Source organism: Rana temporaria, chromosome 4 (assembly GCF_905171775.1).
Source record: "Rana temporaria chromosome 4, aRanTem1.1, whole genome shotgun sequence".
NCBI lineage: Eukaryota > Metazoa > Chordata > Amphibia > Anura > Ranidae > Rana > Rana temporaria.
This window is the reverse complement of record NC_053492.1, coordinates 54,556,664-54,628,752: the sequence shown is the minus strand read 5'-3', so window position 1 is coordinate 54,628,752 and position 72,089 is coordinate 54,556,664. Positions and strand designations below refer to the sequence as shown.

General features: G+C 45.8%; 5 non-coding genes across 5 annotated transcripts; all 5 read right to left on the bottom strand.

The window, feature by feature from the left end:
- Nucleotides 1–23,713: 23,713 nt before the first annotated feature.
- LOC120938567 lies at nucleotides 23,714–23,904 on the bottom strand. Its single transcript, XR_005749138.1, has one exon. It is a non-coding gene; the product is annotated as a U2 spliceosomal RNA (small nuclear RNA).
- Nucleotides 23,905–30,766: 6,862 nt separating this feature from the next.
- On the bottom strand, nucleotides 30,767–30,948 carry LOC120938588. The gene has a single exon (XR_005749153.1). It is a non-coding gene; the product is annotated as a U2 spliceosomal RNA (small nuclear RNA).
- Nucleotides 30,949–33,297: 2,349 nt separating this feature from the next.
- LOC120938597 lies at nucleotides 33,298–33,482 on the bottom strand. Its single transcript, XR_005749162.1, has one exon. It is a non-coding gene; the product is annotated as a U2 spliceosomal RNA (small nuclear RNA).
- A 23,717-nt stretch (nucleotides 33,483–57,199) lies between these two features.
- LOC120938645 lies at nucleotides 57,200–57,388 on the bottom strand. The gene has a single exon (XR_005749190.1). It is a non-coding gene; the product is annotated as a U2 spliceosomal RNA (small nuclear RNA).
- Nucleotides 57,389–63,425: 6,037 nt separating this feature from the next.
- Nucleotides 63,426–63,617, bottom strand: LOC120938565. The gene has a single exon (XR_005749136.1). It is a non-coding gene; the product is annotated as a U2 spliceosomal RNA (small nuclear RNA).
- Nucleotides 63,618–72,089: the final 8,472 nt, after the last annotated feature.

Below are 72,089 nucleotides of genomic sequence, written 5' to 3'. Positions count from 1 at the left end.
TTGAATTCAAAAGTGCTCATTTTAAAGCCGAATATGCAAGTTATTGTCGGAAAACGGGGTTAGGGACCCAGGGCTTGTCCCAGGGAACATGTATCAATGTAAAAAAAAGTTTTAAAAAGCGGTTGTTTTTTCTGGAGTAGTGATTTTAATGATGCTTAAAGTGGAAAAAAAATGAAAAATTCCTTTAAATATCATACCTGCTGGATGTCTATATTATGCCTGTGAAGTGGCATGTGTTTAGAATTGTCCCTGCACAAAATGAGATTACTATAAGAAAAAAGTAATTTAAAACTGGAGGGCCTGACATGAAAACACAAAAAAACACTAAATGGGTGGGGTGTGCAATCAATAATCAGAGTAAACAGTGTCCAATAAACTCTAATAAACGTTGGTAAATAAAATGTCCCAAAATAGCAAAACAATTATGGCGATTCCTGAGTGAAATAAAGAAGCAATATGCTGTGACTCTTGTGCAATGATGGAAACATCCACACGACAGGTGGGCTCACAATGCGCTTACCACCCCCATACAGGGTAATCAGCCTTGGAAATCCTCAAATGGAAAGCCTGCAGTTCGATCTCCTCTCCCAATGGATGGTCTGCGGTGTCTAGGCACTCTCTCCAGAAACGTGTCCTTCCCACTGAGTACAAGTTCCTGGGCTTCACAAAGATGGCTGCGCCGTATCCATATAGTAGCCAGGGATGTCAACAGAAAAAAACTCCCATAGTGAAGTAATTCCCAACAGGGATATGTTTATTCAAACAATAGATAGATTTAAAATTGTAGTCCAAACATGGAAAATTCAAAATAAAATAAAATTCAGCAACATGTGGTGACGAGCAGCGATGTTTACAGACGAGATGCCGCGTCACTTCCGGTTACGTCCAAAATGCCTTTCCCACCATTCATTGCACTTTTCATCACTTTCTCTCTCTTCAATTTCTCCATCCGTGACAACCAAAAAAACTAAAAACACACTCTCACAATCTGCTTCATCACTCTATCAGGCGCTGGAATGGAAACACATAATACAAAAACAACAAAATTCGGCATCAACACAGCTTTCACCACCACCACCAACACTTTCCCATTCAACGATGAATGGGAAATTAAGTCCTTAGAGACCAAAAATCTGTTTTTTTTTTCACTCTCGCCAAAACATCCTGCCAACTCTCTCTCCCATACAAATCTCCATCAAACTTCACACCCAAAATCCTCAAACCTCCAACACAAAACTTCCAACCACATTGTTCAACTGTTCCCCACACCCCAAACAACTTGCACTCTTTTCCATATTCACACAAAACCCACTTGCCATACAAAAAATCTCAATCGGTAGTTTCACCCTTCTTAACCCTACCATATCCTTGCAAACCACAGTAACATCATCCATATATCCAATCACCTTCAATACTCTACCCCCACTCCCAGGAACCTCCACTTCCCTCACACACTTATCTTTTGCCAACATCCTCAACAACGGCTCAATTACACAGACAAACAAAACAGGCGACAACGGGCATCCCTGTCTCACTCCTGACCCAATGCTAATGTCATTGGTCAGTCATCCATTCAGCAACACCTTACTTACCATACCTCTATACAAACACTTAATCCACCCAATCAAAACCTCCATAAACACTCTCAACTTCCTTCTTGCTTCCACCAAATCACACCCCACATCCTCACCCCATTCTCTCAGCTCCTCCAAGTATTCCAACCTCTTCAGCCAGCATTCATACACCTCACGCTCTTTCCTCGCAATCTCACATCCCTTTCTCACAAAAACCTCTGTCTGCACTTTCACCCACTCCCACCACTCAATCACACTTAAAATATCATTCCTCTTCACTTTTACAAAAAACTCACCATACTCTCTTTTCACGCTCTCATCTTCCAACAACTCCACATTCAACATCCACACACCTTTACCATACGTTGCCTCTGGATCCACACTCACAACACATTCGATCCTACCATGGTCCGAGAAAGGCTCCCGTGTGATGGTAAAATCTTCTGCCTGCAAATTTTTTAAAACAAAAATCAATTTGTGACTGTACAGTGCCTTTATCACTAAAAAAAAGTAGACCCACCACCCTCACCCCTTAAACCAAATAACCGCACAATCTCACCCAACTCCTTTCCCGATTTGTCAATATCCCCACCACCACCGCCCCCACACCTATCCCCACTACGTATAATACAATTAAAATCACCACACATAATAACCGGATCCCTCCCCCCTAAAAAAAACTTCATTTTCTCCCACCGGTCCAGCCTTCCTTTCTTCTCCACAGGTGCGTACACACAAAACAACTTAAAACAAACACCCCCATATTCTAAAAAAACACACAAACACCTCCCCACCTCCACCTTCCTTAAAACCTTAATCCTTCTATTTTTAAAAAGTACCCCCATACCCGTACACCTGCTTCGGCCAAAGGACCACACCGCAACCCCCTGATCCCACTTTGCGGTGGGCGGGTCTTCCCTTTAAATTGCATTCCTGTAGGCAGAAAATGTCAGCAGCATACCCGGACAAGACCTTAAATACTGCTGCCCGCCTACAGGACGTCCCAATACTTCTGCAATTGAGGGAAGATACCCGTAAGGCCATAAAAAATTAGATAGGGATCATACTCCTGTCAGGAATTGTTCTTTTTCCCGGCCTTACCAGTTCTGTTCCGGGTCCGGTGGCTCACCCCTGATCCAGGACTTGTCCCCCCGGTCTTCTTCTCCTCCTTCTCCATCCCCTTCTCCCCGGGGTCGGACCTGCAGTACCCCATCACGTCCTGCAGGCTGGACACCTACCACATATGATGGTGCTTGTGAGGAGTCCGAGTCGACCACTGCTTCAGATGGCCCGGGGAGTCTGGAAAAGAGCCAATGTCCTGGGAGGAAGTAGGGCCGTCGGCTCCCTCCATCTTCCTCTTCAAGGAAGGCTGCCCCACTTCCATCCCCTCCACCTCTGGGTCCTCCGACTCCATACCGCTCCCCTCCGCCTCCCCCTCAGCCATGAGGTTGTCAGGGACGCTCCTCTCGGGAAGAGAAGAGGTCCCTTCCTCCCCCACGGCGTCCAGAGGGGAGGGACCTGGCTCACCCTCCATAGGGGGGCAGGCAGCCCGCACCCCTACTTCTTCAGGCAGCCCTGTGGTCTGGTCGCCGGAGTTCACCGCGGCAGCCGGAGGACCACCTCTGGCCACATCTGCATAGGACAGTGCCCGTCTGTCCACAACCGCTTTTGGAGCCTCCACCGCTCTTACTTCCGCCACCACGGCTGTGGACTGTTCCGGTGTTGTAGGTTTTGAAACCTTCGGGCACTGCCTGGCCAGGTGGGTTCAGCTCCCACAGATGTGGCAGCTATTACCCTCTGGACACTGGCTCGCCCCGTGACCCTGCTTGAAGCAGTTCCGGCAGGTCAACCCGGCCTCGCACTGGTCTTTGGTGTGTCCGAAGGCAAAACACTGCCTGCAGAACAGTGGCTGGCCCAGGGTACCACAGGTATCCGCGATTGCGCCCAATGGAGAAGGACTGTGGGGGGTGCCGGACGCCACCGATGCCTTCCTTGTCCGCCCGGAAGGTGACCCAGAATCTTCGCTGCCCATTAAAGGTACCCAAAACATTCGTCAGTTTCACGCCCGCAGAAACTGACTCGCAGTACCGTAGTAAAAAGGCAGCGATCTCCCCATTCTTCACAAAGGGATTGTACATGTGTACCGTGATGGGGAGCCGCACAGTCGTCTCACTTGACAGGAACATGATCCCGTCCAATAGTTCATGGCCCTCCTTCTCTCCCTTCCGAAGCAGGCATGTCTGCAGATCTTTCTTCTTCCAGAATGTAACGTCATACAAACCGGTGGTGGGGAAACACTGCACGCAGAAAATGCTTTCTCTCGGCATCCCAAAAAGTTCCTTGATCAACTTCTTCTGGACAAAATGCAAACCAACAGCTTCACGTTTTGGACACGGCCAGTCTTAAAGTATTGGGTGCATTAGGAGGCCCAATCATCCTCTCGCTCACCGATCCCACCCCCACCACATGGATGGCAGGGAGAGGCGATCGCAACCCGTTGTCTGGGGACTAAGCCTCGGGCCAATAGCAGCAAGGGGAGGCTCTCCTAAGAACGATCCCCCCAAGGCCGACCTCCGGGTACCCCAGACACCTCTTGACTAAGAATCAGGCAGTGGAGACTACACTTGATCTTAGCCAAAAGGCCGAGAAGCGATAACCCAATTATTCTCTGTTCCGAGCGAGCGGCTTTCTTGCCCCACCGGAGGGCTCGCTGAGAGTTGCCCATTTGCCTGTACCCGGCAATCGTCCTTCGTCCCAAGTCTAGGCTGTCCGGAGGTGTGAATCCACAGCCAGACGGGCGTCGCTGGCCTACAGGCCTAATCCCCTGTCTACTGGACAATCCACACTTTTCTGACACCTGCCCAACACTGCTGGAGCCCAGACATGACCTTTAGTCATCCCAAAATAAGAATTGCACAGATTCAGGTGCTTCTCGTTGCTCCTCGTGCACGTTCAATGAGGGAAATCATTTGCATGTGCCGGCCTCCTAGTTAACATAACGTGGACGTAGTTAACATAACGTGGACGAAAATCGAGGGCCACTAGAGGGAGTCAAAGACTAAGGGATCCTCCAGATAAAAATAAAAAACCCTTGCCACAGCTGGCTTTTCAAGCTAGCTGATGCATGCAGCAAGGCACAGCAGCAATGGAGCAAATTCAGCCCCCTTGTTTGACAGCAGGGTGGTCAGTGCTTATTGAAGGCTTCATTTTGGGCCTTAGGAGAGAGAGAGCGAGCGAGGAGTAGCTTCAGCACATATACTTACTCCACAATCAATCCTACCATGATCCGTGAAACGCATCTTCTCGATATTAAAATTTTCTTTTCTTTTTTCACATTCCTAGATAAAAAAACAAAAATCAATCCGTGAGGATACCTTCCCATTAGCACTAAAAAAAGTTGACCCCCCCACCACACCCAGCATCCACTAAATTGAACAATTTAACAATATCCCCAAGCTCCTTCCCCGACTTATCCATTGTGCTACCACCACCACCAACCCCACCACTACTCACTCTATCCCCATTCCTAATAATTAGTGTTGAGCAGAATATGCCATATTCGATTTCGCGATATATCTCGAATATATATTCGAATATTCGAGATATATTCGCTAAATTCGAATATTCGTGATATTTTATCGAAATTAATTGAATGCGATTTTTCGCTATTGCGAATGCGAAAATAATTGCGATTTTTTTAATAACTGCGGTAGGAGCGCTCTGATTGGCTTAGAATATTCGTGATATTTTATCGAAATATCGCAACATGCGAATGCGATATTTATTGCGGAATTTCGAGATATGCTGGAGGAGCGCTCTGATTGGCTTAGAATATTCGTGATATTTTATCGAAATATCGCAACATGCGAATGCGATATTTATTGCGGAATTTCGAGATATGCTGGAGGAGCGCTCTGATTGGCTCAGAATATTCGTGATATTTTATCGAAATATCGCAACATGCGAATGCGATATTTATTGCGCAATTTCGAGATATGCTGGAGGAGCGCTCTGATTGGCTCAGAATATTCCTGATATTTTATCGAAATATCGCAACATGCGAATGCGAAATTGATTGCAGATATTTCGAAAACTGCTGTAGCAGCACTCTGAAATCGAATATGTATGATATTTTAACCAAAATACATATTGCGATTGCGATTTTTCGATCGCGCATGCGCAATTGCGCGAACAACACGCGACCATTTCCTGGAGCCTTGCCAGTTTCCAACTTATGATCGCAGCGCAATCACACAGCAACATGGTTGGAAGCAATTTCACTAAGTCTGAGGAAAAGTTGCTGATTTGTGTAAGTATTTTGACCACTGTTATTTCATCATCTTCAACTGCATTTAAGTCTAGTTTAAAAGTTAGTATATATGATCAGATATTAGTATTTCACAAAAAATGTGTCTCCTGCTTTTACAAAACTACAAGTCCCAGCATGCCTGGACAGCTGCAGACACCCTGGTTGGCAAATGTGTATTTAGGCACTTTTCCTTGTTATTTAGCATAATGAATTTAACATTTTATTGGACATAGGACGTATGCGAACGTCCTGACTTCAGTGTCCTCAAGGCCCAAGGACGTTCGAATACATATTGCCCTTTAGATGTTGCAGAACTACAACTTCCAGCATGCCTGGGAATGCTGGCACTTCTAGTATTGTAAGTTCTGCAGGCCCCCATTTTTCAGGCCTTTATGCACGGGTCTCTAAACTGTGGCACCCTAGATGCAGCAAAAGTAAAATTCTTAGCATGCACTGACAGACCGTGGCTGATGGGAGTAGTAGTTTTGCAACAGCTGGAGTTGGACTGGTCTTGAAACCCAGAGTTAGGTAACAAACCCGTAGTGTTTTGCAACCATTCTGCCTCCAGCTGGTTATTTTCTGTTGAAAAGCCTGTGGCGTGCAAAACACAACCCAAAAACTCCACCCGGTGCAAGGAAAAATTTGCACACACCTAAAGAGTGACATCACAAAAAACTGCGACGGTTGCATACGTCAGTGGTCCTCCGAAAAGGTCCCGTCTCTGACCCCCCGGGGCGTTAGGCTCCTGACAGGGAAAAGAGTTACTGTGGTCCATACAGCCGAAGCCATATGGACCCATCTCGGTCCAAGCAGCGCAATCAACACGCGAACAACACGCGACCATTTCCTGGACCCTTGCCAGTTTCCAACTTTATGATCGCAACGCAATCGCAGAGCAAGATGGTTGGAAGTAATTTCACTGTATCTGAGGAAAAGTTGCTGATTTGTGTAAGTATTTTGACCACTGTTATTTCATTATCTTCAACTGCATTTTAGTCTAGTTTAAAAGTTAGTATATATTCATAATTATGCAAATGATAATGGCTGCTATATTTATGTAAAAAAGGTGGCGACGGAAATGGCAGTATATAAAATCTGTCATGTTACCCCTGTCATTGATTAATAAGGCGAGAATGCTTCCAATTGTTGAATAGCATACATTTATGTCATATATCCATAAGGCTGTCAACAAAAGTATTACAATATACTTTGTTCTTCATCTTGCAGAAGTTCCTGGAAACAGGATACGATGAGCTGCGGAGGCAGCAAGAAAAACAGGGAGTTATAAGCTCCCTGATTGAGGAACTAGGCGAAGAACACACTCGCATGGCGATCCTCAAAAAGTGGTCCGACCTGAAGAGGCGCCAGATGAACCGGGTCAGGCGTATCCGGAATAAATATCATCCTGGTAAGTTATTGGTCACAGTTATGTTTTTTTTTCCCTAAAGTGTATTTTGTGCGTGTACTCGAGAGAGGAGCCGGACTGCAGGAGTTGGGAGTAGGCAGGCCTCCCCCAGAGGTAATCTGCCACCTTTCTCCATGCCCCGGGTGGCAATGGCGGGTGTGAGGGGGTCCTCCCACACAGACCGTCCTACCTGCTCCGCTTCGAAGCCCCACGGGGCAGAGGGACTCCCTATAAGGGAGTGAGAGGATTTGCCCGCTCAACCAGCCCCGTTAGTCCTTCGCCTCTCTTTTTAGAGACCGCATGGTCAGAGTGCGTGCATGTTAACCCAATTGCGAGTGCGTGTGTAAGTGTGGTGGTTTTTGTGGGAGGGAGGTGGGCATACTAAGCGCAGGCTTACCTCGCATAGCACACCCACCGGGGGCCGAGCTGAGACCACCAAACTCAATTCACATGTAGCCGAGAGCGGGATCCGAACCCCTAGCTGCAGAGGTGAATGGCTTGTCAGCGCAGTGGCAATCGCGTTGAGCCAGCCCGGGTCCCTTGGGGACAGTTATGTAAGGTCATATGTAATTAATGTAAGGTCAGATGTTGTTAACCAAGACGCCATGTTGTTGTAACATATATCACCACCAGCCAAGGTATTCATAGTACTGTTGGAAAAAAACATGGGACAGCAGACAGGAACACAGAAGTTATGTGGGAACATACTTTTCCCATTGCTTTGCATGGGACTTTAAACAAAAAGCCCGACCCTCACCAATGGGGTTAGTTAAGGGATAAATTAACGATCCTATACTTTAAGTGGACGTATAGATAACATGTGACCAAGTGTTATCGAAATATCTACAGCTGTTATGAAATAACATGTATTTCCCATAGAGTTGAATGGGACTTTAAAGAAAAACCCTGACCAAGGCAAATGGGGGTGGGTATGGGTTAAACCACCAATCCTATATTTGTGGCTGACATATAAGTAACCTGTGTGCCAAGTTTCATGTAAATATCTTTAGCCGTTTGGACGTGATGGTGGAACATACATACATACATGCACACACACGTTGAGTTTTATATATATAGATTCCCACTAAATTCCTGTGTTAGGCGTGGGGTTGTTATAGTAATCCTGTGTACTCCATCAAGTACTTTTTTTTAACATGAGATCGTCTGAACAAAACAAAGGAGACAAAAACAGCTCATTTTACCATGGTGGCAGCCCAGCTCACGCTCAGTCCCCTGTAGTGCCCACAAGACCCTTTAATATAACATTGTCCCATTGGTTAACTGTCTATATAAATTAATTTGTATTCATATACAATACAGTAGAGTACACAGAATTTGCATACGTCATTAGAAAACATTTTTATAATATATGAACATTGTGTTATTATAGGAGCTCCGCTACCAACTGTGCGCCCCAAGCGCACAAGGCGACAGGCCGCAGAGGAGGAGCAGGAGGAGGATGTGGAAGAGGAGGAGAGGGATGAGGAGGAGCAGCCAGGGCCATCCACATCACCACCCCCAGTTCCTGTGGAGGAGCAAGAGGAGGAGCTGCACCCCCCCCCCGAAACTTCTGGTGGAGTAGTGGGTGACGAGGAAGAGGAGCAGGATGAGACGGTTAATTATACCGTCAATCAGGAGGGTAAATATGTGCACATATATTAATAAAATTTCAACAATAAAATGTAGCTCTAAAAATGGACAGCATTTAAAGCAGGGCTGTGGAGTCGGTAGATAAATTTTTCGACTCCGACTCCTCAGTTTTATGTACTTCAGACTCCGACTCCCCGACTCCGACTCCTCTGTATTAATATGCGAATGTATTTTATAGATTCCTTGAGGGAAAGAAACGCAAACTACCACAGGACTACTGGCTGGGAAGCCAACAGTCTACTGTATTGCACAGTTTAAGCAAAAGACAAACACAATGAAAACAATCAAGTGACTGGATAGTAGCAGCAGGATTAAACATCAGGAACATGATCTTTAACAGTTCAAAAATACAGACCACATTATTTGGCTGTTTTAGAACCAAAACAAAGCTTATCTATAATGAACCCAAAAAAAAAAATATGAAAAACCTAGAAATGGTTTTATATTAATCTTGAAATGTAGTTCTAGGCTTAGCAAATGCAAATAAATGCAATGTAGAGTTCTAAGGAAGAGAATTGCCTCTGCCAGATCCTCTTTCATAGAGTCTCTTAAGTCAGACTTTATTATTTTTATGGCTGAAAATAATCTTTCGTAACGGTCTTTGAAATCCAAATGTTTTTTTCTTATATCCTAACAGTTCTAAAAAAGCTAGAGGTGAAACAAGCTGCCATGAAAAACCTCACGAAGAGAGTAATGGCAAATGAGCAGCAGATACTGTTTTTGATGCGCCAAAATCAACAACTGGTGCAACAACTGGCGAAAAACATGGATGAGGTGACAGAGCTTCAGAAGTTAATGTCCTAATTTTTTTTTTTTTTTTTTTTAATAAAAAATGTTATATTTTGCAAAGGTTTCATTTCTTATTGAAATTGTTAGTTTTTTAAACACATCTAACTTCACATCTAACTTCACATCTAACACATCAACATCAACATCAACACATCTAGCTTAATAATAACCGAAAACATTTTATACTATTACTAGCTGAATACCCGGCGTTGCCCGGTCTTCCTATCTTAACCTTTTGGGGAGGAAAATCATAGTAATATAAATATACCCATCTTTTATATAAGGGTGTTGGTAAGGGTTAATTTAACTGTTATATATTTTTATTTGGCATATAAGTAATATGTATAGCGGGTATTATTGAAATATCTCCAGGCGTACAGAAGTTATGTGGGAACATACATTTTCCATTGATTTGCATGGGACTTTAAAGGAAAACCCCGACCCTCACAAATGGGGGTAGTTAAGGGATAAATTAACTATCAGTGGTATCAGTGAACAGCAGTGGTAATAGGAGTATATATAGAGTGGGAATTAACTTTTTACATAGGTGTCTTGACAGAGCAGCAGCAGCAGCAGTAGTAGTAGTAGATACAGAGTCATATCACTTGGGCAGGAGGTGCCATGATGAACAGCAGTGGTAATAGGAGTATATAGAGTGGGAAATTACTTTTGACATAGTTGTCTTGACTGAGCAGCAGCAGCAGCAGCAGCAGCAGTAGTAGTATTAGCAGTAGTAGTTGATACAGAGTCATATCACATGGGCAGGAGTTGCCATGATGTACAGCAGTCTTAATAAGAGTATATAGAGTGTGAAATAACTGCTGACATAGGTGTATTGACTGGGCGGCAGCAGCAGCAGAAGCATCAGTAGTAGTATTAACAGTAGTAGTTGATACAGAGTCATATCACATGGGCAGGAGTTGCCATGATGTACAGCAGTCTTAATAAGAGTATATAGAGTGTGAAATAACTGCTGACATAGGTGTATTGACTGGGCGGCAGCAGCAGCAGAAGCAGCAGTAGTAGTATTAACAGTAGTAGTTGATACAGAGTCATATCACATGGGCAGGAGTTGCCATGATGTACAGCAGTCTTAATAAGAGTATATAGAGTGTGAAATAACTGCTGACATAGGTGTATTGACTGGGCGGCAGCAGCAGCAGCAGAAGCATCAGTAGTAGTATTAACAGTAGTAGTTGATACAGAGTCATATCACATGGGCAGGAGTTGCCATGATGTACAGCAGTCTTAATAAGAGTATATAGAGTGTGAAATAACTGCTGACATAGGTGTATTGACTGGGCGGCAGCAGCAGCAGCAGAAGCAGCAGTAGTAGTATTAACAGTAGTAGTTGATACAGAGTCATATCACATGGGCAGGAGTTGCCATGATGTACAGCAGTCTTAATAAGAGTATATAGAGTGTGAAATAACTGCTGACATAGGTGTATTGACTGGGCGGCAGCAGCAGCAGCAGAAGCAGCAGTAGTAGTATTAACAGTAGTAGTTGATACAGAGTCATATCACATGGGCAGGAGTTGCCATGATGTACAGCAGTCTTAATAAGAGTATATAGAGTGTGAAATAACTGCTGACATAGGTGTATTGACTGGGCGGCAGCAGCAGCAGAAGCATCAGTAGTAGTATTAACAGTAGTAGTTGATACAGAGTCATATCACATGGGCAGGAGTTGCCATGATGTACAGCAGTCTTAATAAGAGTATATAGAGTGTGAAATAACTGCTGACATAGGTGTATTGACTGGGCGGCAGCAGCAGCAGAAGCAGCAGTAGTAGTATTAACAGTAGTAGTTGATACAGAGTCATATCACATGGGCAGGAGTTGCCATGATGTACAGCAGTCTTAATAAGAGTATATAGAGTGTGAAATAACTGCTGACATAGGTGTATTGACTGGGCGGCAGCAGCAGCAGCAGAAGCAGCAGTAGTAGTATTAACAGTAGTAGTTGATACAGAGTCATATCACATGGGCAGGAGTTGCCATGATGTACAGCAGTCTTAATAAGAGTATATAGAGTGTGAAATAACTGCTGACATAGGTGTATTGACTGGGCGGCAGCAGCAGCAGAAGCAGCAGTAGTAGTATTAACAGTAGTAGTTGATACAGAGTCATATCACATGGGCAGGAGTTGCCATGATGTACAACAGTCTTAATAAGAGTATATAGGGTGTGAAATAACTGCTGACATAATTGTCTTGACTGATCCAAAGGAGTCATGGGAGAAAATCATGTGGTCAGATGAGACTATAATATAATTTTTTGATCATAATTTCACTAACCGTGTTCGGAGGAAGAATAATGATGAGTACCATGCCAAGAACGCCATCCCTAATGTGAAGCATGGGGGTGGTAGCATCATGCTTTGGTGGTGTTTTTCTGCACATGGGACAGGGTGACTGCACTGTATTAAGGAGAGGATGACCGGGGCCATGTATTGCAAGATTTTGGGCAACAACCTCCTTCCCTGAGTTAGAGCTTTGAAGATGGGTCGAGGCTGGGTCTTCCAACATGAGAATGACCCAAAGCACACAGCCAGGATAACCAAGGATTGGCTCTGTAAGGAGCATATCAAGGTTCTGGCGTGGCCTAGCCAGTCTCCAGACCTAAACCCAATAGAGAATCTTTGGAGGGAGCTCAAACTCCGTGTTTCTCAGCGATAGCCCAGAAACATGACTGATGTAGAGAAGATCTGTGTGGAGGAGTGGGCCAAAATCCCTCCTCCAGTGTGTGCAAAGTTGGTGTAAAACTACAAGAAATGTTTGACCGCTGTAATTGCAAAGAAAGCCTACTGTACCAAATATTAACATTGATTTTCTCTGATGTTGAAATAGTTATATTCAGCACTGTAAATACATCAGGTCCGGGGCTTCATCAGGGAATGCATGGCAAGGGACCCTTCAGCGCCCTGAACCGACGACGGGTGCCAGAAAGTCACCGCCGATCCAGGACTCATTCATCTTTATGAATGTGAGTCTGTCCACGGAGTCTGTGGACAGACGGGTCCTCTTGTCCGTGACCACCCCACCTGCCGCGCTGAATGTCCGCTCAGATAGTACGCTGGAGGGGGGGCAAGACAATGACTCCAGCGCATACTGAGCGAGCTCGCGGCAGGTGTCCAATCTGGCAACCCAGTACTCCATGGGGTCGTCGGTGCTCATACTGTCAGAAGCACCGACGGACGCCATGTAGTCTGCCACCATGTGGGCCAGCCGCTGGTGGTGACTGCTGCTGCTGCTGCTGGTGGTGGTACTGGGTCGCTCGGTTTGGAAGAACATCCTCATCTCTTCCATTAGGTCCCCTGCTCGGCTGCAGCTGGGTGCAGCCACCTGCTGGGTGAGATGAGGGGGGACAACTGGAGGCCGGGGAGTTGCCTGCTCCAACCGTCTGACAATGGCTGCCTGCAGTTCCTCCATCCGGTGCTGCCTCCGGCTGGCTGGGATGAACTGCTCCAGTTTCCCCTTGCACCTGGGATCCAAAAGGGTGGCCATCCAGAAATCATCCCTCGTCTTGATGGTCTTAACCCGGGGGTCCCTCCTGAGGCATCTCAGCATGTGGGCAGCCATGGGGAAGAGCACAGCCCGCTGTGACTCCTCAATGCTGGCCAGGTGAATGAGGTGCGACTCTTCTTCCCTGAGGCGCTGCTGGTCAAACTCAGACATGCCCAACCCCCGGACTATCGGTGCCCCCAACACCGGCTCTCCCTCCTGACCAGGCCCTGACTCCGGGACGACACCAGCAACCACCTCCTCCTCCTCTTCATCATCATCCTCCTCCTCCTCCTCCTGGTCCTGGCCCTGGTCTCGGTGGAGCATTGCTGACTCCTCCTGCTCCACCAAGGCACTCTCCCCAGCCTCGAGCAGGCGATCTAGTGTCCTCTCCAGCATGAACAGTATTGGCAGCACGCTATTGAGGCCAATTTGCTCACTGCTGACCATCTTGGTCGCCTGCTCGAAGGAGGACAACACTTGGCAGACCTGGTTTATCTGCCCCCACTGCGCACAGGCGATGAAAGGGAGTTGTGGTGAAGCCCTCTCAGTGCCTAGTTCCATCAGGTACTCCCTCACCGCCCTTTTCTGCTCCCACAACCTCTTCAGCATGTGGAGGGTGGAGTTCCACCGCGTCACACTGTCCACAATCAGCCTGTGAAGGGGCAGATTGTACTTCCGCTGCAATTTGGACAGGGACGCGGTAGCGGTTGGGGAGCGCCTGAAGTGGCTGGCAATCCTACGCGCCTTTGCCACAATGTCACTCAACCCTGGATAAGTGCGCAGGAACTTCTGCACCACCAGGTTGAGGACATGTGCCAGACAGGGCACGTGCGTCAGACTGCCAGCATGGAGGGCGGCGAGTAGGTTGCTGCCGTTATCGCAGACAACCATACCTGGCTGGAGCCTTCGGGGTGTCAGCCACTTCTGGACCTGAGCTTGAAGTGCTTTCAGCACTTCTTCTGCAGTGTGTCTCCGGTCCCCTAAACTAACAAGCTGGAGCACGGCCTGACAGCGCACGTGCCCCACACTTGAGTAGCTACGGGGGCGCTTGCTGGGAGGCTCAGCAGCTGCGGAGACAGTGGCTTGAGGGAGACCAGCAGTTCTCCCCTGGACACCCCGGGGCGGCACCACAAGATCGGTTGCCGACGATCCCTCACCGACGCCTCGGAGGGAAACCCAATGGGCCGTGAAGCTGATGTAGCGTCCCTGCCCATGCCTGCTGGTCCAGCCATCCATTGTCAGATGAACCCTGTCGCTGACAGCGTGATCCAGCGACAGGGTTACATTCTGCACAATGTGCTGGTGTAGGGCAGGGACACCAGTCCTGGCAAAGAAATGGCGGCTGGGGACACGCCATTGGGGTTGGGCCTGCTCCAACATCTGCCTGAAGGGGTTGCTGTCAACTATGTTGAAGGGCAGCAGATGTTGGGCAATAACCCTTGCCAGGAGCCCATTGAGGGAACGCACACGTCGGTCTCCAGGGGGGAAGGGAGTGGTGCGGTCAAAGGCGTCTGAAATCGACGCCTGGCGCCGGACGGCAGTGCGGGACACAGACGTGGAGGGTGCTGTGGAAGTAGAGGTCTGGCTGCCGGTACCAGTACCTCTACTAGAGGGAGCGGGGGGGCATGACCTGCTGGAAACAGATGAAGATGTGGCAGGGGCTGCTGTACCCTGCTCACTTGTGGTGGTGGCGCTGCTACCACCACCACGCTTCATCTCGTCATACAACGCCCAGTGGTTTATCCTCAGGTGCTGGTTCAGGGCTGTGGTACCCACCCGAGCCAAACACTTCCCTCTCTTCACCCTCACTTTACAAATCCGGCAGATGGCCACGGTAGGGTTGTCTGCCACCAGGGTAAAGAAATTCCAGACAGGTGACTTCAGCACCGCCCTCCTGTCAGATGGGGTGACGCTTACTTGCACCTGCTGGGATTCGGTGCGCACAGGTGGAGCTGCCTGCTGCTGCTGCTGCTGCTGCTGCTCCTCCTCCTGACACCTCCTGCTGCCATCACCAGTGGAGACCCTGACGATGGTCTCCCTGGTGGTGACCTGGCGCACCGTTTCACCAGGGTGCCTACCTTCCCCGTCGTCACTGACGTAGTGAGCCGACGCGTCAGATGGCAACCATGATGGGTCACCCTCTTCGCCCCCAGAGATGTCAGACCAAGGGCTGAGATGTGTTGGTCTGAGGGAACCACGTGACATGGAGCCTCTAGCCTGGCTCCGCTGTCCCCTCACCCACGCCTGGGTCTGACTAGGTGCTGCTGTTTCCTGCACCAAAACAGCAGCACCAGTTTGAAGGGATGTCTCTGGGATACTGCCAGCAGGTATCCCATCCTCCTCATCCATCCCTTCAAAAAGGTCCTGACCATCAGGACAGAGCTGGAGGTCTGCCTGATGCATGGCCTCCCCCAAGAGATCCCTATCACTGTCGCTGTCGAACAGTAAGATGCTGGACTCTTGGGGGCTGGGGGGGGGTAGTACAGGCAACGGTGTAATGGTGGTACTACTGTGAGTCGGGACCGACGACTCAGTGGCACTGCTGTGCCCCATGTAGTCCACCACTACTTGAGCCTGAGATGGCAATATCGGGCGGCTGCCCGATGGGAAGAACTCCCGGATCAGGCGTACTCCCCTTGCACCCGATCCTCTACCACTAGTAGGGGCACGAGAGGTACCCCGTGCTGGCAGCGATCCAGCACTGGGAGTAACTCCCCTACCCCTGCTGCCACGGCCACGGATGCCGCTCATTATTGCTGATATGTGTGTGGGGGGGTTAAACTTTATTGGGGGGGAAAATGTGAACAAAATGTGTTTTTGTGTTTTTTTTACAAGACAGGCACGCAGACAAAGACGTACACAGACAGCTACTAAACTATAAGAAAAGTAGTACACCAGACAAGGACTACAAAATTAAAGAAAAAAAAAAAAAGCACTAAACAAACACTAACTTTTTTTTTTTTTTTTTTTTTTAAACACAAAACACAGACACTAAACACACACTAAGCTAAGCTAGATGAAATAAATGTACACTAACAGTGTGTACACTTACTACACAAAATTTAACTAAACTGAACACAAAACTTAGCTTTTATAAAAGCTCTTTAGGGAAAACTAAACAAAATTTGAACTGAGATGCCTATCAAATATCACTGAACAGCGAACCTGCAAGATCTAACAGTAACACAAGATGAACAAAACTTAGCTTTTAGAAAAGCTCTTTTATAAAGCTCAGCAATATGTGTTCTGAAATCTCTTGCAAATATAACTGAACAGGGAGGATTGCAGGATCAAACAGTAACACAAATGAAAAAAACAGCACAAAACAGCACAAAACGTAGCTTTGAAAAAAGCTCTTGGGTCTATTGCTTTGAAAAAAGCAGTTGATATACTGGAAAAGATCCACTGGAATCACTAAATAGCAATGCTGGTGATGATCTAAATCAATCAAGAACAAAGACACAGGAAACCAGGAACACAGAAACAGCCTCCACACTCTATAGCAAGCTTCTGAATCTGCAATGAAATGGTGCTGGGAGTGAGCTTATATAATGTCCATGCAGGCAGGTTCCTATTGGTTGCTAACCTGTGACGAGTGTGGAAGGAGAACTCTGATTGGCTCTGATGCAAAAGGGCGGAGCAAATAATCGCGCAATATTCCTATTGCCGAATATTCGCATTGCGAATATTCGGCAATATAAAATGATCGCTTCAGCTACTCGGCCCAATGGCTCTAATCATACCAGCAATGCTTTCAGACGTCTATGGAGATCACTAGGATGTGATCTGTTTTAAAAATGAAACTGTAAAAATCGCTCTGATGCGGAAGATCGGGGCGAGGAAAATAATCGCGCGATATTGCGTTTGCCGAATAATCGCATTGCGATCTTTCTGGAAAATTCAATGAACGCTTCAGCTACTCGGCCCAGGGTCTCTAATGATACCAGCAATGCTTTTAGACGTCGATGGAGATATCTAGGATGTGATCTGATTCAAAAAAAAAATTGTAAAAAATCGAATATTCGGAATTGCGAATATTCACCGCGAATTTCGAAATATAGCGCGATTTCTCGAATATGCTATATTCGAGTCGAATATTCGCAATGCGAATATTCGTGAGCAACACTACTAATAATACAGTTAAAATTCCCAACCAAAAAAGTAGGTTCCCTCCCCCCAAAAATAATTTCAGTTTGTCAAAAAGAGCAAGCCTTTCATTTTTCGCAGCGGCACCATACACACAAAAAATACGAAAAATCATACCCCCGAACTAAAAAAAAAACAGCACACACCGGCCCTGGTCCACATGTACAACCCTTCGGATCTTGAAGTTGTTATTTTTGAAGAGCACACACACCCCGCCACTCTTTCTATTATTTAAGGACCACACAGCAGGTCCCTGGGTCCAACCAGCAACCCAGGGCTCCTCACTCAAGTTACACTCCTGTAGGCAGAAAATATCACAGGGCAGGGCAGCAAAAAGCTGGAAAATAGCTGCCCTCCTGTACGCAGATCTTATACTACGAACATTGAGTGAAGAGATCCTTAATTTCATCTAAAGGGGGTTTAGATGGTACATCGGTCCAACACAAAAAAGAAAATTGACCGTCACCTCTTCTTGCCCACCTTAGAACTCTGCGTCTTCACAATAGCACCCCCCGCTTTTTTTACCTCCGCCTTCTTTTTGCCCTTGCTTGATCTGCGGTAGCCGGTCACATCTTGCAGATGTTTGAACTTTGTCCACGCTGATATAGGACTGGCCCGAGTCGGAGTCAGCTGCCACGTCCTCCTTCGGAGAGCCCATGTCACTGGAGTCCTCGATAATCTGTGAGGGAGATAAAGCAGACTGGTCTTTTTTGCGCTTCAAGGTGTCACGGCTGAGATCCATCTCCTCTTGTACAGGTTTAGTACTTGGGCCTGCCCCCTCCCCTACCTCCCTTTCCTGCTCACCCTCCGCTGCCAGGACCTCAGGCGCACACTGAGCTCCACGGGAGTGTGCGTCCCCCACGGCAGCATCAAGAGGCTCGCTAGGAAGATCCTCAGTACGGACCGGATCTACCACGGGGGGAGGGGCAATGATGTTATTGCCCTTCACTGCATCAGCATAGGAGGCTCTGCCTCCCCCACTCTCCAGCGACTCTGTACCTCCAGCATCTTTCTCCTGTGGGCCTGACTGCTGGCCTGGCTGACTCCCCCAGGCCACCTTCGGGCATTTCCGGGCAAGATGCTCCCGGCTACCACAAATATGGCACTTCCTGCCCTCCCCACAGCCTGCGGTTTTATTGCCAGGTTTAAAACAATTCCGGCACACCTCGCCAGTCTCACACTCCTCCCTAGTGTGCCCAAAAGAATAACAGAGACGGCAAAATGTAGGCTGCCCTGGGTACCAAAGATACCCACGATTGGACCCAATAGAAAAAGTTTGGGGTGGGTACCTTACCCCTCCAATTCCATCTGGATCCCGTTTCTGATGGACCCAAAACTTGCGTTTCCCATTAAAGGTACCAAAGATGTTAGACTGTTTTTGGCCAGCAGAAACGGAATCGCAGTACATGGCCAAAAAGGCCACAATCTCCTCATTCCTCACGAAAGGGTTGTACATATGGACCACAACCGGTATCTGCAACTTGCTCTCCGCACAGTGTAAAGTTATGCCTTCCAGCAATGGATCGCCCTGCTTCTCCGCCTGCCGTAACCAACATGTCTGCAAGTTAACTTTCTCCCAAAAGGTGACATCATAAACACCAGTGGAAGGAAAGCACTGAACGCAAAAAATACTCTCTCGAGCCATGCCCAATAACTCCTAGATGACGCGCTTCTGAACATGGTGCAAACCAACATCGTCCCTCTTCTCCTCAGCAACCGACAGCCGGACTGTATTTGATGCGTCAGGTGTAAACACCATGTTCACCTAGGGTCTACTCCACATCTCACAAAGGGAAGTAAGTAGGGGATCGCAACTCGTTGTCTGGGGCCTAAGCCTCGGGCCAATAGCAGCAAGGGGGGGCTCTCTGAAGAGAACGATCCCCCCAAGGCCGACCTCCGGGTACCCCAATATTGTTGTATGTATAAGCAGATCCTCAAATTTGAAAGCACCTCATCCCATGAAATATATGAATGAATAAAAGGGGGAATTGGGTACCTGGAGACCCTGGGATTATAAGACAGTGCTGATAAATCGTGAAGGACACAATAGTTTGAAAAAATAGAAAAGATTTTTAATACATTTTATCATACAAATATTAAATAAATAATTTGAAAAAACAAGACCTGCTGAAGTTTAGAACATAGACAGACTTCAGTATCGTAGAACAACTTGTTGCAGTTTTAGTTCGCTCAACATGTTTCGCTCTTTTGAGCTTCTTCAGGAGTGTTTAGAACTAACTGCAATGGATTGAAAGAGAAAATCAATATAAAACAGGTGGTCAACACAATAGTATTAATGAATACAATTATACAAATTGATATGTCAAAGCATAATTTTGACTCATGAAAGTGTTGTAGTAATTGAATGGACAATCAATATAAACAATGTAACAATTCCTGAATTAGAAATATTTTGACAGAAGGGGAGCGCAATGCCACTTACCTCAACATATAAGGTTTTAAAACAACAATGGCGTATCATACGAATCAGGTGAATAACAATCCTGATTGGAATGAGCCTAGGAAGCCAATTTCACGAATGATGTAGCATTCTGTCCCTAAACCATAATCAATAAAAAAGCCCAGAATAAATAAATGTTTGAGAGGAAGTCTTGAGAAAGTTTTCAAAGAGAAGCACATCTCAAAGAAAAAAAAAAAAAACGTTTTTTATATATTAATAATACCTTTGAGGATTTAGAATACATGGCTGAATTAAGTCACACAAAAGGAAGTCCTAAATTGTAGCAATAGGACTACGTGGGGAGAAGGCAACCACTGAAGAGCCTCCACTATACTGATAGATATTCCTCAGAATGAAGAGGTCCTGAGTTCCTGTTAAAATGAGCAGGAATGCAATCTAGAAAGAGAGAACACAGGGAAACAAACATAAGTTCCACTGTTTCTCCGGCATACATAGTTACATTTCCCTTAGGGATAGTGGTCAATAGAATAGGGGCACTTAAATCCCCAAGAGAATGAAACATACCTTTAAAAAATTATCAGGATCTGTGTATCCCGAGTGTGCAGCGTTATGCTGGTTACTAGATTGTGGACTGACACTGCGGCTAGCACAGCCGTGCTTTAAATATCACACTGGAGCGGGCGTCAGCCAATGGCGTCTCCTCTAGCGGGGACATGTGACCTCCCTTGTGATCACCATAAAAATCCTCCCAGCTGTCTGTCAGATGACTGACTATGTGGGCGTGCGCTGGGATAAACGGCATGCGTCGAATGACGCGCCGCCATATTGGATATGGGAAATTTTCCCATACTTGCTATTGTATGAATACCAACTGCCGCAAAAAGCGGCGGCTCGGCGAATATCAAACAGCTGACTTAAAGAGAGCGGGGGGACAAGGTGAAGACGGAAACAGGGGGTAAATAATTAGGACCACTAATGCAAAGGGATCCAGCCACCTTGGCATAACATAGTGGTCCTACATGTCCCTATGGTTAAATTAGGGGACAGAAGATGACATCATATATGCACATCAATTCGTGAAAAGCGACTCTCCAATCAGCTAGGGCGGAAAAAGAATCCCAAATGTTTAAAGCACTTGAATGTATAAATCAGTCTGTGAAGACCGGTTGAGGGTGAGGTTGCGCCCCCTGCTGCAAAATAAAAATGGGAATTGTTGACTCCTTGTTAACAATGACATTATTGGCTGATACATTGTGCATAATAACAATATTGACAAGGCAAACAGAACCCACAATATTAAATGAACATAATACTTATTAGGCAACATAACTAAGACAATACAAAAAAAAAGGAAAATAAGAAAAATGAAGAAGGAGAAAGAGACATTAAAATAACAATGATATGACAATGACTCAAAAAAAAGGTTTGAAGCTAAAAGCCTCGTTCAAACCGGGGTAATGCAAAGCGGATAATAAGTGAATCCACCTAGCCTCCCGCTGTAATAATATTTTATCGAAATCCCCGCCTCTTTCACCAGGGGGGATGTGCTCCAAGGTAAAAAAATTCATTTTCATACTGTTGAAATTATGATGGATGCCCATGTGAAGGCTAATGGGACTTTCCATCTTTTTTTTTGGTGATTAAATTAACACGATCCCTAATCCTGTGAAAGAAGGGACGCTTTGTTTTGCCTATGTAGAATGATCTACATTCGCATATCATAATCTAGACAATTCCAACGGATTGACAGGTAACAGAAAATGAAGGTTTGTGGATACGCCCACTCGGCAACAATATCGAGGTCGCAGAGTGGATGTATCCACAAAAAAGACAATTGTGGCACGGATGAGTGCCCCCTGGTCCTTTCTTAGATACAGTTCTTGAGCAATGGTGACTATGCACTAATTTATCACGTAGAGATTGGGATCTCTTTAATGTAATCTCGGGGAAAGATTTTATGTTTTGCAACTGTATCATCACCCAACAGGAGATGCCAATATTTTTGGAGAATCCCTCGCAGTTTCTGGTGATGCCCCGAATAACCGGTAATCAACCTGATCCCCGGGCTCTCCTTTTTAATTCTGGTATCATAGAGGAGCGATTTGCGCTCATGCTTCTTTGCTCGCACATAGGCCTTTTTTAAACAGGTGTTGCTGTATCCCCTGTTCAAAAATCTGGATTGTAAAGCTTTGGCCTCAGTTTCAAAAGTGAGGTCATCGCTACAATTACGGCGTAGCCGTAAATATTGGCCATATGGTATGCTGGATATCAAAGGCCCTGGGTGAGAGCTTTCAGCATGCAGCAACAAATTGCCAGCAATTGGTTTACGAAACAATGAAGTACCCACATTGCCATTTTTGTCAACATTGATTTTTAGATCAAGAAAGTTAAGATTAGTAAGACTGGTTTCAAAAGTGAAATGTAAATTATATTTATTGATTTTTAGGCTATCAATACATTTAAGGAGTTCAACATAGGGCCCGGTCCAAATGAAGAAGATATCATCGATGAACCTTCTCCATAAGGGTATATGGTCCATGTAGGTCTGCATGTCCTCCCGATGGAAAAGGGTCTGCTCCCACCCCCCCAGGTACAGGTTGGCGTATGTGGGGGCACACTTGGTTCCCATTGCCACGCCCTGTACCTGGAGGTAGTGGGAGCTGCCATACAGGAAGATATTGTTAGACAATACAAAATCCAGTAAACTCAAAATAAAATGATTATTTCCAGAGGAAACGTCAGAGCCCTCAGAAATGAAGCCCTCCACAACCTTTACCCCCAAACAATGGGGGATCGAATTGTAAAGAGCCTCCACGTCCAATGAGACCAGCCATGACCCCTCCGGGACATTAAGGACGTCAAGAGCTCTCAAGAGGTCACTGGTACCCTGTAAATAGGATACTAGGTATTGAACATGTGGTCTCAAGTAGTCATCTACTAGTTGGCTAGCATGTACCCCAGACACCTCTTGACCAAGAATCAGGCAGTCGAGACTACACCTGATCTTAGCCAAAAGGCCAAGAAGCAATAACCCAATTATTCTCTGTTCCGAGCGAGCGGCTTTCTGGCCCCACCGGACGGCTCGCTGAGAGTTGCCCGTTTGCCTGTACCCGGCAATCGCCCTCCCCCCAGTCTAGGCTGTCCGGAGGTGTGAATCCACAGCCGGACGGGCGTCGCTGGCCTACAGGCCTAATCCCCTGTCTACTGACCAAACCACACTTTTCTGACACCTGCCCAACACTGCTGGAGCCCAGTCATGACCTTCAGTCATCCCAAAGTAAGAATTGCACAGATTCAGTTGCTTCTCGTTGCTTCTCGTTGCTCCTCGTGCATGTTCAACGAGGGAAATCATTTGCATGTGCCGGCCTCCTAGTTAACATAACGTGGACGTAGTTAACATAATGTGGATGAAAATCGAGGGCCACTAGAGGGAGTCAAAGACTAAGGGATCCTCCAGATAGAAATAAAATACCCTTGCCACAGCTGGCTTTTCAAGCTAGCTGATGCATGCAGCAAGGCACAGCACTAATGGAGCAAATTCAGCCCCCTTGTTTGACAGCAGGGTGGTCAGTGCTTATTGAAGGCTTCATTTTAGGCCTTATGAGAGAGCGAGCGAGGAGTAGAAGACTAGCTGACTTGTCGAAAATTGGATGCCCTGACTAAATCTAGGTGTTGCTGAATAGGAAACTTCATAGTGTAATGTCATTTGGTGAGCAGCAAAAAAACTTCTTCCTTCCCCCAAGAAAGTGACAAGAAGCAATGAAGACAAAGACACAAGGGTTAAATGCCAGTGTATTATAGCACGGAACCGAGTTTAAGCAAGAAACATTGTCAGCAAGCAACAAGAACTCACAAGACAAACAAGTTGGATGATGTTCCAGTTAAATCTATTTTTTGACACTGCGTAAGAGAGGGGTGCACCGGTCCTGGAGGTACTGCAATACCAGGTCGATGCGTGGAGTGGACAGAGCAAGCTCTTCTTCCATCTCCCTGTTCTAAAAATCCATTTAATATATGGTCCCCAGATAGGGGACGTATCAGATATTAAACTGATAAGAACAGATTTTTTTTTTTTTTCTCATACCAAAATAATAAAACAATAAACTTTCATCCTATCCTAACTCCCTATTCTAAAAAAACTACACTCTTTAAACTTCTAAGACATACAACACAAAACACCTGAACTTATACATAAATGTCACGTACCTGGTGATGGGAGCCCGATGTGCAGGGAGCGGCCTCTCGTAAGCCTCCGACTCAGGAGCCCCTGATAGAGTGGACAGGGGATCAAGTGTACAGAGGGGCACAAGTGCCTGGTAGTAGGCTGAGTAGTTTGCTGGAAGCAGAAGCAGGATGAAGCACTGAGGTCCTGGCAGGAAGCTGGCAGCAGGCTGGAAGCAACGGAGGCACTTGTGGAGCAGGAAGCAACAGGTCAGGCAAGCCGGGTCAACACAGATGAGCAGATCAGAGCCAAAGCAAAGTCCAAAAAAAGGGGTAGTCAAGGTTCAGGCCGGGTCGGTATAACAGGCGAGCAAAGACAGAGCCAGGGGTTAAGCAGGTGCGGAGGTCAGACGTAGCCGGGGTCAGAGGCAGGTTGCAAACAAGAGAGGTCAGAGGAAGCCGGGTCAGGTAATCAGGAACAGCAAATACACAGGTGCAGATTATCCAGGGAAACGCTGTAGACAGGACAGCAAGTTGGTGAGGGATCAGGTTGTTTATATAGGGAATCCTTGGCGCCAAACACTGTCAACGTGCGCGCGCACCCGTACACGCGCAAGTGCGTTCAAACGCGCGCTCCAACGCGCGCATGCGCGGGAAAGCGCGCACCAATGCGCACGCGCCGGGAACGGATTCTCCTGACAACGGAAGGTCGTCCATGACAATAAATCACAGACTTTTCCATCTCTACCTAATTTCTACACATCCTTACCTTTGAAATCATAACAAAGGGTAAGCTAATCTTTAATTCCCACACCCAAAACTCAAAATCACCGATGTACGTTCATTCATCACCTAGTGTCCCCCTCACCCTCTACTTTCAAAAAAGACCACTTACTTCCTTCCATCCTCAGACGTCAACACAATTACACCTACTCTAACCACTCATGTCTCAACCTACACCTACCCTTACAAACTCATTCCACCTTCCTCTTATCCAGATCCATCTACTCTTCACTTCCCCCAACACCTTCACATCGTACAAAAAGGCCGTATGTAATTTTGTTAATATTGTTTTGCAACATTGTTCAACCTCCAACTCTTCCTTCCTTATCACGAGTTGGTTTCTCATGTCCCATAGGACCTCCTTAAAAATAAAACACCACAACCAACTCAAATCTTTACCTTCCACCTTCCCTAATCCGACACCGGTTAGCAAACTCATGTATGTAATTTTGCTCTTACACACATAATTCAAAAAATCGAAAAAACATACTCTCACTTTTTTGGCATATTCACCATCCCAAAAAACATGTCTCACGTTTTCCTCTCCTCCACATTCTGCTCTATGGCACCTATCCAATCGGGTCAGATCTCTATTTTTCAGGAAAACTCTGGTTGACAACCCTTCCTGTAATGCCAGCCAGGTCACATCCCTTTGTCTATTGGTAACACCTTCCATTTCTAAGGCATTCCAGGTCTTGACTGCCTCTGAAGACCTCAGACCACGGATATTAGCAACAATACCTCCTTTAAAGATACTTTCCTTGAGCTTTTTTTGTTTCCTCCATCCAATCCCAACTCTTGTAATCCATACTCCGTGCTTATTTATCCAGGATTTTATAATGACTAGATGGGATAAACAGGGGTTTCCCCAAGTCTACGCCACACCATCCCAATCTTCTGAAGGTCCATCCTCCCATATACCTCATCATCTCCGCTGTCCTTCCTTCTGCCGTTAATGCATTAAAGACTACCAACCAATAATGCATATTGGTAAACTTAGCTAGGTCCGGGAAATTCAAACCCCCAAAACGGCATGGTTTCTTAACCACTTCTCGCGCAATGTGCTCCATTTTGGAGCCCCAAAAGAAAGAGAACAGAATTGTGTTCAATTGTATTGTCCATATTTTCCCCATGGGGATAATCACTGCTGTGTACAGTATCAAAGGTAACACCACTGCTCTTAACACCAAAACTTTACCTCTCAAAGTCAGGTCTCTTAATGTCCAGAAATCTATCTTTCTTTTGACTTTTCCAAGCAGCTCCTCATAGGACTGTTTTCCTTTCAAGGTTTTGTCAAAGATGATACCCAAGATTTTTATTTCTTTTTTGATTTCCAACTTGTCACTCTTTAAACATATTTCGGTGCCCAGGTTACACAGCCCACTTTTGTTCCAATTGACCCTCATCTTAGAGGCCATACAATATAGGTTGGTTACTAAGCAAGTTCTATCTACCTCTCTTTGGGATGAACCCACCACCACTACATCATCCATGTAGGCCATGGTCTTAACCACTCTACCGCCTCCTCCTGGAACGGAAAAACCTTTGCATATTTTCTCTTTTTGAATGCTCTTTAATAATGGTTCTATTGTACAGATGAATGCAAGAGGTGACAGTGGGCACCCCTGTCTTACTCAGGATTTTATTGGGAAAGGTTTACTCAATACACCATTCACCAGCACTCGACTTCTGATACCGTCATAGAAACATTCAATTACCTTTAGTAGGTTTACCGGAATTCCCAGCCTTGCCATCGCCTGACCCATGAAGACGTGCGATACTCGATCATAAGCCTTTTCCAAATCTAGGGATTCCACCACCAATGGTCTCTGATTTTTCCCAACATACGAAATAATATCTCTTAACAAAATTAAATTGTCGGTAATTTTCCTCCCCTGCAAGGCACAAGTCTGCCATGGTCCTATCACCTTGCCCAGTACTTCTTTTAGTCTGTTTGCCACCACCTTGGCTATGACCTTATAGTCGACATTTAAGAGGGTTATCGGCCTCCAGTTCCTCAAGTCTCCTTTATCTCCTTTTTTATGTAATAACGATATTACTCCCTCTTTCATTGAGTCTGATAACCTTTTCTCGCCAAACACCTCCTTAAAGACTTTACAGACATACGGGCCAATGATTTCCCAAAGGGCTAAGTAATATTCTGCTGCCAGGCCATCGCACCCAGGTGTCTTATTTTTGGACATTCCTGCAAAGGCCTCTTTAATTTCAACATCATCTACTTCTCTCTCCAGCCACTCCTTTTCCTCTCTTCCTAAACTTGTGTCCAACACCTCACAATAAGTCTTCATTTCTTCCTCCTCCTCTACCTCATACCCTTTAAATTGGGTTCTAAAGAAGCGTTCCACTTCCTTTATTACCTCCTCACCTTCCGCCTTCCTACCTTCCATATTTACTGATGCCAACACATCTTTTTTTCCACACATTTTCTTGAAGAAATATCTTGTGCACTTCTCATCTTTTTCCATGTGTTGGATTTTTTCCTGGAAGACAATACTTTTCCCTTTTTCATTCATGAACACTTTCCTCTCTTCTTTCACCAGTCTTAGATCTTCCTCCACATCCTTATCCATTTCTTTTAGCAACTGTAGAGTCTTCAACCTCCATCCCAATTTCTCATAAACCTCTTTCTTTTGTCTTGCCCTCCTCCTTCCCCATGCTTTGAAAAACTGGCCCACTCTGCGTTTGGTCCAATCCCACAATTCCAGTAAGCACACAAAGTTGCTCTTCCTTTGTGTTAGATGTTTATAAAACCGAGAGAAGTCCATTTTAATTTCCTCCTCCTCTAATAGAAGGTTGTTTAGTTTCCACAACCCTCTACCGAGTTTGACCGAGCTTTCCAACAAAAAAGCAGCTTGTATCCCTCTATGATCTGAGAAAAGGGCATCAAAGGAAACAAAATCTTTGTATATCAAAGTCTTTGAACACAATACTAAATCTATCCGTGATTTAGTTTTCCCAGTTTCCGAGAAGAAAGTAAATTTATCCTCTGCTAAACCTATACTTTTTCCCACATCTCGTAACTCAAAATCTAAAATAATATTGTTCAAAAGGGTGCTTGATCCATCCAAGCTTCAACCACCTCCACCCACTCTATCAGAGCATTCCCTTACAGTATTAAAATCCCCCACCACCATTGTTGGGATTCTTCCTGTCAAATACATCTGTAGGTTTTGCAAGAAGCTTATTCTCTCCGGTCTCCCTGCTGGAGCGTAAACATTTATCACTCTAAAACAAAAATTTGCTATTTCCAACGTACCAACCAGGCATCTACCTGGAACCAAAATTTTATAATCAACCACCTTGATTTTGTTGTTTTTAACTAAAATGCCCACACCGCAATTTTTATTGTCACCGGCTGGAGACCATATTGCCTCCCCCTTCCACTCACTTTTTCCAGGTGGAAACTGTATTCCACATTCTTGCAGACAAATAATATCTTGATTTTTAAATGTGTAAAAAAATTAAAAATTACAGCCCTCCTACTCCTAGCTCCAATCGAACGGACGTTCAAGGATGCAATTATCACTGCCATTATCGCAACAACCAGCAAAAAACAAAAATTTACCATTTTTTAGTTATATACCCTCCAGCACCAGTCCATCCTCTCCTTGCTGCCACTGCAGGTGAAAGCGGAGAATCAGGAGAATCCCCCTCATCTGATGAGGAAACCATCCCCATCAACCATCCTGTTTCCGTTCTCGCTTTCTTGCTTTTTGTTGATTCACTCTCCTCGTCACTCTCAAAGGCTCTCTGCCCAGGAGTTATTGGGTTACTATCTTCCATCTCCATTCTTGTTCCCCAATCAGCATCCTTCATTCCAGCAGTCACTGGGTTAATTTCTTCACCAGTACCACCTCCTTCCGTCACCTCCATCTCTGCACCTTCCACTCCTTTATCTAATGCATCACGTCTTTTACTTTCTGCTGCCCGTTATATTTCTGTTTTTCTCACTAAGTTGGCTTGAAGCACCGTCATTTGCATAATCCCTGCCTCTGCCACACCCCCTCCACCGTCACTTTTCTGTTCCTGGTCTACAATACAGCTTGTCATAGGGACAGCATCAGCACACGAGGTGGCAACGCCCACCTCCAGCGTCCCGGCGCCATCTTTCCCTCCAGCTCCGGTTACATTTTCTGTCTCCTGGGGGGCTTCTGTGCTCACACATATCTCCTCCTCCATCGGGAGCTCGGTCTCCTTCACCCCATGTTCTAAAATTAGCCCAAGGGCTCTATCCGTTGCCACGGCTCTTTCTGCATATTTTGCACATGCATCAAGAACCTCTTTAGAGATCACAGGACCCTTTGTCCTCCCCCCTCTTACAGCATCCGCAAAGGAAAAAATCCTGCACCCCGTTCTCTCCTTTTCAGGACAGTCCCTTGCCAGGTGATGAGTCTTATTACACAAATCACATTTTCTAGCCTCTGTACAATCTCTAGCCATATGATTTTCTGAACCACAGTGCCTGCATCTCATAAGTACTTTACAGTCCTGTTTCTCATGGCCATATTGAAAACAGTTTCTACAAAAGGGGGGTTGTCCTGAAAAAAATAACGTACACCTCTCCCCAGCAACTGAAAAGAAAGGTGGAGGAAGAGTATATGCATCATTCTCATCCTTCTTAAATTTCACTTTAAATTTGATCTTACTGCGGTATATGCCATAATTATTTTTAATTTTTACACCATTGTCAACATAACATAAGAACAAAACTTCAAAAGAAAGATTCTCACCACCTCCTGCTCCAAATAGGGATTATACAGATGAACTACCACATCTCTTTTCTCTACGTCAAAAAGGGGTTCAATCTCCACACTTTCCCATAAGCCGGTACCCACCTTCTTTCGGTATCTTTCATATGCTCTTAAGCACGTGTCCTCAGAATGAAAAGAGACATCATAAATTCCTGTCGCAGGGAAGTCCTGCAAAGCATAGATATCGCTTACCGCTATTTTTAGTTCGTTCATCAGGTACTCCTCGATAACTGTCTTCACTGTAATCTTCCGTCGTACATCTAGTCCCAAGACTAATCGAAAGGATTTGGGTAGCGTCCTTCTCGCCATTTTCAATTCGTAATGTCGCTGGATACCCCAAAGGGGTGGTCCACCGACTTCCTTCCACCACCCAAGCCGAGTTCCCTCAGATTTATCGCAGCCAAAAGGTCGAGAAGCGATAACCCAATTATTCTCTGTTCCGAGCGAGCGGCTTTCTGGCCCCACCGGAGGGCTCGCTGAGAGTTGCCTGTTTGCCTGTACCCGGCAACCACCCTTCCCCCCAGTCTAGGCTGTCCGGAGGTGTGAAATCTGCAGCCAGACGGGCGTCGCTGGCCTACAGGCCCAATCCCCTGTCTACTGGCCAATCCACCCTTTTCTGACACCTGCCCAACACTGCTGGAGCCCAGTCATGACCTTCAGTCATCCCAAACCAAGAATTGCACAGATTCAGGTGCTCCTCGTGCACGTTTTAAGGTGGAAAATCATTTGCATGGGCCCGCCTCCTAGTTAACATAACGTGGCCTGAAAAAGGAGAGCCACTAGAGGGAGTCAAAGGATAAGGGATCCTCCAGATACTAAAAAGTTAAAAACCTTGCCTCATCTGACTTTTCAAGCTAGCTGCTGCATGCAGCAAGGTACACAGCAATGGAGCAAATTCAGCCCCCTTGTTTGACAGCAGGGTGGTCACTGCTATTGAAGGCTTCATTTTGGGCCTTAGGAGAGAGAGAGAGCGAGCGAGCAAGGGAGGAGTAGAACACTAGCTGACTTGTCGAAAATTGGATGCCCTGACTAAATCTAGGTGTTGCTGAATAGGTAACTTCATAAAGTAGTGGCATTTGGCAAGAAAGTGACAAGAAGCATTGAAGACGAAGACACAAGAGTTAAATGCCAGTTTATTATAGCAAGGAACTGAGTTTAAGCAAGAAACATTGTCAGCAACAAGAAGACACAAGACAAACAAGTTGGATGATGTTCCAGTTAAATCTATTTTTTGACACTGCGTAAGAGAGGGGTGCACCGGTCCTGGAGGTACTGCAATACCAGGTCGATGCGTGGAGTGGACAGAGCAAGCTCTTCTTCCATCTCCCTGTTCTAAAAATCCATTTAATATATGGTCCCCAGATAGGGGACGTATCAGATATTAAACTGATAAGAACAGATTTTTTTTTTTTTCCACTCAGAAATCTTTAGTCTCAAGTCTTCAGTCTTTCCAACCCCTCCTTCTCCACCCCCTTCTCCCCAGGGTCGGACCTGCAGTACCCCATCACATCCTGCAGGCTGGACACCTGACCAGTGCTCACATATGATGGTGCTTGTGGGGAGTCCGAGTCGACCACTGCTTCAGATGACCCGGGGAGTCTGGAAAAGAGCCAATGTCCTGGGAGGAAGTAGGGCCGTCGGCTCCCTCCATCTTCCTTTTCAAGGAAGGCTGCCCCACTTCCATCCCCTCCTCCTCGGGGTCCTCCGACTCCATACCGCTCCCCTCCGCCTCGGCCATGAGGTTGTCAGGGACACTCCTCTCGGGAAGAGAAGAGGTCCCTTCCTCCCCCACGGCATCCAGAGGGGAGGGACCTGGCTCTCCCTCCATAGGGGGGCAGGCAGCCCGCACCCCTACTTCCTCAGGCAGCCCTGTGGTCTGGTCGCCGGAGTTCACCGCGGCAGCCGGAGGACCACCTCTGGCCACATCTGCATAGGACAGTGCCTGTCTGTCCACAACCGCTTCTGGAGCCTCCACTGCTCTTCCGCCACCACGGTTGTGGACTGTTCCGATGTTGTTGGTTTTGAAACCTTCGGGCACTGCCTGGCCAGGTGGGTTCGGCTCCCACAGATGTGGCAGCTCTTACCCTCTGGACACTGGCTCGCCCCGTGACCCTGCTTGAAGCAGTTCCGGCAGGTCAACCCGGCCTCGCACTGGTCCTTGGTGTGTCCAAAGGCGAAACACTGCCTGCAGAACAGTGGCTGGCCAGGGTACCACAGGTATCCGCTATCACGCCCAATGGAGAAGGACTGTGGGGGGTGCCGGACGCCACCGATGCCTTCCTTGTCCGCCCGGAAGGTGACCCAGAATCTTCGCTGCCCATTAAAGGTACCGAAAACATTCGTCAGTTTCACGCCCGCAGAAACTGACTCGCAGTACCGTAGTAAAAGGGCAGCGATCCTTCACAAAGGGATTGTACATGTGTACAGTGATGGGGAGCCACACGGTCGTCTCACTTGACAGGAACATGATCCCGTCCAATAATTCGTGGCCCTCCTTCTCTCCCTTCCGAAGCAGGCATGTCTGCAGATCTTCCTTCTTCCAGAATGTAACGTCATACAAACCGGTGGTGGGGAAACACTGCACGCAAAAAATGCTCTCTCTCACCATCCCAAAAAGTTCCTCAACCAACTTCTTCTGGACAAAATGCAAGCCAACAGCTTCACGTTTAGACTCGGCCACGGCCAGTCTTAAAGTATTGGGTGCATTAGGAGGCCAAATCATCCTCTCGCCCACCGATCCCACCCCACCACATGGGTGGCAGAGAGAGGCGATCGCAACTCGTTGTTTGGGGACTAAGTCTAAGGCCAATAGCAGCAAGGGGGGGCTCTCCGAAGAGAACGATCCCCTTAAGGCCGACCTCCGGGTACCCCAGACACCTCTTGACTAAGAATCAGGCAGTGGAGACTACACTTGATCTTAGCCAAAAGGTCGAGAAGCGATAACCCAATTATTCTCTGTTCCGAGCGAGCGGCTTTCTTGCCCCACCGGAGGGCTCGCTGAGAGTTGCCCATTTGCCTGTACCCGGCAAACACCCTTCCCCCCAGTCTAGGCTGTCCGGAGGTGTGAATCCACAGCCAGACGGGCGTCACTGGCCTACAGGCCTAATCCCCTGTCTACTGGCCAATCCACCCTTTTCTGACACCTGCCCAACACTGCTGGAGCCCAGTCATGACCCTCAGTCATCCCAAAATAAGAATTGCACAGATTCAGGTGCTTCTCGTTGCTCCTCGGCACGTTCAACGAGGAAAATCATTTGCATGTGCGGGCCTCCTAGTTAGCATAACGTGGACTTAGTTAACATAACGTGGAAGAAAATCGAGGGCCACTAGAGGGAGTCAAAGACTAAGGGATCCTCCGGATAAAAATAAAAAACCCTTGCCACAGCTGACTTTTCAAGCTAGCTGCTGCATGCAGCAAGGCACACAGCAATGGAGCAAATTCAGCCCCCTTGTTTGACAGCAGAGTGGTCACTGCTTATCGAAGGCTTCATTTTGGGCCTTAGGAGAGAGAGCGAGGAGTAGAACACTAGCTGACTTGTTGAAAATTGGATGCCCTGACTAAATCTAGGTGTTGCTGAATAGGTAACTTCATAGAGTGGTGTCATTTGGCAAGAAAGTGACAAGAAGCAATGAAGACAAAAAGACACAAGGGTTAAATGCCAGTTTATTATAGCAAGGAACCGAGTTTAAGCAAGAAACATTGTCAGCAACAAGAACACACAAGACAAACAAGTTGGATGATTTTCCAGTTCAATCTATTTTTTGACACTGCGTAAGAGAGGGGTGCACCGGTCCTGGAGGTACTGCAATACCAGGTCGATGCGTGGAGTGGACAGAGCAAGCTCTTCTTCCATCTCCCTGTTCTAAAAATCCATTTAATATATGGTCCCCAGATAGGGGACGTATCAGATATTAAACTGATAAGAACAGATTTTCTTTTTTTTTTTTCACTCAGAAATCTTTAGTCTCAAGTCTTCAGTCTTTCCACTCAAGGTCTTAAATTATACCATCATTGTGGAAATTTTTTAGAGATATATATATTATGATTATATTTTTTTCTTTTAAACTAATCTGTTCCATCACTTAAATTCAATATTTTTCTGATGTCTCCTCTCCAAAATTTTTATATCTCTTAAATAATATAGTGTGTAAAAAAACTCAGTCCTAAACGTATACAACCTTCAACTGATATTTTTTCTTTTCTAAATAAATAAATATTTCTTCACTTTCCATTAAGGCCAATTTGATTGAGTTTATATAAGCAACCATACTTTTTAAATTCTTTTTTTTCCAATCCCAAGCCGTAAAAGTGATTTTGTGATTGATTGATGTAGTTTTAAGGTACTCAAATTTTTTAGCAGAGGTCCGATTTTCCTCCTAACATCCTGTGCAAATTTGCAATTCCAAAAAAGATGAAGTGTCGTTTCTTCCATACAGCATTCTTCTCTTACACACAGTGCACTTCTAAGCAGTCCTCGATGATGTTGGAAACTCCTTTTGGAACAATCTCTTGTACAATAACTCCATGCTAAATCTTTTTGCTCGTTTTGAAAGTAAAGAGAAATGTGTTGCTTCCCAGTAGGGGATGAGCTTCGCGTTCGATACGAACGTATGTTCAACTTGAACATTGGTCGTTCGAATCCCGAACAAAAACGGGTCGTTCGCGCCAAATTCGAGTGACGTAAAACGTCCCATAATTCACTGCGGCGTTGAGCGCTGATGATTGGCCACTCACAGCGCGCCAAAAAACGAAGAGCCATAATTGGCCTAAGCCAGGGTGGCTTTGGCCAATTATGGCTCAGGGGGATTAGTACAACCGCCCCACACTATAAAAGGATCAGCCTGCACGGGCGGCCGTTCGGTGTAGTGTGTTCCGGCTTTGGTTAAAGACAAGTCAGACAGACAGTTAGTGATTGAGACACAGTGTCTTTTCTACCAGACAAGACAGACAGACAGACTATTCACATCCCTAGGAGTTGTCAATATATTGATAAACTGTATAGATCTGCTATTATTAATCTGTCATGCCAGGAGTTTATTCTACATGCAGTGCTCTAACGTGTTGTTTTGCCTGCATTAGGGATTAGCTTTAAAATATTAGTCGGTGTTATTGAACGTGTGCTAGTTAATTGCACACACACACGCATTACCTGTTACTGCACGTGTGCATTTTATTAGCACAGAAAACGCAGTCACTGTTAATGCAACTGGGCTATTGAATTGCACAGAAACGCAGACATTCCTTACTGCGTGTGTGCTGTTGTAATACCACCTGAACGCGCTTGGTGTCACTGCGTGTGTGCTGGTTAAATAGCATTGGAACGCAGTCGCTGTTACTGTTGTGCTTGCTGTTTAATACCACCTGAACGCAGTTGGTGTGACCAACTATTTGTTACATAGCAGCTGAACGCAGTCGCTCTTACTGCTTGTGTGGAGTTTACTAACACCTGAACGCAGTTGCTGTGACTGCGTCTGTTTTGGTACATAGCACCTGAAGGCATAAATATGACTGCCTCTCTTTGTCCTTCCAGAGAGTCACGAGGGCAAGCAGGCTCTGCATCTAGAGGTAATGCTGGTGGTGGATGTGGTTTATCCTCTTCAGCACGTGGCCGTGGCCGCTCGTCCTTCTTTTCGGGAGCTGGCAATGTTGAGCCTCAACATGCAGAGAAATTAGTTGAGTGGATGACCAAGTCGTCCTCATCCCTCCTCATCCTCTCTCACACAGACTGATCATAGTTTGTCTGGCAAAGCAGCTGCCAAGGCGTCCTCTACCCTCTGCACAATGGCATCACACAATCCTTCCCTAGTCCCACCGTGTCCTCCTGAGGAGTCCCCCCCGAACTGTTTCAACACAGTGTTGGGTACATGCTACATGAAGATGCGCAGCGTTTTGAAGACTCCGATGACGGAACTCAGATAGAGGAAGGCATTGATGTGAGCCCAGGGAGAGGGGGTGGCCGAGAGGGACAACAATCTGGGAGTGATGTTCCCCCAGCTGGAGCATACTGCCAGGTTTTGGACAGTGATGATGAGGAGGGAGGGGATGATGAGGTCATTGACTCTACCTGGGTGCCTGATAGGAGAGAGGAGGAGGAGGACGAGGCACAGGCACATCTTCAAAGAGGCAGGAAGCCCTCCAGGGGTCAGCTTAAGGGCAGCACACCAACTGCAGTAAGTGGCGCTGCTGTGTCTCAACGGTACAGCAAAAGTTCTTTGGTGTGGGCCTTTTTTGAAACCTGTCCATCAGATCGTACCTTTGCTGTTTGCAACATATGTCTCAAGCGTATCTCGCGTGGCCAAAACATCACCCGCCTGGGCACCACATGTTTGTCCAGACATATGTCGAGCTGCCATGCAGCTCGATGGCAAGCATACCAGAAAGACCCACACTGAAGCGGACCTCCCCTTGCCCTTCTGTGACCTCCAACCCCACTAGACCCCCAGTCTTCTCTGAAGCCTGCACCGAAGGTGTAGAAATAGGTGTGTCACAACGTAGTAGTGGTAGTACATGCAGGCAATCTAATGAGATTAACAGACAAATTTCCCTGCCCCAGCTGCTGCAGCGCCGAAAGAAGTACGCTCCAAGCCATCCACATGCCCAGCGGTTAAATGCTAGCTTAGCAAAATTGCTAGCACTTCAACTGCTACCTTTTCAGTTGGTAGATTCTGCCCCCTTCCGTGAGTTTGTGGAATGTGCAGTACCTCAGTGGCAAGTACCCAAATGCCACTTTTTCTCCCGGAAGGCGATTCCGGCTCTCTACCGCCATGTGGAAGGCAATGTCCATGCCTCGCTGGAAAGGCGCTCAGTGGTAAGGTGCATATTACCGCTGACTCATGGTCCAGCAGGCATGGACAGGGACATTACCTGTCTTTTACGGCCCATTGGGTGACTCTGCTGGCAGCTGGGAAGGACGCAGGGCAAGGTACAGTAGTTTTGGAGGTTGTTCCGCCACCACGCCTCCAAAACACTACTACTGCTTGTGACACACCTCTCTCCTCCACCCCTCCTCTTCTTCTTCCTCTGTGGCCTCTTCCTGTGGTGATGTTGGCTCAGAACCAGTCGTGCTCCGTAGGCGTACGACGGGCTACGCAGGCCAAGAGATGCCATGCGGTGCTAGAGCTGAGGTGCTTGGGAGACAGGAGCCACACTGGGGAAGAGGTTCTTTCAGCTCTGCAGGGGCAGGCTCAGAGGTGGTTGACGCCATGCCAGCTGAAGCCTGGAATGGTGGTCAGCGATAATGGCACCAACCTCCTCTCTGCCCTGCGACAGGGAAAACTCACCCACGTTCCCTGTTTTGCGCATGTTCTCAATTTGGTGGTGCAGCGGTTCTTGGGCAGGTACCCTGGCTTACAGGATGTCCTGAAGCAGGCCAGGAAAGTCTGTGTGCATTTTCGAAGGCCATACAATGCCACTGCTCGGCTGACAGACCTCCAAAGGGAATACAACCTGCCCAAGAACCGCCTAATCTGTGACATGCCCACCAGATGGAACTCTACGTTGGACATGCTGCAGCGGCTGCACACGCAGCAAAGGGCCATCAATGAGTACCTGTGCCAATATGGCAGCAGAACTGGCTCAGGAGAGCTTGTTTTTTTTTTCACCACGCCAGTGGGCCTTGATCAGGGATACATGCACTGTCCTGTCACCATTTGAGGAGGCCACGAGGATGGTGAGCAGTGACAGTGCATGCATCAGTGAGACTGTCCGGCTTATTCACATGTTGGAGCACACCCTACGTGGAATAATGGACAGGGCCCTTGAGGCCGAACAGAGGGAGGAAGAGGAGGACTTCCTTACCTCTCAAGGCCCCCTTTATCCAGACACTGTTCCTGCTTGCCCACCTGGAACACAAGAAGAAGAGGAGGAGGATGATGAGGATGAGGAGGAGGAGGAGGATTGTATCAGCAGCATGGAGGTGGAGCCTAGCACTCAGCATCAACAGCAGCAGTCTTCAAGGGATCATTTACAGTCCCAAAGAACACGTGGACTTTTACGTGGCTGGGATGAGGTGGCTGCCGATCCTGTCGTCCTCAGTGACCCAGAGGACTATGCCCCGAATGCCTCTGCAAACCTACGCTGCATGGCCTCCCTGATCCTGCAAAGCCTGCGTAAGGATCCTTGTGTACGTGCTATCAAGGAGAGGGATCATTACTGGCTGGCAACTCTCCTTGATCCACGTTACAAGAGTAAGGTAGCGGACCTTATGTTGCCATCGCAGAGGGAGCAGAAGATGAAACTTCTGCGGGAGGCCTTGCAGAAGGCTCTGTGCAATGCGTTCCCAGAACCGGGGGGATTAACAAAACCTGGCCCTGGACAACATCTTGCTGAGGCTTCGGTGAGTCAGAGAAGGAGCGGTGGAGAAGGTGGCCGTCTGACCGATGCGTTCAAACAATTTTTTAGTCCGCAGCCCCAAGGTCTGACCGGTTCCAGCAACCATCGACAGCGTCTGGTTTACATGGTTCGGGAATACCTAGGGGCAAGATCCGACTTGGACACCTTCCCCACCGAAAATCCTCTGGCTTACTGGGTCTTGAGGATGGATCACTGGCCAGAGCTTGCACAGTACACAATTGAGCTACTGGCTTGGCCTGCATCCAGTGTTCTTTCAGAACGCACATTCAGTGCTGCTGGAGGCTTTGTGACCGATCACAGGGTGTGCCTCTCCACCGACTCTGTTGATCGACTGACCTTCATCAAAATGAATCAGGCTTGGATCAACACCAGCTACCAAGCACCTGATGCTGATGTTACTGAATAATCATTATTGGTTGAAATGTCAGATCCCTTGGAGACTGCGTATGCTGATGCTGAGTGACTGCCCTGTTATGCTGCTGATGGAATATCCTTCTCCTCCTCACTTTTCTTCCTGATATCTAGAAATAAATGTTGTATTTCTGGCCTCCACCACCAATGCCTAAGGCCTAATTTTTCTGCCCCTGTTTAACAGGGGTGCCTAATACCAATTTTTGAGGCAATACTTTGCACGTCCCTCCTTGTTGTGCTCCAATTAAAGATAATGGGAGGGGTTGCAGTGTTGTGTTGTGCCTAAGGCCTAATGTTTCTGCCCCTTTGAAAAAAGGGGCGTCTGATACCATTTTTTGATGCAATACTTTGCATGTTGCTCCTTGTTGCGCACGAATTAAAGATATTGGGAGGGGTTGCAGTGTTGTGCCTAAGGCCTAATTTTTCTGCCCCTGTGTAACAGGGGCATCTAATAACAATTTTTAATGAAATACTTTACATGTGGCTCTTTTCTCCGGTCCAATTATAGTATCTGTGCGGGGTTGCAGTGTTGTGACACCGCCACCAGTGCCTAAGGCCAAAATTCTATGGCCCTGTTCCAGTAATTTTCTTGGTTGGATTCTTCTATCATTTGAGTTCATTCTAGCTTTCTCCTACGTTATCATAGTGTCATGTTTATTTCCCTTTACTAAATACTCATCATTGTTAATGTAAACACCACAAACATAGATTTCTTATTTTAGACAGTATTTATATTGTTATACCTGAAGGGTTCCACATGTACTTGCACTGTAAGGCTGGCTCCACCCAGCAGTGATGTCAAGGGGCATAGTAGCCATCTTAGAGAGAGCACATGTAGGAAGCAGATAACCTGTACTGTCCTGAGATGCATGTTACAGTGTACAGCCTGTACTCAAATAAACATCCATTGTTCCATACCAGAGTCTTGTCTCCCTCACAACACAGAGGATATAACAGATATAATAAGAAGCCAGACATTGTTCAGTATCAAAACATATTTATTGTCTGACACTGAAATATTTTTTTTTTTTTTTTTTTCAAAAAATATGGTAATACAATTTGTTTTTTTATTTTTTTGGGTTTCAAGACATATTTTTTTTGGTATTTTTTTTTTATGATTTTTAAACTTGTCTTTTTTTTTTTTTTTTGGTTTTATTTACATCACTGGCCAGCTCCTCTACCAGCCTCTTTATTGTGTCTTCCATATTTTTTTTTGTTGCTAAAACATTTTCCAGAAGGAGGTTGGTTTCCTCCAGGTCTGAGAATAATGGGGCCAAATCCTCAAAAGGGATACGCAGGCGGAACTGCTGTTCAGCCTGCGTATCCCTGTGCCTATCTTTGGAACTGATCCTCAGAAGCAGTTTTCCAAAGATAGGCAGAAGATCTGACATCTGTAAGACACTTACACTGTCAGATCTTAGGATGCAGTACCGCATCCGCCACTGGGGGCATTTCGCGTTGAAATGCCGCTTTGCGTATGCAAATGAGGACTTACGGAGATCCACAAAGCTTTTCAGCTTTGTTTTTTCTGCGTAAGTTTACGTTTGCATACGTAAAATTAGGGATGCTTTTACAAAGTGTAAACTAGTTACACCTTGTAAAAACAGACCTTTTTTTTCGATCGCCGCTATTTTTTTTTAAATTTGAATTTTTTTTTTCGGCGCTTAACTTTTTTTTTTTTTACCCGACGCATCTTTATTGTCCCGTCGCAATCTACAAAGCCCGGCGTAACGTAATTTTGCGCGCTGCCCGTCGGGAAAATGACGTCACGAGCATGCACAGTACAGCCGGCGCGGGAGCGCGCCTCATTTAAATTGTCATCGCCCCCTGGAGAAGAGGACCGCCTTGCGCCGGGAGAATTTAAGTTACACGGCCTGAAATTTCTAGGTAAGTGCTTTGTGGATCGGGCACTTAGGTATAAATTTTAAGGCAGTGTAACTTAAATGGGAAAAGATAAGTTAGGCAGGATCTTTGAGGATTTGGCCCAATGTCCTGAGCTCCCCAATCAGGACATTGGCAGTGTTGGTGTCCACTGTGGCGCCGACACCTCCTGAAATTTGGGAAAAAAAACATGTATTAAAATTATGTAGGCCTACATGTATTACCTGCAGCTGTGCTGTAGGACACTGACCTGATGTGCTTGCAGTCTGCACTTCCTGCACAACCGTCAAGGGAGGGTCTTCTGTGGGGTTTTAGGAGGCGTGTCCATTTCTGCACTTTCAGTGTGCCCTATGAGATTGTAAAAAAAAAAAGGGATACATAATTCTAAAAGATTAGAGGCCTAAAAGAGGAATATCAATCATTATTTTTAAAAAGTGTGGTACAATTGTCTGTTTTTGCAATCCTTCTAAGCTTAACACAGGATTTTATTCATTTCCTACATGGAAAAACAACAAGTATACACTGGATCACCTCTGTGTGACACCATAACTGTTTTGTTCTTGTGGCCAACACTCAGTGCCAATCATTACCTCCCTGGTGCCAGCATCAAAATGACATAACACATGAAAAAAGAGAAGGTGGGGCCGCTGACGACAGTGACATGTCACATTAAAGAAAGTTGAGAAGTGGGGGGAGGGGGTGTTCTGCTTTAGGAAATGACATCTTACATGAAATTGCGAAGGAAGGGTTGCTGACTTATTGCCTCTTCTCCCATGCAGCCAGCGATTTGAGAAGCGGGGTGAGGGTGCGAAAATGGCTTCTTACCAGTTTGGGCCTCTAGTTATTTGGGGGGCCATTCACAGCTTTGAGGGGCCCTAAGCGGCTCGCATAGTGAGACTATAGGCCAGATCGGCCATGCCAACCATTGTGCTACTGAGTCCATATGTGTAATCAACTTCTGCGCTCAGCATACTCTCCTTATACTGTATATTGACGTGAGTTGGATTATTTAAATCTAGTTAATAACACATCTACAGTTGTGTTGAAAATTATTCAACCCCCCCAATGCTGTAAAGTGTTTAAGTGAATTTAGTGTACATTTGTAATTGTATTCAGAATGAAATCCTACAAGGACTTATTAAAGAACCATATGCAACTAAAATGACATCAATTGGTTTTGTAATACAGTAGTAAATGTTTACTTTGTGAAATCTTCATTTACACAATTATTCAAGCCCTTAAAGACTACTTCTCTGAAAACACTTCAATGAACCTCTGTTCTTCAATCAGGTCTTGAAAACACCTGTGGATGTCAGGGAGCTGCAATAAAGCCTAATAAGCACCAATCGGGCAGCTTTCAAATGACTTTGATACTCTGCTCCTTATAGACATTTACTAGTGTGGTTACAAACATGGTGAAGTCAAGGTAATGGTCCAGGAAGACAAGAGAAGAGGTGATTACTCTTCACAGGAAGGGCAATGGCTATAAGAAGATTGAAAAGATGTTAAACATACCAAGAGACACCATAGGAAGCATCATTCGCAAATTAAAAGCAAAGGGCACTGTTGAAACGCTACCTGGTTGTGGCAGAAAGAAGATGCTGACTTCGACTGCTGTGCGCAACCTGAAGCATAGAGTGAAGAAAAGTCCCCTTGTGACAGCTGAGGAACTGAGAAAAGATTTGTCAGATGTGGGTACTGAAGTTTCTGCTAAGACAATACGGCTCGCGCTGCATAATGAAGGCCTCCATGCCAGAACTCCCAGGTGCACCCCCTTGCTGTCTCCAAAGAATAAGAAGATTCAACTGCAGTATGCAAAAAACATGTGGAAAAACCACAGAAGTTTGGGGATTGTGTTCTCTGGACTGATGAAACAAAATTAGAAGTGTTTGGGCCCATGGATGAACGCTATTTTTGGAGGAGGAAGAACAAGGCCTATGATGAAAAGAACACCTTGCCTACTGTGAAGCATGGCGGGGGGTCAATCATGCTTTGGGGCTGTTTTGATTCTGCAGGTACAGGGAAGCTTCAGCGAGTGCAAGGTACCATGAATTCTCTTCAGTACCATGAGATATTGGATAACAATGTGATGCAGTCCGTCACATTTCTGAGGCTTGGGAGAAGTTGGACCTTTCAACAGGACAATGATCCCAAGCATACCTCCAAGTCCACTAAGAGCATGGTTGCAGATTAAAGGCTGGAATATTTTGGAGTGACCATCGCAGTCACCAGACTTAAATCCGATTGAGAACCTCTGCTGGGACTTAAAGAAAGCAGTTGCAGTGCGCAAGCCTAAGAATGTGACTGAGCTGGAGGCTTTTGCCCATGACGAATGGGCGAAGATACCCGTAGATCGCTGCAAGACACTTGTGTCAAGCTATGCTTCAAGTTTAAAAGCTGTTATAACTGTAAAAGGATGTTGTACTAAGATTAAATGTCAATTGGGGGTTGGATAAAACTGATTATGATGTGAGCACAGAAAATACATTTGTGGTTATTTCATTATAAATGTTATGTTATATTTGTCTGACCTACACGTGGCTCTTTGATTTAATTGTCAGCAGGATGACAGGATGATCAAAATCAGTGTCAAACTGGGCAAAACAATCAATTTCAGTGGGGGTTGAATAATTTTGAATACAACTGTACATTCAATAAAAAATTGTTGTCACATAAAAAGAACTTAAAGTGGAGTTCCACCCATTTTTTTATGTTTGCCTGTGCTGCATGCCCTAATCTCATAGTGTTAAGAATGGACAATTTTTATTTAATTTGTTGCTTGTAAATACCTTTATTTTTGTAATCCTTCATTACTTCCTCCTCCTTATTAGCCTAGGCCAGGGGTGTCCAAACGTTTTTCAAAGAGGGCCAGATTTGATTAAGTGAAGATGCGTTAGGGCCGACTATTTTGCCTGACATTCTTTGAACCATTAAAATTCTGCCTAAGTGTGTTCGTCTGAGCACTAATACACGGCCCAACAAGAATTCTCTTGCCTTTGTGGCTGTGTGTGTTGAAGAGATGAGCTCGGGCGTGTTATTTGGATATACTGTATATATTTTATTTGTGGCCCCAACGAATCCCAGAGCGCTGCTTAGGACTAAGGATGAGCTTGGGTGTGTTATTTGGATATACCGTATTTATCGGCATATAACACTCACAGGCTTATCATTGCCATGAATGCAGCCTCACCATTGCAACCAATGCAGCCTTACAATTGCCATGAATGCAGCCTTACCATTGCAACCAATGCAGCCTTACCATTGCAACCAATGCAGCCTCACATGTCCCATAAATGCAGCCTCACATGTCCCATAAATGCAGCCTTATCCATTGCCATCAGTGCAGCCTGAACGATGCCCATCTGCAGCCTGGGAGGGGGCGGGACGAGTGCCAACAGATTACAAAAAGGAGAATGCCTTGTTTATCCTGTGGCCTCTTTAATAGACAGAACAGTCGTCCAATGGCATCCCAGGAGACGGGACTTCCAATAGAGACGCTGAGTAAACAGGAGATTCTCTTCATGTAATCTGACAGCGCTCGTCCTGCCCCCTCCCTGTCCCCTCCAAGGCAGCGCCAATAAATACAGTATATATCTTTTGTGGCCCTGGGGGGCACAAACAATATATACATCCAAATCCCCAGGGGGGGCAGATTAAATCAACAGGGGGCCACATTTGGCCCCCGGGCCTGACTTTGGACATGCCTGGCCTAGGCTATTAAGTCACAAGGCTATTTGCAAGGGTTTCTGGGATAGGCATCATGTTTCCCAGTAGTCCTTGCAAACCTGACTGAAACCTGACTGAAACCTATTCCATTGCTTGTGCAGCACTGAGCATGTGCGAGATATGCAAAGCTAAAATCCAGGAAGTCATACAGTCTGGCTTCATGATGACCACACTTAAGATGGGCACGGTCTATTTCTAGATTATAAACTATCTAAATGCTGTAACAACCTAACAGAACAGACCTTAGTTTACAGACTAACTTTACTAGAATACATTAAGCTTGTGTATTACAGGGGTATTTATATTTAAAAAGTGAAATTGTGGGTGGAACTCCCCTTTAAATGGAATGACCAACCAAATATTAGGCCCACAAACATGAACCTTGAAACATCTATTTTTGAACCGTATATATACAGAACCTGAAAGAAATACCACAAATGCCGCAAAATAATAAAAATAAATACTCCGAGTACACATGAAAATTACTTGCGTCTTAGGAGGACTTTTTTAATTTTCACCAACTCCTCTGCATTTCTCCTTTAAGGTCAGACCACTTGGTACTTAGCTGAACCCTGGACATCCGCACCCCGAATTTGTCATAGAGACTCCTCCGCACCTTGTCCATAATCTTCCCCTTTAGCCTCTTTGGATTGGGGTAAGGCCCTAGTTGGCCATCATAATCATACTCCTCCAGGATGGAAACCATCTCCACCAGCTCCGCAAACCTGAGACTGGTGGCTGGTTTTCTGCTCCTCCTGGGGTGTGCCTGGCCTCTCTCCTCACTTGAGCTTCCAGCTTCCTCTCAATGATACTCCTCCATCATGCCTTCAGTGAAGTTTAGTAACCGACCGAAAAGGGGCGTGACAATTGCTACAACGATCGTCATAGGCGGGGATGCACGCGGAGCTTCCCACATGCGCAGTGGATATTGCGTGAGTTACGTAGTTCGTCGTCGGTATAATATGTCGTGGAAACGATCGTGCAGTACGACGATACGAAAATTGAGTTTTGGACTTTATGATCAGTGGATGAGTTTGTGGGTTAGATATGGGTAGAAAGCTAAGGCTTGACTGACATTATTGTTTTTGGCTAAGCACGGCCCACCACCACTGGAACATAAGTGGCCTCATCAGGCACAAGAGTCATGTAGTTTGTTCAGGGTCTCTTTAGAAAATTGTGCAATATGCAAGAGCAAAGTAGGACATGGTTCTGATTCTACTTAAGAAACCTGCAGTCCCTATCTTGTTTGCACCGCCTGTATACTGCTCTTCAAAGTATATAGGGAAAAAGGGTCTTGTCAGGGCCAATCCTCACTATAGGCTCACTATGCAAGCCGCTTGGGGCCCCGCAAAGATGTGAAGGGCCCCCAAAGTACTAGAGTCCCCGCCTGGTAAGAAGTCATTTTCGCCCCCTCACCCCGCTTCGAAACTCGCTGGCTGAGTCATTTCCGCCAGCAGAACACCCCCTCCCCCTGCTTCGCAACTTTCTTTAATGTGACCTGTCACTGTCGTCAGCCCCCCCCCCCCGCGTCTCATTTTAATGTGCCATGTCATTTGCTTGGGGCCCCAGGGAGGTAAGGATCGCCACTGGGTCTTGTGTAATGATCCAGCACTGTGGGCTGGATCTGTGACAAATGCAGTCACAGATCCAGCCATCCCTCCCTGCGCAATACTCTGCAATATTACCCCCCATACTCTGCAATATTACCCCCCATACTCTGCAATATTACCCCCCATACTGTCTGCAATACCCCCCACCTTCTGCAATACCCCCCCATACTGTCTGCAATCCCCCCTCACACTCTGCAATACCCCCCCACACTCTGCAATACCCCCCCACCTTCTGCAATACCCCCCCCCATACTGTCTACAATACCCCTACACTCTGCAATACCCCCCCACACTGTGCAATACCCCCCCACACTCTGCAATACCCCCACAGTCTGCAATACCACCCATATTGTGCAATACCCCCCTTAATCCCCAATAACCTCAATACTCCACAATACCCCAATAATCCACAATACCCCAATACTCCAATACCATGTAATACGTCACCTATGTGGATTTTCAAGTAGCGAAGTTTGGCGCAATTCCACGAGCGTGTGCAATTTTGAAGGGCGACATGTTAGGTATATGTTTACTCAGCGTAACTTCATCTTTCATACTATGCAAAAACATTGGGCTAACTTTACTGATTTTTTTTTAAGCACAAACCTTTTTTTTTTTTTTAAAAACACGCCTTCAAAAAATTGATGCGAAAACACTGTGCAAGATAAAAAGTTGCAACAACCGCCATTGTATTCTCTAAGGTCTTTCAAAAAAAATATAGAATGCTTGGGGGTTCAATGTAATTTTTTAGCAAGTACATTATGATTTTTACATGTAGGAGAGAAATCTCAGAATTGGCCTGGGTGCTCCAGAACGCCTGATGGGGTTCCCTGCAGGTTGGCCCTCTCTATGTGGCCATGCTGTGTAAAAGTCTCACATGTGTGGTATCGCCATACTCGGGAGGAATAGCAGAATGTGTTTTGGGGTGTAATTTGTAGTATGCATATGCTGTGTGTGAGAAATAACCTGCTAATATGACCTAAACTAAAAATTTTTTTTTTATTTTTTTTTTTACAGAATTGTAAGTATTTTTTCATTTATAGCGCAAAAAATAAAAACCGCAGAGGTGATCAAATACCACCAAAAGAAAGCTCTATTTGTGTGAAAAAAAAGGACCAAAATTTCAGACGGGTACAATGTTGTATGACTCATTCAAAATGTGAGAGCACGGAAAGCTTAAAATTGATATGGTTAGGAAGGGGGTGTAAGTGCTTTGTGGTCAAGACTGATGCTGAGTGACTGTTATGCTGCTGATTGAATATCCTTTTCCTCCTCACTGATCTTGCTCAGAGCTATTAAGAAGATTTTTGGATCTGGGCTCCGCCACCAGTGCCTAAGGCCCAATGTTTCTGCCCCTGTTCTAGTAATATTCTTGGTTTGCTTCTTTTGTAATTTGAGTTCATTCTAGCTTTCTCCTACGTTCTCATAGTGTCATGTTTATTTTCCTTTACTAAATACTCATCATTGTCAATGGAAACACCACAAATCTACATTTGTTCTTTTAGGCAGCCAGAGATTCTTTAGTATCCAAAATTATATTTATTGGATCAAAATTACAAAAGTTTAATTTTTTTTTTATATATATATATATATATATATATATATATATATATATATATATATATATATATATATATTTATTATTATTATTATTATTATTATTATTATTTTTTAAACCCTCCCCAGAATATCAAGAATGTTCTTGAGGTCTTGGTCCACCCTCTTATTCTCCCTTATAATGTTCTCCAGGGCTAGGTTCGTGTCCTCGATTCGTGCCCTGCAGGACATGATCTCGCCGATGAGCACCTGGGCACTGGAAGTGTCTAAGCCACCAACAGGTCGTCCACCTGAAATTTGTGAAAAAACATGTATTAAAATTATGCAGGCCTACATGTATTAACTGAAGCTGTGCTGCATGACAGTGGTCATCAACCCTGCCCTGCAGGGCCCACTAACAGGCCAGGTTTGCAAGATAACTGAAATACATCACAGCTGATATCATTTGCTCCTCAGTGATTGCAGTATTCTAGACTGCATCTCCCCAAGGTAATACATAAAACCTGGCCTGTTAGTGGGCCCTGCAGGACAGGGTTGATGACCACTGCTGTATGACACTGACCTGATGTGGTGGCATTGTTCACTTCCTGAACATCCGGCGAGGGTGGGGCTTGGCTGGGTGTGGGGTTGGTGAGCTGGATTGTTGCAGCTTGCTTGCGGCCTATGAGATTGTAAAAAAAAAGGGATAGATGAATCAAAAATATTAGAGGCCTGAAAGTGGAATATCAATGCTCCTTTTTAAAAAGTGTAGTACAATTGTCTGCTTTTACAATCCTTCTAAGCTTAACACTGGATTTTATCCATTACCGAAGCTGCTGCATTTCTCTATCTTTGGACAAGTTTCCTACCTGGAAAAACAACAAGTATACACTGGATCACCTCTGTGTGACACGCTAACTAGGTTGTTGTTGTGAGCAACACTCAGTGCCGATCATGACCTCCCTGGGGCTCAAAGCTAAATGACATGGCACATTAAAAATGAGAAGCGGGGGGCGCCGACAACAGTGACATGTCACATTAAAGAAAGTTGAGAAGTGGGGGGAGGGGGTGTTGTGCTGTCGGAAATTACATCTTACATTACATTGAGAAGCAAGGGGTGCTGACTTCTTGCCTCTTCTCCCATGCAGTCAGCAAGTTGAGAAGCAGGGTGAGGGGGTGAAAATGCATTCTTGCTAGGTGGGGCCTCTAGTTATTTGGGGGGCCCTTCGCAGATTTGCGGGGCCCTAAGCGGCTTGCATAGCAAGCCTATAGGGCGGATCGGCCATGCCAACCATTGTGCTAGTGAGTCCAGATGTGTAATCAACTTCTGCGCTGAGCATACTCTCCTTTTACTGTATAATGACTTAAGTTGGATTATTTAAATCTAGTTAATAACACATCTACATTCAATAAAAAATTGGTCTCGCATAAGAAGATCTTAAATACAATGAACAACCAAGTATTGGGGAGCTGCGGTGGCTCGACGCGATTGGCACTGCGCTGACAAGCCATTCACCTTTGCAGCTAGAGGTTTGGATCCCGTGCTCAGCTACATGTAAATTGAGTTTGGTGGTCTCAGTCCGGCTCCCGGTGGGTGTGCTATGCGAGGTAAGCTTGCGCTTAGTACGCCCACCCCCCCTCCCACAAAAACAACCACACTTACATGCACTCGAAATTGGGTTAACATGCACGCACTTTGACCACGCGGTCTCTAAAAAGAGAGGGGAAGGACTAACGGGGCTGGTTGAGAGGGGTAGATCCTCTCACTCCCTTATAGGGAGTCCCTCTGCCCCGTTGGGCTTTAAAGCGGAGCAGGTAGGGCGGGCTGTGTGGGAGGACCCCCTCACACACCCACCATTGCCACCCGGGGCATGGAGAAAGGTGGCAGATTGCCTCTGGGGGAGGCCTGCCTACTCCCAACTCCTGCAATCCGGCTCCTCTCTCGAGTACACGCACAAAATACACATTTAAAAAAAATTAAACAACCAAGTATTATGCCCACAAACAGGAACCTTGAAACATCTATTCTTGGACTGTCTATATACACAACCTGAAAGAAAACCAAATGCATAGTTGCCAACATTTTTAAAAAAATTCCAGGGGCGCACTTTGCAGCACAGCTGTTAATTACCACACTGACTTCTCCGAAGCTCCACCCACTCCGCATAATCTTCGCCTGGCGAAGATTATGCATAGTGGGTGGAGCTTCGGGGAAGTGAGTGTGGTAATTAATAGCTGTGCTGTAAAGTGTCCCTGGACAAATGTTGGCAACTATGCAAAAGAATTAAAACAAATATTCAGAGTACACATGAAATTTACTAACGTCTTCTGAGAACTCTTCTAATTCTCCCCATCTGGTCCTGCTCTCTGATTTTTAAATCACACCATCGCTTCCGCAGCTGCTCCCTGGACCTCTGCACCCCGAATTTTGCACGGAGAGTCCTCTGCAACTTCTCCATTATCTGTGCCTTCTTTTTATTGGGGTTTTTGTAAGGCCCTTTTTTCCCGTCATAGTCCTCCTTTTTAAGGACAGCCACCAGCTCCACCATCTCTTCGAAGCTCATGTTGGTAGCTTTGTTGCAACTCCTGCTGCTCCTCCTGGGGTGTGCCTGTCCTCTCTCCTGCCTGGTTGCAGCTTGATGTCTACCCTCCATCATGTCTTCTCCTGACTCTCGCATGGAACGACTGAAAAGGGGCGTGTCAATCACGCGAACGATCGTCATAGGCGGGGATACATGCGGAGCTTCACGCATGCGCAGTGTATAAAGCGATATTGCGTGAGTTACGTAGTCCGCCGTCGGTAGAATATGTTGTGAAAACGGGCGTGCAGTACGACAATAATAAACTTGATCTTTGGACTTTATGATCAGTGGATGAGTTTGTGGGTTAGATATGGGGAGAAAGCTAAGGCTTGACTGACATTTTTTTTTTTTTCTCAATATTTTGACTTGCAGAAGTAATGGAGGCCTTCAGAGAACAGGAGTTCTTCACAGAATTTGTTCAAAGGGGGCCCCGGATGGCAACCCCCCTTTTTTCTAGAATTTTACTTAACCAAAAAAATAATTTGAGCCAAGATCTGGCATTGTAATGCCCCCCCCCACCCCTACAATAATTTACATATTGTTGCCACACAGCACGTGCACTTTGGGGGGCCAAGCCTGTATGGACAGTCTCACGGGCCAGCAACACTGGAACATCAGTGGCCTCAGGGCTGTCTTAATGAGAGGGCACACCTGGGCACTGCCTGGGGGCCCCAGCTGCATGGGGGGCCCCTGCCCTTTCCCCAAAGCAGCTGGTCCTTGAGCCCGGGCTGCCCCGAAATTGGGGCAGCCCATGCTGCCCCTCTACATCCCAGTTATCCCCTACCTTCTACCTACTTGATTTCTGTTTACATGCACTGTCTCTATTGTAGGGGCCCCAGAGCATTACTTTTCCCAGGGCCCCATGATGCTATTAAGACGGCCCTGAGTGGCCTCATCAGGCACAAGTGTCATGTAGTTTGTTGAGGGTCTCTTTGGGAAATTGTGCAATATGCAGGAGCAAAGTATGACATGGTTCTGATTCTACTTAAGAAACCTACAGTCCTTATCTTGTTTGCAATGCCTGTATACTGCTGTTCAAAGTATATAGGGCCAGACAGTCTTGTCAGGGCTGGTCCTCGCTATAGGCTCACTATGCAAGGCGCTTAGGGTCCCGCAAAGCTGCAAAGGGCCCCCCAAATTACTAAAGGCCCCGCCTGGTGAGAAGTCATTTTCGCCCCCTCACCCCGCTTCTAATCTCACTGGCTGAGTCATTTCCGACAGCAGAACACCCCCTCCCCCCGCTTCTCAACTTTCTTTAATGTGACATGTCACTGTCGTCAGCGCCCCCCCGATTCTCATTTTAATGTGCCATGTCATTTTGCTTAGGGCCCCAAGGAGGTCAGGATCGGCACTGGGTCTTGTAATGACCTGGGGGGAGTGGTGGCGGGGAAACTCATGCTATTTTGTTCAATGATTTTTATCCATAGTGCAGGGATCAACCATTACATTAAAGCCGCGAGCAGTATTAAATTACTTTTTTCTGAGAGTAATCTCATGTTGTGCAGGGACATTTCTAAACACGTGCCACTACTATAGACACCCAGCAGGTACCATATTTAAAAGGAATTTTTTTTTTCACTTTAAGCATCATTAAAATCGCTGCTCAAGAAAAAACTACAGTTTTTAAAACTTTTTTTTCCATTGATACATGTTCCCTGGGACAAGACCCGGGTTCTCAAAGACGTTTTCCATCAATAACTTGCATATTGGTCTTTAAAATGAGCGTTTTTGAATTCGAACGTTCGAGTCCCATAGACTTCTAAATGTTCGTTCGAAACCGCGGTCTGTTCGACCGTTCTGGTGCGAACCGAACCCGTGTATGTTCGGCTCATCCCTACTTCTCAAATTCCTTTTGTAATTTTTAATCGGACTAACAATTGTTCTCTTTTCCATAATTTTCTTTAATTTTTGATAATCCTTTAGAATTTCTTCTTCTACATCCATTAATTTATATTCTTGAAATGTTTTTCCTAGTATGATGTAATATTCAGGTGGCATCCCTCTCATAGGTTTTAGATGGTCATGCTTCATCCATTTATATCTTTTGGAATAGAATCCTAGTTGATATTTTAAAAAGGCATTGTTCCGCGATTCCTTATTCATTAATCTATTGAAGACATGCGAAAAATATTTTAGACACCAAATTTTTTTTTAATCCGGAAAGCTTTTACCTCCTTTTTCTTTTGGTTTGTAAATTTCATCCCTCCTTATTCTTTCCATTTTTGAACCCCAAAAAAAATTGAAGCAAATTTTAGTCAGTCTCTTCAGAATTACAGCTGGTGGGAAGAAAACCATTGAAACATATAAAATAATTGGTAAAATCACTTGTTTAATAATCAATATCTTCCCTTCCATGCTTAATGATCTTAATTTCCAAAAATCCACTTTTTTCTTTTTTTTTTTTATATAATTAGTATTTTATTTTAAAAGAAAGTCAAAACAAATACAAGATACATTGACAGTGGAATATCATTACTTAACATAATCCGAACAGAGTCGGGCATGCATCAGGAATGGGACTCTGGAAAAGTAAGGGAGCGGAGGTCATCCGTCCACCCCGGACGTTTGGTCCACTTGAGCAGGCGCCCCCCCCAGCAAGTGGGGGGCGGGATATGACCCGAACCCCTACCGCCTGCAATGCTAAGTACATTCCTAAAGTAACAGTGAAACAAGGGAACATTCCAAGAACATCCTGAGCGCCCGAGGCAAAGCTGGGCACCTGAGCACCACATGGCCGCTTGACATTAATCACAATCTGCAATGAACAGGCAAAAACAAAGTAAAAACGAAATAAAATAGTAAATTATTAAAAAATAAATAAAATTAAAAGAGATACAGTGGACTGACACAAAGAAAGAAAAGAAAACAAGAGGGGTAGAAGAAGAAAGAAAGGCGAGGGAGCAAAAGACAGAAGAGAAGGTAGCGGAGGAGTCAGCCCCCACCGATGGCACATCAGGGGTATTGCATAAATCAGGAGGTCTCCTGGTTAGCCCATTGGCGATGCTCCTGGACGAGTCTCCCAAAGGAGGGATCCGCCAGAACAAGCAGTGCCTCCTCTAAATCCACTTTTTTCTTCACTCTTTCCAGAAGAGACTCCCAATTCTTATAATTTCCACAATTTTCTGAAAACCATATTCCGAGGACTTTTATTTCTGAAACTTTGGGGATTTTTAGGTCCGGTTTTGTATAAAATTGTCCAATTGTAAAAACTCCTGATTTATCTAAATTTACTTTAAAACCTGAACCTTCACAAAACCAGCTTACTGTTCTCAGTGTTCTTTTTAAACTTTTAAAATGTTTAACAATTAAGGTGACATCGTCCATATAGGCTATTGTTTTTGTTTGTTTTCCTTCATTTCCTGGAATAAAAAAGCCTTCAATCACTTTATCTTTCCGTACTGAGCACAAAAGTGGTTCTATTGCACATATAAAAAGGATGGGTGACAGGGGGCATCCCTGTTTTACCCCACTCAGTAATTTAATTTTGTCAGATAGGAATCCATTGACAGATACTTTGCTAAAAGCATTTCCACATAAACTTATAATCTGCTTGAGTATTTTTTCTGGACAACCCATTTTTTCCAATGTTTTAAATAAAAAATCGTGAGCCACTCTGTCGTATGCTTTTTCAAAATCAAGAGATACTAAAGCAATCTTCTGGTTTCTATCTTTTACGTCCCAAATAACATCTCGGATCAAAATGAGTGAGTCTGAGATCACTCTTCCAGGTACCGCACAAGATTGATCTTCATCAATAATGGATCCCACGCATCTTTTAATCCTGTTAGCGATAAGCTTAGCGTAAATTTTATAATCGCAGTTCAGTAATGTTATTGGTCTCCAATTTTTTCATCTGTTCCTTATCACCCTTTTTGAATATTAGTACAATCACTCCTTCGTTCCAAGACTCCGGTAGTAAAAAGTTCTTTGAGACTCTATCGATAATTTGTAAAAAATCTTCTTTTAAAATTTCCCAAAAACATTTATAAAATTCTACCGGTAATCCGTAATTTCTGGGTGTTTTAGAACTGTCAAAACTTTTAATAACTGTTAAAATTTCTTCCAAGCTAAAATCTTGTGTTAAAAACTCTTGTTCATTCTTATTTAATTTTTTGTCCAGATTTTGAATAAAAAATTCTGCCAGTGACTCAATCTTCTTTTTATTAAATAGGTCATCATAAAAGCTTTTCACTTTATCCAATTTTCCACTTGTTGACGATTCACCTTCAATTTTCTTCATTTCATGTTTTTTACCAATAATTTTCTTAAAAAAATATTTCGAACACTTTTCATCTTCTTCCAGGTTTTTGACTCTTGCATTAAATATTATCTGTTTTCCTTTTTCTTCCAATGTCTTTCTTATTTATTTTTTTGTCTTCTCTATTTCTTCCTCAACTTCAATGCCTTCACTAGCGAAACGAAGAAAGACCTGTAATCTGGCATTTAACTTCTTATATATGTCTCTTTTCTCTTTTGCCAGTTCTTTCCCTTTTTTTATAAAGAAATTCTTGAAGATTTTTTTACCTTCATCCCACCATACAAAAATATCAACGTATTTTTCTTTATCTTCTTTCCATTTTTTGTAAACGTTTTCAAACTCTGCTTTTATTTTGTCTTCTTTTAATAGTAAGATGTTCAATTTCCAGTATGGGGATTTCTTTTGGATGCCTCCATCGATCTCTACAATGCTTGTTAAAAATGTATGATCCGAAAAACATGTTTCTTTTGTATCATACTGTTTTGCGCGAATAGTGTCTGATATAAAAATATAGTCAATCCTGGATTCAGCTTTTTTGTTTTTCCATGTTTATTTTTTCTTTAGATCTGATCCACAAACTTCCCATAGATCTTTTAGATTTATTGATGTTACCGTATCTTTCAGAACACTAATTGAGCTGTCTCTTTTTTGATCATTGTCTAAAGAACAATTAAAATCTCCTCCAACTATTATTGGATCTGTGCCCAGCATGAATAGTTGTAAAACTTCAAATAATTATTTTCTTTCCTCCTTTTCGTTGGAAGCATAGATATAAAAAACTTTTAATTTCTGCTCACCTTTTTGCAATTTTGTCATCAAGAGTCTTCCTGGGTATAGTTCTTCACTTTCCGTAATGTCCCATTCTTTAGAAGTTAGTATTCCAACTCCAACGCATTTGTTATCATTTCCTCCAGAAAAGGCAGCATTACCCTTCCAGAATTCTTTGATACAATCATAATTTAACCGTTTTTTCTAAATTACATTCTTGTAATAAGATTATATCCAGGCCCTGAAGCTCCAATAAGTCATAAAGAGCCACCCTCCTCCTCGGGCTCCTCAGACTCCTTACGTTCAGGGAGGCTACTCTAATCAGCTTAGTAATCTACAGAGGCCAGGACTCTCCCCGCCGTCCTCTTGTTTTCCAGATGGGAACTCTTCTATATTCAGTTCTTCTTCCTCGCTCAAGGAGATATCCCCGAGTATTTCAGTCTCCGTCACCCGGGTCTTCTTTTCTCTGGCCTCGATTACTTCTTCTTCTGTTACTTCTCTTTCTTCCGCACTTCTTTTAAGTGACTTTACATCTACCTGCATTTCTGCCGTTTCCGCTACCACCTCCACTGATTCCGGCACTGTTGTTACGTCTTGGGTTTCCATTTCTTTTTCCGTCCTTTCTGCACTTCCATTATCCTCTGTTTTTTCCTCTCTTTTTTCTGCCTCCCGGTTATCCTCCTCCACTACTTCCCCTTGGGGCGTTTCCGCCGGTTGTTCTTGAGGGGTTTCTTCGGGTGGCACTACCACTACTACTTTCCTCTTTGGGCAATTCATTTTTGTATGAGGTTCTCCTTCTTTGCATTCCAAGCATCTGCCGCAATCACCATCTTCATGCCCATACCCACGGCATTTTTTGCAAAAACTTGGCATGCCTGAATAGAACAGATATCCTCTGCTCCTGTTTATAAAGACAACTGGGGGTGGTCTCAGAACTCCGCCGTCCGGCTCTCTTCTGAATTGGACAAGGAATCTCCTCTTGCCATTCCACACCCCAAAGGAATTTCGTCCATCTCCCTTGAAGATGACTTTTTTACAAAATTTATAAAGAAAAGTCTCCTAATTGTGAAATAAAGGGATCGTACATATGTACGGTTACCATCTTTGCCTCCATCTGAAAGAGTGGTAACACTTTGATACTGTCAAAAACAGTTTTCTTCCTATTACTCTTGTACCGTGAATACGCCTCTTCACAGGCTCCACAGCTAATCAGAGTAACATCAACGGTACCTCTTGCAAAAAAATATTGAACACAAAAATAATCCATCATGTCAATCTCCAAGATTGGTCCAAAAATTTCCTTGTACAAAAAGCGCAGGTCCTTCTGTCCTCGGAACTCAGGTGACACAATGAAGCGGATGGTATCCTTCATTCCAAAAATCTCAGAGGCATAGTCTCCACGAACCTCTTCCGCACCTCCGGTTTTCCTTTGCTCCGCCATATTCTTTGGTAATCAAAAATAGCTATAAATAGCTCGATTGGGTCCCGCCTTACTTTCCGGCCCTCCCCCAATAGCAGCAACAAAATGCAAATACAAAATGAAGGCCGAGGGTACAGCTTTCCAGCTCAGTATCCTTCCAAGCTTCCAACTCACCCCCAATAGCAGCAGTGAACAAAGTTCAAAGGCCAAGGGCACAGTCAGAAAACTCTTCTGGACAGCATAGTGACAGATCAGCATTTACACTTGATCTAGCCAAAAGGCCGAGAAGCGATAACCCAATTATTCTCTGTTCCGAGCGAGCGGCTTTCTGGCCCCACCGGAGGGCTCGCTGAGAGTTACCCGTTTGCCTGTACCTGGCAAACGCCCTTCCCCCCAGTCCAGGCTGTCCGGAGGTGTGAATCCACAGCCAGACGGGCGTCGCTGGCCTACAGGCCTAATCCCCTGTCTACTGGCCAATCCACCCTTTTCTGACACCTGCCCAACACTGCTGGAGCCCAGTCATGACCCTCAGTCATCCCAAAATAAGAATTGCACAGATTCAGGTGCTTCTCGTTGCTCCTCTGGCACGTTCAACGAGGAAAATCATTTGCATGTGCCGGCCTCCTAGTTAGCATAACGTGGACTTGGTTAACATAACGTGGAAGAAAATCGAGGGCCACTAGAGGGAGTCAAAGACTAAGGGATCCTCCAGATAAAAATAAAAAACCCTTGCCACAGCTGACTTTTCAAGCTAGCTGCTGCATGCAGCAAGGCACACAGCAATGGAGCAAATTCAGCCCCCTTGTTTGACAGCAGAGTGGTCACTGCTTATCGAAGGCTTCATTATGGGCCTTAGGAGAGAGAGCGAGGAGTAGAACACTAGCTGACTGACTTGTCGAAAATTGGATGCCCTGACTAAATCTAGGTGTTGCTGAATAGGTAACTTCATAGAGTGGTGTCATTTGGCAAGAAAGTGACAAGAAGCAATGAAGACAAAAAGACACAAGGGTTAAATGCCAGTTTATTATAGCAAGGAACCGAGTTTAAGCAAGAAACATTGTCAGCAACAAGAAGACACAAGACCAACAAGTTGGATGATTTTCCAGTTCAATCTATTTTTTGACACTGCATAAGAGAGGGGTGCACTGGTCCTGGAGGTACTGCAATACCAGGTCGATGCGTGGAGTGGACAGAACAAGCTCTTCTTCCATCTCCCTGTTCTAAAAATCCATTTAATATATGGTCCCCAGATAGGGGACGTATCAGATATTAAACTGATAAGAACAGATTTTTTTTTTTTGTTCCCATCAGGTCTTAAGCATGTCCATACTTCCGCACATCTCTACTCACAAAGAATGTTCCGCCCAAGTTCTTTCCAGGTACAATGCTTTACTCATCATCTGGGCACACTTTACTTTACCTCAAAACAGTTTAAAAGTCACAAAACATAATAACAATTAAAATACAAAATACAATCCCCTACCCCCACCCTCCACCCCTCTTCCACCTACTCCACCCCCAATACTCATTCGCTTCATCCACCTCTTATCCACCAACATCACCACGTACAATTTTGCCAAAATCATATTCACACAATCAGTCTCAGATGCCCAAAATTTTCTCCTCGCTTCCCAACACCTTACATCCCACATCACTTCTTTCATGATTGCTGAAAAAATCCAAATTTTCCTTTGTGTTGACCTCCGCCCCTCCACCAAACCACCTTCTGCAAACTTTTGACCCCCAAAACCTCTTCCATAAAGGGAGCCAACTTCCCTCCAGCTCCCTGTGCAAATGAACAATAGAAAAACACATGCTCCACTGTTTCGACGTCATTGCACCCTTTCCTTGGGCATATCTCATCCCTGGCCAGGTCTCTTTATTTCAAAAAAGTCTTCGTTAACAGGGCTCCGTGGAAAGCCAGCCAAGAAATTTCCTTCTGCCTATTCGAGGCACCCCCTAGCAAGAACCGTTTCCAACATGCCTCCGTTAATCTAGAGCCAAGACCACTAATGTTTGATCCTACCTCCCCTCTCCGCATCCACCTCACCAGACTATTTTTATCCATGGCCTTACCGCTCAATTCCTTCAGTTCATTTAGATTAAAAAAGGAAACCAGCTTTAAATAAAAGGGTGAGGTTACCAAAGCCATCGGCCTTGACAAGTCCTTCCTGCACCAGCCCCACTTTATAAGGGCCCACCCAGCCAAATACCTCATTAAAAAAGCGGCCTTACCCCCCGCAAAAAAAGGCTTTATAATGTGCCAACCAATGGTGCATTTTCAAAAAGGCTGAGATATCAGGAAACCCACAGCCTCCACCTTCTGGGCTCTTCCTCACAGTGTTCCGTTCCACCCTCTCCATGTTGCTTCCCCAGAAAAAGATAAACAGAACTCTTTCTATCTTCGGCATCCATCCTGGATTCGGAGGGAAAACCAGACTATAATAAAGCAGCAATGGCAGAATCACTGCTTTAATCACCAGCACCTTCCCTGTAAAAGACAGCTTCCTTAACTTCCAGAAGTCCACCTTCCTCCGGACCTTCTCCATGGCTTTCTCTGCGTTGACTTGATTCAGCAAGTTCCTTCCGAACTGCGTCCCCAGGATCACAACCGAGTCCACCACTTTCACTCTCACCTCCTTCAATACTCCGGATCCGCTCAGCATGCTAATCTGGCTCTTCTGCCAGTTAACCTTCAGCCCTGACACGCCACCAAACAAATTCAGGTGTAACTCCGCTCTCCGGGCGTCAGCCTTAGAGGAACAGACAAAAGTAACATCGTCCATGTAGCAGACTGACTTGACACATTCTCCTCCGCTCCCTGGAAGAAAGACTCCCTTTATCACCTTATCCCTCTGTGCGTGCCGCAAAAGAGGTTCTATGGCACAAATGAACATTAAGGGCGACAAGGAGCATCCTTGCCTTACCCCAGCCATAACCGGAAAAAAGTCTGACAGATTGCCATTGACTAAAACTTGGCTTACAATTCCTCCATACAACCCTCTCAGGGTCCTCAAAAAAGGTATTGGGATCCCCATCTTCTGCAGAACTTTAAACAAGAAGGAGTGAGCCACCCTGTCGTATGCCTTCTCCAGATCTATCCCCATAAGGGCCAATGGCACATTGTTCAGCTGAGCATACGAAACTACGTCCCGTAATAAAATCAAAATGTCCGAAATCCTCCGCCCAGGGACAGCACAAACCTGGCCCTCCCCCACCAATTGGTGTATCACCAAGCTAAGCCTGCTGGCTAATACTTTGGCCACTATTTTATAGTCCACGTTTAGTAGCGTGATCGGACGCCAATTCTTAATTTCCCGCCGGTCCCCCTTATTAAACAACAAAGTTATTGCCCCCTCCTTCATAGTAGCCGACAATTTCCCCTTGGAAACACAATACCTAACAACTTCCGTCATCCTTCCCCGGAGATTTATTCTTATGCATCTTCTTCATAACGCTTTCTATTTCCAGCTCAGTAACTTCGTCCAGCAATCCTTCCGCCTCCTCCTTCTCTAAGCACTTCTCCAGCACACAACAGTACTCCTCCTGTTCCTCCTCCTGCACTCCTTCTTGTACCTTTTTTATACAGATTTTTGTAAAAAGAAAAAACCTCCTCCATCAACCTCTCACCCTTCACCTCCTCCTCCCCTGCCAACACTGTAGTCATAGTTTTCCTACTAGAAAAGGCCTTTTTAAAAAAAATACCTTGAACACTGCTCCCCCTCCTCCAAATCTTTAATTTTAGCATTAAACACAATAGTTTTTCCTTTCTCTTTCAAGAACTTATCCCTTATTTCTCTCACATTCTTTAGATCTTCATCCACGTCAATACCCAACTTTTTACATTTATACAAGAAATGTAGTTTCTTTATCACAGCCATCTCTCTCTCTTTTCTTTCCACAGCCTTCATCCTACATATTCTCTGTAAAAATGTTGCCAAGCACGCTTTGGCCCAATCCCCCCCTTCTGCTCCACCAATTCTTACAGGTAAGTACTGCATTTACCACACACCTCCTCATCCTTCAGTACTGTCACATTTAACTTCCACCAGCCATCCCCAAACTTCACTCCTCCTCCCATCATCAACTTGCAACACAACATTTTATGATCCGAAAAAAGAATTGGAATCGTCTCGTATGCCTCAACTCTCACAAATTCGGACACCAACAGTAAGTCAATCCGTGAGGATACAGTCCCTTTATCACAAAAGTACGTATGTGCCGCCTGCTCCCCCTCCACCACCATCGCAAGATCTTTAAGCCTAAAATCCTCAATTAGCTCATTTAAGAGTCGGGAAGTCACATCCACCCCCCCTCCCTCACTGGTACCGTGCCTGTCACACCCCTTTCTCACACAGTTAAAGTCCCCGGTGACAATAGTTGGCACTCTACCCGGTAACTGAAGTTTCAATGTATTCAAAAAAAGCTTCCGTCCTCTTTTATCTTGTGGTGCATAGCAGTTGATTAAACGTAACTTCTCATTTTCATATTCTAACATCACTGCCAAGCACCTTCCAGGCACTATTTCCTCATATGATAGAACTTTAATTTCATCATTTTTCAAAAGCACCCCGACTCCTTCAGCTCTGGATTCACAGCAGGGTGCCCACACAGCCACCCCCTTCCCCCACTCCGAGATGCCATACAGGTCCTCCACCCCGCACTCCTGTACACAAATAATGTCTGCTTTCACAGATCCTAAGAAATCCATAACTAGAGCCCTCCTGACACCGGCTTGCAAGCTCCTAACGTTCAGGGAAGCCACAATAAGGGCCATGATCAAAAATAAAGAAAAATCAGCCATCATAAAAAAACATTAATCCTTCTGCAGACCAGCCTTTTCCTGTCTCACTCTGCGACTTCTTCTTAGCCTTGGTGAGCTGGCGACCTCCTCTTCAGAGGCCCCAGGGGAAGCAATATGTAGAGAGCCCTTCTCCCCACTCTCCACCTTCTCCACCCGAGTTCGTTTCCCAGCAACCTGAGTCTCCGAACCGGGGGTATAAATCACACGCTGCCCGCACTCCAAGCTTTCGTCGCTACCATCTTCCTCACCGTCGTCCTCATCACCATCCTCATCCTCCATTTCCTCCTCCTCCTCACTAGAGGAAATGTCTCCAATCAATACTGGTGCCACAACAGGACTACATGCTGGACTGGACACCTGCTCAGCCCCCTCAATAACCACTTCCACTCTTTCCGACAAGTCCTGGGGTTGCTCCGCAGCTCCACTCACCTCCATCTCCTCTTCACATGGGGAGTTAGCATCACTGTTGGGACCACCCGTGTGGTCTCCACCTACACCCTCTGCCATCTGGGGGGTTGCAGAGCCGTGGCCGGCATCATCCGCTGCTGCGTCCGCACCTGACCCCACTCCGCCACTCGCCCCAGCTGCGTCACCGGGTGGAACGTCACTGGGTGCAGACCTCGGGGTTTCGCTGGCATGCCCCCCTTTGGGAGCATTCTGCTCAGCCCCCCCTTCTTGTCTGCCCCTCCGTTCTTTCGCTTCTCCTCCCAATTTGGTACTTTTTGCGCTCCCTTTCGTATTCCGGGCACTGCCTGGCCAGATGACCAGCACGCTTACAAATGTCGCATACCTTCCCCGCTTTACAATCCTTGGCCTTATGTCCCACCTGCTGACAAAGCCTGCATCTTTCGGACGAGTCACATTCATCACTTGTATGGCCATACATCAAGCACTTCCTGCAGTATTTAGGCTGGCCTTGATAAAATAAGAAACCCCTCTCTCCTCCGACCGTAAAGACGGGCGGTGGCCGTCTCACGCCCCCAATACACGTTGGGTCCAACTTAAACCTGCCAGAAAATCTGTATTTTCCTGTCCAAATCTTGTACCTATTCAGGATAGGTTCTCCCCCTCTTAACACCTCACAGTAATTATCCAGAAAGGCTCTTACAAGTACCGGGTCTGCAAATGGATTGTACATGTGCACAACAATCACTTTCTCTTCCTCCATGAATAACGGGATTACCTGTAGCAACTTCAAGGCTCCTTCCCCTTTTCTTTTAACAGCTTCCTCGTAGATGTTCCAGCAAACCGCTGTGGAAGATAAGGTCACATCATAAATTCCCTGATTGGGAACATCCTGTAAACACATAATATCCCTCACCGCGGTATTAAAGGTCTCCATCAACACGTCCACAACGATCGTCTTCAACGTAACTTGCTCCTTAAAGCCTGGCATCACCAGGAACCTCAATGAGTCCTTCAGCCCACGGCTCGCCATCCTGAAAGAAGGTCCAAGGATCCGCTCGCCCACCTAAGGGGACCCACAAGGGGAACCCCCTGGCTCCGCCAACCGACCACCTACGCCTTTAGGAAGGCGATCGCTTCCCGTTGCCCGGGGACTAAGCCTAAGGCCAATAGCAGCAAGGGGGGCCCCTCCGAAGAGGAACGATCCCCCCAAGGCCGACCGTCGGGTACCCCGGGCACCTCTTGACTAATCACCAGCGCAGCAGAACTACACTGGATCTTTGCCAAAAGGCAGAGAAGCAATAACCCAATTATTCTCTGTTCCTAGCGAGCGGCTTTCTGGCCCCACCGGAGGGCTCGCTGAGAGTTGCCCGTTTGCCTGTACCCGGCAAACGCCCTTCCCCCCAGTCTAGGCTGTCCGGAGGTGTGAATCCGCAGCCAGACGGGTGTCGCTGGCCTACAGGCCTAATCCCCCTGTCTACTGGCCAATCCACCCTTTTCTGACACCTGCCCAACACTGCTGGAGCCCAGTCATGACCCTCAGTCATCCCTAAATAAGAATTGCACAGATTCAGGTGCTTCTCGTTGCTCCTCGTGCACGTTCAACAAGGAAAATCATTTGCATGTGCCGGCCTCCTAGTTAGCATAACGTGGACTTAGTTAACATAACGTGGAAGAAAATCGAGGGCCACTAGAGGGAGTCAAAGACCAAGGGATCGATCCTCCGGATAAAAATAAAAAACCCTTGCCACAGCTGACTTTTCAAGCTAGTTGCTGCATGCAGCAAGGCACACAGCAATGGAGCGAATTCAGCCCCCTTGTTTGACAGCAGAGTGGTCACTGCTTATCGAAGGCTTCATTTTGGGCCTTAGGAAAGAGAGAGCGAGGAGTAGAAGACTAGCTGACTTGTCGAAAATTGGATGCCCTGACTAAATCTAGGTGTTGCTGTATAGGTAACTTGATAAAGTAGTGGCATTTGGCAAGAAAGTGACAAGAAGCAATGAAGACAAAGACACAAAGGTTAAATGCCAGTTTATTAGAGCACGGAACCGAGTTTAAGCAAGAAACATTGTCAGCAAGCAACTCAAGAACACACAAGACAAACAAGTTGGATGATGTTCCAGTTAAATCTATTTTTTGACACTGCGTAAGAGAGGGGTGCACCGGTCCTGGAGGTACTGCAATACCAGGTCGATGCGTGAAGTGGACAGAGCAAGCTCTTCTTCCATCTCCCTGTTCTAAAAATCCATTTAATATATGGTCCCCAGATAGAGGACGTATCAGATATTAAACTGATAAGAACAGATTTTTGATTGAAAATGTATACTTTATTTTTCAAAGAAAATATACAAAAAACAAATACTTCAACAGGGTACATTCAGTTCCAAGCGTACAGATAAATTACATTCTTTCACACATTCTGCGGTATGATGCCCAATGTGTTGTACAGAGTAATATACCCTGTAGCATCACATCATGCATGACGCCGCATTACCCTGAAATCAGTACTTCCAAAAAACATGTCATATTTTAAGTCATTAAACTGTCAAAAGAAAATAGCGTTCAACTGGGCAACGGATGTGATGGGTGGGAGGAGGAGGTGGGGTGGGGGGGAGGAAAAAGTTCACAGGCCCGAAGCTTTATTGAACTACCAATGGATACACACAGTTGGGAGGGGGAGGGGAAATCTTTAGACGTCCTCTTCCTCCGTATAGTTCATCAGGTGATAGTCTCTGAGTAGACTGAAGGTCAGTCTGCGACAATCCGCGATGGACATCCTCTCCCGCTGGTGGATGAGGCGTTTTCTGGCACACCATACGGCGTCCTTGAAGCAGCACAGCACCCGCCAGGCACTGTCAATGTCCTCCTGTGAGTGGGTCCCACAGAAGAGTCCGTTTAACACACCAAAGTGTGTAATAGCAGTCTGTAGTACAAAGTCTTTAAGTTCAGGTTCCAAGGCCCTCAACAGGCTCTGTGCAAAGGGGCACTCCCAGAAAACATGGAAAGCAGTTTCCTCCTGGATGATACAAAAGGGGCAGTGCCTGTATCTGCACAGGTTTCTGGCATGCATGAATGTCCTCAGCGACAAACTCCCTTGGATTGCCATTCATGCCAGATCTTTGTGCCTGTTGGTGAGTCTCTTTGAAGAAACATTCCTCCAGACCACTTTACAAGTGGCTGAAGGGAGGCCTGGAATAGTCTCAATGATATCCGATGCTCTAATCAACTTGTGGATAGTTTTTGGCTTCCACAAGTCGGGCTTAACTCCATGCAGCCCCAGCTCCTTGATGAACTCGAAAGTGTCCAAGTAATACCATGGAGTGTCCCAGTTATAGGGGACGGAGCTGTCCCATTTGTCCCATCTGAGAGACCTCCAAAGAGGTAGGAGGAAAAAACGGGACATGGAGTTACCGCCAGAGTCCACTGTTCTGTCAACCAAAGTCCTGCGGATACAGTTACAAGCAAAGAACACCCTCAGTAGTGTTGCGATGTCGGGCACTCCCTTACCGCCTTTGAGGGGTTCCTTGAACATAACCGCCCGCTTCACTCTGTCCATTTTGGAGCTCCAGATGAAGTGAAACACCGCCCTGGTGATGGCCTTGCAAGTGTTAACCCGGGGGGGGGGGGGCCAAGCCTGGGCGAGGTACTGCAACACAGGGAGAATCTCGCTGCGGAGTACCAGTGTTTTCCCTTCGATGGTAAGTTCTCTGTGGCTCCAAAGTCCAAACTTCTGTCTCATTTTCGCCAGTCTTTCCTCCCAGGACTTTAGGGCTGCGCCTTCCGCAACAAACCAGACTCCGAGAATTTTGATGAAGTCCGCTTTGATGTTGAACGGGATGGGTGCAGAAGAAGGCAGGAACCACTTTCCGAAGAGCATGACTTCCGACTTCCCGCAGTTGACATTTGCCCCTGAAGCTTGGCCGAAGTCCTCACACGTCCGGACGAGTGTGTCGATGGAGCGCCGGTCGGCATAGAACACCGTCACGTCATCCATGTAGAGCGAGCACTTGACCTCCCGTCTTTCTGGTCCTGGTGCGGTGATCCCTCTGATCTCTGGGTTCTGTCTGATGCTTCGGGCGAATAGCTCTATACAGCAAACAAAAAGCAGAGGTGAGAGAGGGCAGCCTTGTCTGACCCCGGAGAAAATTGAAAAGGGGTCAGTTTTCCAGCCATTTACCAACACCAAACTACAAATGTCCTTATACATCACATTCACATACGAACAAAACAGTTCCCCCAAGACCAAACCTGCACAGGGTTCTGCACATAAACTCATGGGAGACATGGTCAAAGGCCTTCTCCTGGTAAAGACTGACCAGGGCCGCGTGCACACGGCGGCCATGAATGTACTGGACCGTGTCCCGGACAAGCGCAAGGCTGTCCGCAATCCTGCGACCAGGAATGCCACAAGTTTGATCCGGGTGGATGATCTATCCGATGACAGATTTCAGCCTGTTGGCCAAAACCTTGGCGAGGATTTTGTAGTCCACGTTCAAAAGAGAGATCGGACGCCAGTTTTTCAGGTCCGATCTCTCCCCTTTAGGTTTATACAGAATTGTGATCATCCCCTCTCTCAGTGATGGAGGCATTCTACCCTCCACCACCATCTCCTCGTACAGCTCGAGCAGGTCCGGGCCCACGAGGTCCCACAGGGCTACATAGAGCTCAACTGGGAGACCATCGGAACCCGGGGTCCTGCCTCACCTAAAGGATTTAGCGGCAGAGTGCAGCTCCTCCAACACCAGAGGGGCGTTGACGGCCGATGAACCTGCAGGATCAATTTGGTTAGTGATACCTGACAGAAACCTGTCGGCTGCCTCCGTGTTTGTTTCCTTCGGGGAGTAGAGGTTGGTGTAGTAGTCTGCGACCACTTGCATTACAGCCTCCTGTCCCTTCTGGAGCGTTCCAGTCTCGTCACGCAGTTCTGTCAAGGGAGTGTGTCCTGAATGGAGTTTCCTGAAAAAGAAAGCATTACACTTCTCACCTTTCTCAAGATTCTCCACCTTGGCACGGAAGACAATGTGCCTAGATTCTTCCTCGAAGTACCCTTTCAGGGTCTTCGCGGTGTCCTCCAGGTCCTGCCTAACGTCCCAGCCGCAGTGGTGAAGGTCCTGCAGGGACTGCAACTGACGTTGCAGTCTCCTGAGTTCCTTCTTCCTTGCACACACTTGCTGACGTCCCCTTGCCTGAAAGAAGCTGCGCAGCTTAACTTTCACAAACTCCCACCAATCACTTACCTTTCCGAAGAATCTCTTTTCCTCCGTCCAGGAGGCATAGGCCTCCCGGAGTTCCCCCATCAATTCCTCATTTTCCAGCAGGGTGCTATTCAGTTTTCAGGAACCTGGTCCGCGGGCAAAGCCCTCGCCAAGTTCACCCCGAAAGTGAATAGCCCTGTGGTCAGAGAAACGGCAGGGGATCATGGAGAACTCACGATGCTTGAAGTGAGCACGAAGTCAATCCTGGAACGCACAGATCCATCGGGACGGCACCATGAATAATTCACGGTACCTTTCCCTATGGATCCCACGGTGTCCTGCAGGGAAGCCTCCGAGATCATCTCCCTGAGCAGCCTAAAAGTAGCATCAAGTTTTGCGTATATGCTGGAGCTGCGCCCATCCTCCTCTATCGGACAGTTGAAATCACCGCCGATCACTACTGCTCTGGTGGTGACGAGTTGTGTCCTCAGGGTCTGGAAAAGTTCCAGCCGCGCACTCTTATCTGGGGGGGCGTACACGTTGATGAGCCTAATTGGCTCTCCCGCCCATGAGCCGTCTATGACCAAAAGACGGCCACAGACTAGCTTGTGGATGGAGTCAACCGGGACAGGGGCAGGGACAGGGGCAGGGACTGGGGCAGGGACAGGGACAGGGACTGGGGCAGTGGCAGACTTACCTGTGGCCTTTCGAGGCTCACTCGGCTTCTTTACTGGTGGCTTACTACCGGAGCTAGGGGCTGGCTTACCCTGGATCAGGGCTCCAGCGTAGGTCCGGGTCCTCTGGGGGCATTGCATGAAGACATGCTCTGCCAAACCACAGAGGTTGCAGGTTTTGGACCTCGGACAGTCCTTGGTCTCATGGCCTGAGACCCTAAAGAACCTGCAAGAAAGCTCTCTGGCCACACCTGTTACAGTCGATGGGCATCCCGAGGTAAAAGAGTGAGCCTGCGGAATATCCCAGGGAGAAGCACGGCTGAAGGTGCTGCATTTCCCCCGACGGGTCTTTCCTCAGCTTGCAAAGGGCGGACTACTTACCTATCCAGAAGCCGTTGGCATCAAGGATTTGGACTGGGTCTTTCATCACGGTGCAGAACCTCTGGAGGTATGTGGCTATGTCCTTGCCTTGGGTATGGGGGTTCCTCATGGACACCTTCACCCACTTTTCGTCCCGTGTAATGGGGCAGTTTGCGCTGAACTTCCGGAAAGGGGATTCAGGGCCACTGGTCTTCACCATGTCCCAGTACCTTCTGCACGTTTGGAACGACACGAAGGTGATGAAGAAAGTCCCTCTTGGGAAGGACTGTACTGAAAGCGTTTCCGCTTTGCTGAAACTCTGCTCCAGGATCATCTTCTTTCTGAAGATCTCCGGGGTCATGTCAGGGACTCTTCCGTCCACCTCCTTCAGCTGTAGCACGACCGTCTGCTTCATCCAGGGCTCAAGGATTGGCAGCCCGTCTGCAGGAGGGTTCGGCTTCAATGTTCTCGGTTGGCTGGTGCCGGCCGGGGTAGGAGTGGAGGTTGAGGCAGTGATGTTCTCTGGGACTTCGGAGGAAGTGGCTGTGCAGGGTTCTTCTTCATCGTTTCTTCTGTCTTCTTCTTCTGGTCTTTCTTCTGGTCTGTCTTCTTCTCGCTCTTCCCCATCGTCGAGGATTTAGAATGTCGCTTCAGGTGTTCTTAGGCGGCTTCCTTCTGGTTCCTCGATGTCTTCGCTCTTAGCCTTGAGAAAGGCTCTTGCATCTACTGCCCGAAGGTAGTAATGCGGAGTGTGGGGGGGAGAAGGGTAGATCGCAAACTCGTTCCAAGTGGGGGCTAAGCCTCTGCCCAATAGCAGCAAGTAGGTGAAGCTGAATTTAATCAATGATCCTAGAAGGCCGAGCAGAGGGTACCCCACAAGGACCAATTGGCTTGGATAGATACAAGTGGTTCTCAACGTCCTAGCTGTGAAGCAGAGACACCCCTAAAGGCTATAGTCGATTTTTTTTTCTTTTTTTTTTTTTACAAGATCTTCCGTACTTTCGACATCACTGTCATGGTATACACCATCTGTACAGGTCTGTTTTTCATCATCATAGTACTTTCATTCCAAAATAACAAACTAAATAAACTTCCATCCTACCCTGACTCCCTATGCTGAAAACCCTTCCTTTCATCAGACTTCTAAGACAAACACAAATCACCTGAACTGTACTTTTTTTGAGACTTTCCAGTCTCTAACTAAAAACTATTCACATTTTCCTTTGAAATCATAATAAAGGGTAAGCTAAGCTTTAATCCCCACACCCAAAACTCAAATTCACAGATTCACACACAATTACAGCCTGTACCCCCCCTACCCTATCAGCTTTTTATACATCACATTTACATCTTACATTCCCATTTGCTTTCCACATCCATACCTACCCTATTCACACAAACCTCAACCCACACCAACTTTCACAAAGTTATTCCAACAACTTCTTTTCCAGATTCTCCTGCTCTTATCTTCTCCCCCACCTCTTTACATCATACAGATAGGCAGTATGTAACCTCACTAACATAATTTTACAACACCACTTTATTTCCATCTCTTCCTTCCTCACCACCAACTGATTCCGCATGTCCCAAAGTGTTTCTTTCAATACAAAACAAAAAATCCACCCCAAACATTTTCCCTCCACCTTTCCCAATCCAATACTTGTTAAATAACTCTCGTAAGACAATTTGCACTTACAAACTATATCCACAAATTCTTCAAAACATAATCTTACCTTCTGTGCATAATCGCACTCCCAAAGCACATGTTTCACATCCTCCATTCCACCATAACCTTCTCTTGGGCATTTCTCTGATTGTATCAGATCACGCCCCTTAAACACTTTTGTTAATAATCCATCGTGTAATGCCAACCACGTGACATCCCTTTGCCTTCAATTTCTACTGCAGTCCAGATTTTAGCAGCCTCAACGGTTCTAGTTTCTCTGATGTTGCAAACCGTATCTTCCTTATAGATTTCTTTCCTTACTTTTCCCTTGCAACCTTCTTCCAACCCCAACGCCTCCAAACCATATTTTGTCCGTATCACATCCAATTTTTGGTAGTGCACCGATATTGAAAAGGAAACCGGTTTTCCTAGCTCAACTTTCCTCCACTTCCACCTTCTGAACAACCATCCGCCCATATATTGCATCATATCCGCAGTTCTCCCTTCAGTCCTCAAAGTCCTAACCGCCACCAACCAGAAATGCATATCCACAAATTTCTCCAGGTCTGGAAATCCCAAACCGCCCAAACTACATGCTTTCTTTACTTTTTCTCTTGCAATCCGTTCCATCCTGGAACCCCACAGAAAAATAAAGAGGGCTTTATTTATTTTTATGGTCCATACTTTCCCCATTGGCATTATAACAGTCATAAACAAAATTAACGGAAGTATCACTGCTTTTACGATCAGCACTTTCCCTTTCAGGGATAATTCCCTCATAGCCCAAAAATCCAATTTCTTCTTAATTTTCATGTGCAATTCTTCATAACTTTGCTTTGCTTTAACTGTTTTGTCAAAGGTGATCCCTAAAATCTTAACCTCTGGTTTTATCTGTAATTGGTCATTCCGTATCTGTATTTCACTTCCCAGACTACACAAACAACTTTTGCCCCAGTTGACTCTCATTTTAGATACCATGCAGTATATTTCTGTTAGCAGACTCACTCTATCTATTTCCCTCTGAGAAGATGCCACCACCGCAACATCATCCATATACGCCATGGATTTGACCGCCTCACCACCTCCACCTGGGATGAAAAAGCCCCTACATACCTTGTCCTTCTGCAAGCTCTTCAAGAGTGGCTCAATAACACAAATAAAGGCCAGGGGCGACAAAGGACAGCCCTGTCTTACACCAGATCTAACTTTAAATACATCACCCAAATTGCCATTCACCAGAACCCGACTTTGGATATCCACATAGAATCCTCTGATAACTTCCAATAAACTATCTGGGATTCCTAGTCTGGCCATTGCCTGCATCATAAAGGCATGGGACACTCTGTCGTAAGCTTTTTCCAGATCGAGTGACTCCACTACCAGAGGCCTCTGATTTTTGTTGACATATATGATCATATCTCTCAGTAAGATCAGGTTATCTGACATTCTTCTACCCGGTATTGCACATGTCTGCCATGGTACAATTACTTTGTCTAGTACCATCCGTAGTCTGTTAGTCACTACTTTGGCCACAACTTTGTAATCAACATTAAGGAGCGTAATTGGTCTCCTATTCTTCAAATCTTCTTTCTCTCCTTTTTTGAAAATAAGCGAAATTACACCTTCACACATAGATTTGGATATTTTTTTAGTTGCAAAGACTTCCTTTACCACTGCACAAACATCTGGTCCTATCTGCTCCCAGAAGGACATATAAAATTCCGCTCCCAGGCCATCACTTCCTGGTGTTTTTGTTTTTGGCCATCCCTGCAATCGCTTCCTTAATCTCCACATCTTGAACTTCTCTCTCCAGCCACTCCACTTCTTCTCTTCCCAGTCTCTGGTCTAGCACTTCACAAACAGTAATTCTGCATTTCTTCTTTGTCTTCCACCTCATAACCTTTAAATGGTTCCCTGAAGAATTTTCCAACCTCCTCCACCACACCTCTTCCTTCCACTCTCCCTCCTTCCACCTTTACCGATTTCAATACATCTTTATTTCCATACGCCTTTTAAAAAAAATATCTTGTACACTTTTTGTATTCCTCCATATGCTGTACTTTTGCTTGAAAAACAATTTTTCTTCCTTTTTTCTTTATAAATTCCCTCCTCTCCTCTTTCACAAGCCTTAACTCCTCCTCCACATTTATTCCCATTTCCTTAAATAGGTATAGCGTTCTCAACCTGCACCCCAACTTCTCATGCACTCTTCTTTCTTGTTCCGCTTTCCTCCTCCCCCAAGCTTTAAAATAAATTTTCACTCTGTACTTGGTCCAGTCCCACCACTCAAATAAGTAATTGAATCCATTATTTTTCTTAGATAAATGATCATACAGCAACACAAAATCTCTCCTTATTTCCACCTCCTCCATTAATCGGGTGTTGAGTTTCCATACACCTCTGCCAAAATGAACCCCACATTCCACACCACACTTTAAAATCTTAGAACAAAACATAAAATCAATCCTGGACTTAACTTTGCCAGTTTCAGAAAAAAATGTAAATTTGTCCTGTTGGGGGCCTTTCTCTTTGCCCACATCCATCAATTGTAAATCTGAAACCAAATTATTTAGTAATGTGCTGGTACTATCAGGGTCACCTCCACTTCCACCAACTCTATCAGATACTTCTCGGATTGTATTGAAATCCCCCGCTATTATAGTGGGGGTCTGGCCTCCAAAAAAAACCTGCAAATTCTGTAAAAACTCAACTCTTTCAGGTCTCCCTGCTAGTGCATATACATTAAACAACCTAAAAACAAAATCATCTATTTGGAAAAGGCCCATAATGCACCTTCCTGGAACAATCACTTTATATTCCATCAACTTAATTCTATTATTTTTAATTAGAATCCCAACACCAGTATTTCTGTTACCGCAAGCCGGTGACCATATCGCTTTCCCTTTCCACTCATTTGCTCC